Genomic DNA, 72,089 nt, shown 5'->3' with positions numbered 1-72,089 from the left:
TTCAGGTGGATTATTTGGCCAGAAAACTTGCTTACTTATTTGTTAATTCTGAGAACAATTTTGTAGACACGGGCATATCATTGTTATTGAAAACTTTCAACATAAGAAAATGTTAATAGAATTGGGAACATGGACAGTAAGGAAAAAAACAACAATTTCCCAGTAGTTAATACCTTGGCGTGACTCTAACTAAGGAAGGGAAAGATCTGTATGATAAAAACTTCAAGTCTCTGAAGAAAGCAATTACAGAAGACCTCAGAAGATGGAAAGATCTCCCATGCCCATGGATTGGCATCATCAATATAGTAAAAATGGCTATCTTGCCAAAAGCAATCTACAGATTCAATGCAATCCCCATCAAAATTCCAATTCAATTCTTCAACGAATTAGAAAGGGCAATCGGCAAATTCATCTGGAATAACAAAAAACCTAGGATAGCAAAAACTCTTCTCAAGGATAAAAGAACCTCTGGTGGAATCACCATGCCTGGCCTAAAGCTGTACTACAGAGCAATTGTGATAAAAACTGCATGGTACTGGTACAGTGACAGACAAGTAGACCAATGGAATAGAATTGAAGACCCAGAAATGAACCCACACACCTATGGTCACTTGATCTTTGACAAGGGAGATAAAACCATCCAGTGGAAAAAAGAGAGCATCTTCAACAAATGGTGTTGGCACAACTGGCGGTTATCATGTTGAAGAATGCGAATTGATCCATTCCTATCTCCTTGTACTAAGGTCAAATCTAAGTGGATTAAGGAACTCCACATAAAACCAGAGACACTGAAACTTATAGAGGAGAAAGTAAGGAAAAGCCTCAAAGATATGGTTACCGGGGGAAAATTCCTGCATAGAAAAGCAATGTCTTGTGCTGTAAGATCGAGAATCTACAAATGGGACCTAATAAAATTGCAAAGCTTCTGCAAGGCAAAAGACACCGTCAATAAGACAAAAAGACCACCAAAGATTGGGAAAGGATCTTTACCAATCCTAAATCAGATAGGGGACTAATATCCAATATATATAAAGAACTCAAGAAGGTGGACTCCAGAAAATCAAATAACCCCATTAAAAATGGGGATCAGAGCTAAACAAGATATTCTCACCTGAGGAATACCAATGGCTGAGAAGCACCTGAAAAAATGTTCAACATCCTTAATCATCAGGGAAATGCAAATCAAAACAACACTGAGATTTCACCTCACACCAGTCAGAATGGCTAAGATCAAAAATTCAGGTGACAGCAGATGCTGGCAAGGATGTGGAGAAAGAGAAACACTCCTCCATTGTTGGTGGGATTGCAAGCTTGTACAACCACTCTGAAAATCAATCTGGCAGTTCCTCAGAAAACTGGATAGAATACTACCGGAGGATCCTGCAATACCTCTCCTGGACATATATCCAGAAGTTGTTCCAACCGGTAAGAAGGACACATGCTCCACTATGTTCATAGCAGCCTTATTTATAATAGCCAGAAGCTGGAAAGAACCCAGATGCCCCTCAACAGAGGAATGGATAAGAAAATGTGGTACATTTACACAATGGAGTACTACTCAGCTATTAAAAAGAATGAATTTACAAAATTCCTAGGCAAATGGATGGACCTGGAGGCTATCATCCTGAGTGAGGTAAAGCAATCTCAAAGGAACTCACATAATATGTACTCACTGATAAGTGGATATTAGCCCAAAAACTTAGGATACCCAAGATATAAGATACAATTTGCTAAATGCATGAAACTCAAGAAGAATGAAGACCAAAGTGTGGACACTGTGCCCTTCTTAGAATTGGGAACAAAAAACACCCATGGAAGGAGTTACAGAGACAAAGTTTGGAGCTGTATCAAAAGGATGGACCATCTAGAGCCTGCCATATTCAGGGTTCCATCCCCAAATCAGCTTCCAAACCCTGATACCATTGCATATACTAGCACGATTTTGCTGAAAGGACCCAGATATAGCTGTCTCTTTTGAGACTATGCCGGGGCCTAGCAAACACAGAAGTGGATGCTCACAGTCAGCTAGTGGATGGATCACAGGGCCCCCAGTGGAGGAGCTAGAAAAAGTACCCAAGGAGCTAAAGGGATCTGCAACCCTATAGATAGAATAGCATTATGAACTAACCAGTACCCCGGTGCTCTTGACTCTAGCTGCATTTGTATCAAAAGATGGTCTAGTCGGGCATCACTGGAGAGAGGCCCATTGGACTTGCACACTTTATATGCCCCAGTACAGGGGAACGCCAGGGCCAAAAAGTGGGAGTGGGTGGGAGGGTATGGGGGACTTTTGGGATAGCATTGTAAATGTAAATGAGGAAAATACCTAATAAAAAGTATAAAAAAAAGGAGTGATGGTAGGAAGTCATTAGCTGAGCAAGAACTCATTTTTTTTCCAACTGACTTCCTACTATTTTTTAGCTTTTTTTAGTCAAAATGGCTGAAATTTCGTAGCTATTGTATTCTTATCCAAGCATTTTACATTTATAACATTTACATTCCTGATCAATATTTCCTTAGTTCTTTCCATTCTCATTTGAAACAAATTCTTGTGTGAGGTCCTTAACTATATTGCAAATATCATGAAAATAAATTTATTATTATTATTATTATTATTATTATTATTATTATTATTATTATTATGCTTTTTTGAGACATGGTTTTTCTATGTAGCCTGGCTGTCCTGGAACTCACTCTGTAGAACAGGTTGGCCTCGAACTCAGAAATCTGCCTGCTTCTGCCTCCCAAGTTTTGGGATTAAAGGCGTGCATCAACACTGCCTTGCATGAAAATTGTTTTTATTCAGGGTGTGTTTTTTTATTTATTATTATTTTATTATTATTTAGATTACACCAATTTGTTGTCCAGTTTCCAAAGTCAGGCTGAAACACATACAGATAGCATTATACAGTTTGTGTTTTTAAATAATCTCCGTTCAGTACAAATATATTTGGAAACAAGAACATTGAAGAATTCAATAAAAAATCTAAACAACCCATATCAGAAGATTTGGATAATACAAATATTACAAAAATAATATTTTGAGGAATATACAGAATGAGAGTTAATTATTTGAATAAATAATCTATGCAAAACAATGAGGTAAGAAAGAAAATTTCTGCCTTCCTGTTTCCATCTGCGCCTGGAGCTGATCCTGTGCCATAGCACTTCAGATACTGCCTGGATAGAGCTGATCTCCCAGGATTGCAAACATGCCTGTGAGCACAGGTAGGACCACCACTTCTGCTCTGAGGGACCTGCCCAGAGACCTGAGAACACAGGAACAGTGGAGCAACTTGGGACAGGATCCTTCTGGTCTACATCTGTGCCAGGAAATGATCCTGTGCCTCAGTGCTTCAAACCCAAATACTGCTGGGAAAGAGCTGATCTTCCAGGAGTGCTGACATGCCTGTGAGCACAGGTCAGGCCACCACTTATGCTCAAATTCCTGGACCAAGAGGGACCAGAGCCATCAGGACACAGTAACTAAGGAACAGGCAGGGACAGGATCCTTCCAGTTTCCATCTGCATCCTGGAGCTCAAGCTGTGCCACAGCTCTCCATACCCAAATTCATCCCAGAGAGAATTGGTATCCCAGGAGTATGGACACAGAGGCTTGAAGGAGGGACAAGCCACAGTGAAAGACAGCAAGACCAGCTAACACCAGAGATAACCAGATAGCAATAGGGCAAGAATATATGCCACAGAAACAAAGGGTATTTGGCATCATCAGAGCCCAGTTCTCCCACCACAGAGAGCCCTGAATACCCCAACACACAAGAGAGCCAGACTCTAATTTTAAATCACATCTCATGATGATTATAGAGAACTTAAAGAAGGACATAAATAACTCCCTTAAAGAAATACAGGAGAACACAGGTAAACAGTTAGAAGTCCTTAATGAGGAAACGCAAAAATCCCCTAAAGAGTTACAGGAAAACACAATAAAACAGGTGAAGGAATTGAACAAAACATTCTAGGATTTAAAAATGGAAATAGAAACAATAAAGAAATCACAAAGGGAGAAAATCCTGGAGATAGAAAATCAAGGGAAGAGATCAGGAGTTATAGATGTAAGCATCACCAACAGAATACAAGAGATAGGAGAATCTCAGGTGCAGAAAATACCATAGAAAAACATTGACACAACAATCAAAGAAAATGCGAAAAAATCCAAACCCAAAATATCCAGGAAATCTAGCGTACAATGAGATGTCCAAACCTAAGGATACTAGGCATAGAAGAGAGCAAAGACTCCTAACTTAAAGAGCCAGTAAATATCCTCAACAAAATGATAGAAAGCTTCCCTAACCTAAAGAAAGAGATGCCCATGTCCATACAAGAAGCCTACTGAACTCCGAATAAATTGGACCAGAAAAGAAATTCCTCCAATTACATAATAATGAAAACACCATAAGCACAAAACAAAGAAAGAATATTAAAAGCAATTGGGGAACAATGTCAAGTAACAAATAATGGCAGACCTATCAGAATTACACCAGACTTCTCTCCAGAGACTATGAAAGTAGAAGATCCTGGGAAGATCTCATACAGACCCTAAGAGAACACAGATGCCAGCCCAGGCTACCATACCCAACAAACTCTCAATTACCATAGGCAGAGAAACCAAGATATTCCATGACAAAACCACATTTGCACAATATCTTTCACAAATCCATCCCTACAAAGGATAATAGATGGGAAACACAAACAAAAGGAGGGGAACTACACCATAGAATAAGCAAGAAAGTAATCTTTCAACAAACCCAAAAGAAGATAGATACACAAAAATAACATAAAAAATAACAGGAAGCAACAATCACTATTCCTTAATATCTCTTGACATCAACGGACTCAATTCCCCAGTAAAAATACATAGACAACAGACTGGATACATAAAGGGAACCCAGCATTTTGCTGTATACAGGAAAAACACCTTAGTATAAAAGACAGACAATACCTCAGACTAAAGGAAAAACAATTTTCCAAGCAAACATTCCCATGAAACAAGCTGGAGTAGCTATTCTAATATCGAAGAAAATCAACTTTCAACCAAAAGTTATCAAAAAGGATAAGGAAGGATACTTCATACTCAACAAAAGAAAAATCTACCAAGAAGAACTCTCAATTCTGACCATCTCTGCTCTAAATGCAAGGGCATCCACAGTCATAAAAGAAAGTTTACTAAAGCACAAAGCACACATTACACCTCACACTTCAACACCCAACTCTCATCAATGGACAGATTATGGAAACAGAAATTAAACAAAGACACAATGAAACTAACAGAAGTTATGGACCAAATAGATTTAACAGATATCTATAGAACATTTCATCTTAAAACAAAAGAACATACCTTTTTCTCAGCCCCTCATGGCACCTTCTCCAAAATTGACCATATAATCAGTCACAAAACAGGCCTCAACAGATACAAGAAGATTAAATCACTACCATGCATCCTATCAGATCACCACAGAGTAAGGCTGATCTTTAATAGCAAAACAAAACAAAAAACAAAAGAAACCCCACATATATATATGGAAGCTGAACAATGTCCTACTCAATGATAACTTGATCATGGAAGAAATAAAGAAAGAAATTAAGACTTTTTAAGTTTAATGAAAGTGAAGGCACAACATATCCAAACTTATGGCACACAATGAAAGCAGTGCAAAGAGGAAATCTGAGCTCTGTGTGCCTCCACAAAGAAACTGGAGAGAGTATACACTTGCAGCTTAACAGCACACCTGAAAGCTCTAGAACAAAAATACACAAATACACCCAAGAGGAGTAGACAGCAGGAAATAATCAAACTCAGGACTGAAATCAACCAAGTAGAAATGAAAAGAACTATACAAAGAATCAACCAAACCATGAACTGGTTGTTTGAGAAAATCAACAACATAGATGAACCCTTAGCCAGACTAACCAGAGGGCACATAGACAGTATCCAAATTAACAAAATCAGAAATGAAAAGGGAGAAATAATAACATAAATTGAGGAAATTCAAAATTTCAGATCCTACCACAAAAGTCTATACTTTACAAAATTTGAGAATCTGGATGAAATGGACAATTTTCTAGACAGATACAAGGTTTGGAAGTTAAATCAGGATTATATAAACCATCTAAAGAGTCCCATAACCCCTATAGAAATAGAAGCAGTCATTAAAAGTCTCTCAAACAAACAAACAAAAAGCCCAGGACCAGATGGTTTTAGTGCAGAATTCTATCAGACATTCAAAGAAGACTTAATATTAATACTCTTCAAACTATTCCACAAAATAGAAACAGAAGGAACACTACCAATTCATTCCATGAAGTCACAGTTACACTGCATATTCTCCCTTGGAGACGGAACGGTTTCTGTCTAATCTGGAACCTGTCAAAATGTTCTTTCATAGAGTATTTTGTAAGAGATTTTTTTCTACTTCTATCATATTTAATGTTCCAAATAGATTTTAAAAACTGCTTAAGTGTCTATTTCTTTTTAACTTCAGAAGATATCATGAATATTTAAGAGGCATTTAACTGTTAAAAATTATTTTTATGACTTAAAAAATGTCAGTACTGACATTTTTTATATTTTAAAATAAATTTTATTATATTAATAAAAAACAAAAGAAAGATAATTTTAATTTTGTGGTTTGAGAAAAATGATTCGAATCATTGCTATCAAGTAATATACTTAGGGGAGACTCAGTAAGCAGTAAGATGGACTTAAAATCTCAGGCTGGTGCCCTGAATTTGATGGACAGATATATTTACCCATGTATTAAAGTGATGAATTAACTTGCATTCCAAGCCATATTTCATAGAAGAAAGATTTGTTTAAGGAATATTGATTTTTTCTTATCATGTGATTGAATTCCTCCTCATGTAAATTTTATCTGTGCCTTCCTGGTGGAGATAAAATGTCAGATGTTTATGTATTGACACATGATAAAAGTTTGTTACTTATTTACCTGGAAGTCATTGATACAGAATATAACATGGTGTTTTGAGTCTTTAGAGATGAATAAATAGAATAAATACAGAAAAATTATAACACTTTAGTTTTAGAAGAGAAATATTCAACCTAAACTAAGAAGAAAGATAGAAACAGGCATGAGTAATTGTGTATGTACATATTTGTGTATGTGTGTGCATGTGTTTGTAGTGTGTGCCTGTTTATGGGTCATGTGCATTGTGTGTGTTTTGGTTTGTGTGTATCTGTGTTTGTGCATTTATGTATCTGTAGGTCTGTTTTTGTGCATTATATGCATATGTTTATCTTTGTATTCATGTGTGTGTCTGTGTGTGTGTAGTTTGTATATATGCCTGTCTAGTGTGTGTGTGTGTGTCAATGCTTGCATATATGTCTATGTGTTTGAATGTCTGTGTGGCTATTTGAGTCTGTGTGTGTGTGTGTGTGTGTCTGTGTGTCAGTGTCTATATGTTCATGTCTGTGTTTGTGTGTATCTGATTGTCTGCACATGTCTTCTACATGTATGTGTGTGTGTTTATCTATATGTGTCAGTGTGTGTTCATGTATGTATATGCACTTTAAAATACAGGCATGACTACTTTGTGAGAAAAGGAGATATTGCATAATAATAGAGCAAAGAACTCATTGGACCTTATTAACACCATAAATGAGTCATTCAATCTTTAAAACAAATAAGCTTTTATTTTTAAGACATGCTATATACTATTACACTAGTTTAATGTTTAATGAAACCAAATCACTGAAAGATTAGACAGACTTCTTAAACAGGGTAACCTTTGCCATAGTTTAATAAAAACACCTGATGAACCATGGAGACCCTTCCAGATATATATATATATATATATATATATATATATATATATATAATTTTTTTTCTGATGGGATGGGTGATAATATATCCTCAATCCAATTTAAAAGGAAGTAATAATAAGCATAAACAAGGAACAAAAGAAAGCATAAAGACAACTAAAAGAATAAGGGGAGAGGTAAGAAGAGTAAGAATTACAAAAGGCACTCCTCACTGTCTAGTCAGACTCTTGTCCTAGTCCAACCAGACTCAGCACATCGTTGCATGGAGTAACTGAGATGGCACAGCAGAGACAGAGTGGAGTCAACTGCAGCAGTTCCCTGCTTACACTCACTCCCTTTTGCATGAACTCTCACACCCATTCAGGCCAGAGATCTCCATGGAAAGCCTCCAGTACACAGGCCTACAAATGGTTTATTTGCATTATGTTTATATATTTGATTATTTTTAGAGTATGATTGATAGGGATGAAATATTTTTAAACATGGCTCTTGGGTGAAGCAATGGGCTAATCTTTACCACCACAAATTGGTCAGAGCTTGGGCTAGCTAGATGGCTCAAGATGCAAACATTCTTTATTTTGAATCTTGATTCCCTGCATTTGATATCAGAATGCATTTAAAGCTGGAAGGAAAAAATGGACTCCACAAAGCTGTCTACAGCCTCCCCCTGCCTTCTGCCCTGTGGTTTGCACACTAACATTCTCTACCAACAATAATAATTAAATAAAATCCATGTACATTTGATATGTTTTGCTAATTTTTATGGATTTTGATGTACATTGGAAATGTTTTTATCTTCATAATATTTTTATTTTGTGGGGTATGTGTAGAGAAATTTTAATCCAGCCACATGGCTGCTCTGGCAAGGGGTCCCACCCAAAGTTCTTCTTAGTCTGTGTGATCTGGCTTGAATGACACATTTTTGACTCCCTCTGGCTGGGATACAGGCATGCCCTTAATAAATACTTTTAATCTAAACCAATTAAGATAAATTTAGCTTGTAGAAGGAAGCAACCATGTTTGAAAGTAATGTCTAATTGAGGGGTAAACAACTGACATATGAAAGAAAGATTTGAGTCAGACAGGAAATGCCCAACTCTCATGAGAACAGACAGGAAAGAAAAACTACTTACAAGAACAGCAGAATAAGTAAGAAGTGGAGGGTAGTTCAATGAATTCAATTCAGTTCCATCCAGAGAAGTTCTGTTAGTTCAGTTAGTAGAGTTCAGAGTCAGTTTTTCTAATCAGAGCAATGTAGCCACAAGCCAAGGGAAGACAAATTGAATCAGTCAGCTCAGAAAAAATTTTTGAGTCATAACAGCTGAGTTGAACCAGCCAGCAAGAGTTCAGAAAGAAGAAGAAATGGTAAAGTTAATAAGAAGTTGGCACTGAGAGGCTTACAGCTTCTGGGACAGGCAGAATGCACAGACATTCTTCAGCAAATCCTGTTCCAGGCTCCAGACACCCGGGCACCTTCCCTGCCAGAGGAGAGGTGTCTGCCCAGCCCAGGAGGGCTTCATCACAGCTACTGGGGGAGCCATCTTGGGTTCTCTGATACCACCTAGAGTGGTCAGCGCAGGTGAGAGTGTGGACTGCAGAGGCTAACAGCTTCTGGAACAGGCAGAAGCCACAGAGCTTCTGGGGCAGACGGTGTTTGGGGCCCCAGACATCCAGGCTCCATCCCTGCCAGAGAGGAGGTGTCCAGCCTGCCCTGGAGGGCTTTGCCACAGCATCTGGTAGAGACATCTTGGTTCCCGGATCCTGCCAAGACTACTCTGGGTGGGTGAGAGTGTGGACTACAGAAGCTACATAGATTCTGGGACAAGCCCTGTTTCGGGCCTTCATCTTCTGCCAGGAGGCAGGTCTAAACACCAGACATCTGTCCACCATTCCTGCAAGAGGAGAGCTTGCCTGCAGAGAGTGCTCTAACCACTGAAACTCAGGAGAGAGTCTTCCAAGTCTGCTGATAAAGGCTAACAGAATCAGGAGAGGAACAATCTGTAACCAGAGATAACTATAACAACTAACTCCAGAGATTACCAGATGGCAAAAGGCAAACTTAAGAATCTTACTAACAGAAACCAAGACCACTCACCATCATCAGAACCTAGCACTCCCACCTCCCCCAGTCCTGAGCACCCCAACACACCCGAAAAGCTAGACCCGGATTTAAAAGCATATCTCATGATGATGGTAGAGGACATCAAGAAGGACTTCAATAACTCACTTAAAGAAATATAGGAGAACACTGTTAAAGAGTTACAAGTCTTTAAAGAAAAACCGGAAAACACAACCAAACAGGGAGAAGTCCTTAAAGAAAAACAGGAAAACACATCCAAACAGGTGATGGAAATGAACAAAACCATACTAGACCTAAAAAGGGAAGTAGACACAATAAAGAAAACCCAAAGTGAGGCAAAGCTGAAGTTAGAAACCCTAAGAAATAAATCTGGAACCATAAATGCAAGCATCAGCAACAGAATGCAAGAGATGGAAGAGAAAAATATCAGGTGCAGAAGATTCCATAGAGAACATCAGCACAACAATAAAAGAAAATGGAAAATGCAAAAAGACCCTAAATCAAAACATCCAGAAAATACAGGACACAATGAAAAGACCAAACCTACAGATAATAGGAGTTGATGAGAATGAAGATTTTCAACTTAAAGGGCCAGCAAATATCTTCAACAAAATAATAGAAGAAAACTTCCCAAACCTAAAGAAAGACATGCCCATGATCATACAAGAAGCCTAAAGAACTCCAAATAGGCTGGACCAGAAAAGAAATTCCTTACAACATATAATAATCAGAACAACAAATGCACTAAATAAATATAGAATATTAAAAGCAGTTAGGGAGAAAGATCAAGTAACATATAAAGGCAGGCCTATCAGAATTACACCAGACTTTTCACCAGAGACTATGAAAGCCAGAAGGGCCTGGACAGATGTTATACAGACACTAAGAGAACACAAATGTCATCCCAGGCTACTATACCCGGCCAAACTCTCAATTACCATAGATGGAGAAACCAAAGAATCCACGACAAAACCAAATTCACACGTAATCTTTCCACGAATCCAGCCCTTCAAAGGATAATAACAGAAACAAAACAAAACAAAACAATACAAGGACAGAAATCACACCCTAGAAAAAGCAAGAAAGTAATCCCTCAACAAACCAAAAATAAGACAGCCACAAGAACAGAATGCCAACTCTAACAACAAAAAATAAAAGAAAGCAACAATCACTTTTCCTTAATATCTCTTAATATCAATGGACTCAATTACCCAATAAAAAGACATAGACTAATAGACTGGCTACACAAACAGGACCCAACATTCTGCTGCTTAGAGCAAACCCATCTCAGGGAAAAAGACAGACACTACCTCAGAGTGAAAGGCTGGAAAACAATTTTCCAAGCAAATGGTATGAAGAAACAAGCTGGAGTAGCCATTCTAATATCTGATAAGATTGACTTCCAACCCAAAGTCATTAAAAAAGACAAGGAGGGACACTTCATACTCATCAAAGGTAAAATCCACCAAGAGGAACCCTCAATTCTGAATATCTATGCTCCAAATGCAAGGGCAGCCACATTCATTAAAGACACTTTAGTAAAGCTCAAAGCACACATTGCACCTCACACAATAATAGTGGGAGACTTCAACACACCACTTTCATCAATGGACAGATCGTGGAAACAGAAACTAAACAGGGACACAGTGCAACTAACAGAAGTGATGAAACAAATGGACTTAACAGATATCTACAGAGCATTTTATCCTAAAACAAAAGGATATACCTTCTTCTCAGCACCTCAAGGGACCTTCTCCAAAATTGACCATATAATTGGTCACAAAACAGGCCTCAACAGATACAAAAATATTGAAATTGTCCCATGCATCCTATCAGACCACCATGGACTAAGGATGATCTTCAATAACAACATAAATAATGGAAAGCCAACATTCACGTGGAAACTGAACAACACTCTTCTCAATGATACCATGGTCAAGGAGGGAATAAAGAAAGAAATTAAAGACTTTTTAGAGTTTAATGAAAATGAAGCTACAACATACCCAAAACTATGGGACACAATGAAAGCATTTCTAAGAGGGAAACTCATAGCTCTGAGTGCCTCCAAAAAGAAACTAGAGAGAGCACACTCTAGCAGCTTAACAACACATCTAAAAGCTCTAGAACAAAAGGAAGCAAATTCACCCAAGAGGAGTAGACTACAGGAAATAATCAAACTCAGGGGTGAAGTCAACCAAATGGAAACAAGAAGAATTATTCAAAGAATTAACCAAAGGAGTTGGTTCTTTGAGAAAATCAACAAGATAGATAAACCCTTAGCTAGACTCACTAGAGGGCACAGGGACAACATCCTAATTAACAAAATCAGAAATGAAAAGGGAGGCATAACAACAGATCATGAAGAAATTCAAAACACCATCAGATCCTTCTACAAAAGGCTATAATGAACAAAACTGGAAAACCTGGACGAAAAGGACAAATTTCTAGACAGATACTAGGTACCAAAGTTAAATCAGGATCACATTAACAATCTAAACAGTCCCATATCCCCTAAAGAAATAGAAGCAGTCATTAATAGTCTCCCAGCCAAAAAAAAAAAGTCCATGACCAGATGGTTTTAGTGCAGAGTTCTACCAGACCTTCAAAGAATATCTAATTCCAGTTCTGCACAAACTATTCCACAAAATAGAAGTAGAAAGAACTCTACTCAACTCATTCAATGAAGCCACAATTACTCTGATACCTAAACCACAGAAAGATCTAATAAAGATAGAGAACTTCAGACCAATTTCTCTTATGAATATTGATGCAAAAATACTCAATAAAATTCTCGCTAACTGAATCCAAGAACACATTAAAGCAATCATCCATCCTGACCAAGTAGGTTTTATTCCAGGGATGAAGGTATGGTTTAATATATGGAAATCCATCAACGTAATCTATTATATAAACAAACTCAAAGAAAAAACCACATGATCATCTCGTTAGATGCGGAAAAAACATTCAACAAGATCCAACACCCATTCATGATAAAAGTCTTGGAAAGATCAGGAATTCAAGGCCCATACCTAAACATGATTAAAACAATCTACAGCAGGCCAGTAGCCAACATCAAAGTAAATGGTGAGAAGCTGGAAGAAATCCAACTAAAATCAGGGCCTATACAAGGCTGCCCACTTTCTCCCTATCTATTCAACATAGTACTTGAAGTCCTGGCCAGAGCAATTCGACAACAAAAGGAGATCAAGGGGATGAAAATTGGAAAAGATGAAGTCAAAATATCACTTTTTGCAGATGATATGATAGTATAATAAGTGACCCTAAAAATTCCACCAGAGAACTCCTAAACCTGATAAACAGCTTCGGTGAAGTAGCTGGATATAAAATTAACTCAAACAAGGCAATGGCCTTTCTCTACACAAAGAATAAACAGGCTGAGAAAGAATTTAGGGAAACTACACCCTTCTCAATAGTCACAAATAATATAAAATATCTTGGCGTGACTCTAACTAACGAAGTGAAAGATCTGTATGATGAGAACTCCAAGTCTCTGAAGAAAGAAATTATAGAAGATCTCAGAAGATGGAAAGATCTCCCATTCTTATGTATTGGCAGGATCAACATTGTAAAAATGGCTATCTTGCCAAAAGCAATCTACAGATTTAATGCAATCCCCATCAAAATTCCAAATCAATTCTTCAACGAATTAGAAAGAGTAATTTGCAAACTCATCTGGAATAACAAAAATCCTAGGATAGCAAAAACTCTTCTCAAGGATAAAAGAACCTCTGATGTAATCACCATGCCTAACCTAAAGATTTACTACAGAGCAATTGTGGTAAAAACTGCATGGTACTGGTAAAGTGACAGACAAGTAGACCAATGGAATAGAATTGAAGACCCAGAAATGAACCCACACACCTATGGTCACTTGATCTTTATCAAGGGAGCTAAAACCATCCAGTGGAAGAAAGACAGCATTTTCAACAAATGGTGCTGGCACAACTGGTTGTTATCATGTAGAAGAATGGGAATAGATCCATTCCTATCTCCTTGTACTAAGGTCAAATATAAGTGGACAAGGAACTTCACATAAAACCAGAGACACTGAAACTCATAGAGGAGTAAGTGGGGAAAAGCCTTGAAGATATGGGCACAGGGGAAAAATTCCTGAATAGAACACCAATGGCTTGTGCTGTAAGATCGAGAATTGACAAATGGGACCTCATGAAACTGCAAAACTTCTGCAAGGCAAAAGACCCCGTCAATAAGACAAAAAGACCACCAACAGATTGGGAAAGGATCTTTACCTATCCTAAATCAGATAGGGGAGTAATATTCAATATATATAAAGAACCCAAGAAGGTGGACTCCAGAAAATCAAACAACCCCATTAAAAAATGGGGCTTAGAACTGAACAAAGAATTCTCACCTGAGGAATACCGAATGGCAGAGAAGCACCTGAAAAAATGTTCAACATCCTTAATCATCAGAGAAATGCAAATCAAAACAACCCTGAGATTCCACCTCACACCAGTCAGAATGGCTAAGCTCAAAAATTCAGGTGACAGCAGATGCTGGCGAGGATGTGGAGAAAAAGGAACACTCCTCCATTATTGGTAGGATTGCAAGCTTGTACAACCACTTTGGAAATCAGCCTGGTGGCTCCTTAGAAAATTGGACATAGACACAAGCCTCTTCTGGTCAGAAAAGTACCAGGGTAGCTAGGGCGCAGGGTCAGCTGACACCCGCCAGCTACCCACGACCCCCGCCACAGGATTTTGAGACTGCTGGTGAGTGGAACACAGCTTCTGCTCCAGTCCAATCACGCGGGACCTGAGACTGCTTTGGTTGGGGAGGCAGAAATCCGGCCTACATAGGACCACAAGCCTCTTCCGGTCAGAAAAGCACCAGGGTAGCTAGGGCGCAGGGTTGGCTGACACTCACCAGCTACCCACAACACCCGCAACAGGATCTTAAGACTTCTGGTGAGTGGAACACAGCTTCTGCTCCAATCCAATTGCGCGCAGGACCTGAGACTGCATTAGTTAGGGAAGCAGAAACTGGCCTGAGTAGGGCCACAGGCCTCATCCGGCCGGACCAGCACCGGGGTACCGCCAGCTACCCACGACCCCTGCCACAGGATTTTGAGACTGCTGGTGAGTGGAACACAGCTTCTGCTCCAATCTTTAAACAGTGACAACGACAACAACTAACCCCAGAGATTACCAGATGGCGAAAGGTAAATGTAATAATCTTACTAACAGAAACCAAGACCACTCACCATCATCAGAACCCAGCACTCCCACTTCGCCCAGTCCAGGGCACCCCAACACACTGGAAAAGCTAGACACGGATCTAAAAGCATATCTCATGATGATGGTAGAGGACTTCAAGAAGGACTTTAATAACACACTTAAAGAAATACAAAGGAACACTGGTAAACAGGTAGAAGACAGTAAAGAGGAAGCACAAAAATCCCTTAAAGAATTGCAGAACTCTGCTAAAGAGTTACAAATCCTTAAAGAAAAACAGGATAACATAATCAAACAGGTAGAAGTCCTTAATGAAAACAGGAAAACACATCCAAAGAGATGATGAAAATGAACAAAACCATACTAGATATAAAAAGGGAAGTAGACACAATAAAGAAAACCCAAAATGAGGCAACACTGGAGATAGAAACCCTAGGAAAGAAATCTGGAACCATAGATACGAGCATCAGCAACAGAATACAAGAGAGGGAAGAGAGAATCTCAGGTGCAGAAGATTCCATAGAGAACATCGGCACAACAATCAAGGAAAATGTAAAATGCAAAAAGATCCTAACTCAAAACATCCAAGAAATACAGGACACAATGAGAAGACCAAACCTACGGATAATAGGAGTGGATGAGAATGAAGATTTTCAACTCAAAGGACCAGCAAACATCTTCAACAAAATTATAGAAGAAAACTTCCCAAATCTAAAGAAAGAGATGCCCATGAACATACAAGAAGCCTACAGAACTCCAAATAGACTGGACCAGAAAAGAAATACCTCCCGACACATAATAATCAGAACAACAAATGCTCTAAATAAAGATAGAATACTAAAAGCAGTAAGAGAAAAAGGCCAAGTAACATATAAAGGCAAGCCTATCAGAATTACACCAGATTTTTCACAGAGACTATGAAATCCAGAAGATCCTGGACGGATGTTATACAGACACTAAAAGAACACAAATTCCAGCCCAGGCTACTATACCCAGCCAAACTCTCAATTAACATAGATGGAGAAACCAAAGTATTCCACGACAAAACCAAATTCACACATTATCTCTCCACGAATCCAGCCCTTCAAAGGATAATAACAGAAAAAAACCAATACAAGGACAGGAACCACGCCCTAGAAACAACAAGAAGGTAATCCCTCAACAAACCTAAAAGAAGACAGCCACAAGAACAGAATGCCAAATTTAACAACAAAAATAACAGGAAACAACAATTACTTTTCCTTAATATCTCTTAATATCAATGGACTCAACTCCCCGATAAAAAGACATAGACTAACAAACTGGCTACACAAACAAGACCCAACATTTTGCTGCTTACAGGAAACTCATCTCAGAGAAAAAGATAGACACTACCTCAGAATGAAAGGCTGGAAAACAATTTTCCAAGCAAATGGTATGAAGAAACAAGCTGGAGTAGCCATTCTAATATCTGATAAGATTGACTTCCAACCCAAAGTCATTAAAAAAGACAGGGAGGGACACTTCATACTCATCAAAGGTAAAATCCTCCAAGAGGAACTATCAATCCTGAATATCTATGCTCCAAATACAAAGGCAGCCACATTCATTAAAGAAACTTTAGTAAAGCTCAAAGCACACATTGCACCTCATACAATAATAGTGGGAGACTTCAACACACCACTTTCACCAATAGACAGATCATGGAAACAGAAACTAAACAGGGACACAGTGAAACTAACAGAAGTTATGAATCAAATGGATCTGGCAGATATCTACAGAACATTTTACCCTAAAACAAAAGGATATACCTTCTTCTCAGCACCTCATGGTACCTTCTCCAAAATTGACCACATAATTGGTCACAAAACAGGCCTCAACAGATACAAAAATATTGAAATTGTCCCATGCATCCTATCAGATCACCATGGACTAAGGCTGATCTTCAATAACAAAATAAATAATAGAAAGCCAACCTTCACGTGGAAACTGAACAACACTCTTCTCAATGATACCTTGGTCAAGGAAGGAATAAAGAAAGAAATTAAGGACTTTTTAGAGTTCAATGAAAATGAAGCCACAACATACCCAAAGTTATGGGATGCAATGAAAGCATTTCTAAGAGGAAAACTCATAGCTCTGAGTGCCTCCAAAAGGAAACTAGAGAGAGCACACATTAGCAGCTTGACAACATACCTAAAAGAACTAGAACAAAAGGAAGCAAATTCACCCAAGAGGAGTAGACAGCAGGAAATAATCAAACTCAGGGGCGAAATCAACCAAGTGGAAACAAGAAGAAATATTCAAAGAATCAACCAATCAAGGAGCTGGTTCTTTGAGAAAATCAACAAGATAGATAAACCCTTAGCCAGACTCACTAGAGGGCACAGGGAAAGCATCCTAATTAACAAAATCAGAAATGAAATAGGAGACATAACAACAGATCCTGAAGACATCCAAAACACCATCAGATCCTTCTTCCAAAGGCTATACTCAACAAAACTGGAGAACCTGGATGAAATGGAGAAGTTACTAGACAGATACCAGGTACCAAAGTTGAATCAAGATCAGGCTAATGATCTAAACAGCCCTATATCCCCCAAAGAAATAGAAGCAGTCATTAATAGTCTCCCAACTAAAAAAAGCCCAGGACCAGATGGGTTTAGTGCAGAGTTCTATCAGACCTTCAAAGAAGATCTAATCCCAGTTCTTCACAAACTATTCCACAAAATAGAAACAGAAGGTACTCTACCCAACTCATTCTATGAAGCCACAATTACTCTGATACCTAAACCACAAAAAGACCCAACAAAGATAGAAAACTTCAGACCAATATCCCTTATGAATATTGATGCAAAAATCCTCAATAAAGTTCTTGCTAACCGAATCCAAGAACACATCAAAACAATCATCCATCCTGACCAAGTAGGTTTCATCCCAGGGATGCAGGGATGGTTCAATATACGGAAATCCATCAACGTAATCCAGTATATAAACAAACTCAAAGACAAAAACCACATGGTCATCTCGTTAGATGCAGAAAAAGCATTTGACCAGATCCAAAACCCATTCATGATAAAAGTCTTGGAAAGATCAGGAATTCAAGGCCTATACATAAACATGATAAAAGCAATCTACAGCAAACCAGTAGCCAACATCAAAGTAAATGGTGAGAAGCTTGAAGCAATCCCTCTAAAATCAGGGACTAGACAAGGCTGTCCACTTTCTTCATACCTATTCAACATTGTACTTGAAGTCCTAGCCAGAGCAATTCGACAACAAAAGGAGATCAAAGGGATACAAATTGGAAAAGATGAAGTCAAAATATCACTTTTTGCAGATGATATGATAGTATATATAAGTGACCCTAAAAATTCCACCAGAGAACTCCTAAGCCTGATAAACAGCTTCGGCGAAGTAGCTGGATATAAAATTAACTCAAACAAATCAATGGCCTTTCTCTACACAAAGAATAAACAGGCTGAGATAGAAATTAGGGAAACAACACCCTTCTCAATAGTCACAAATAATATAAAATATCTTGGCGTGACTCTAACTAACGAAGTGAAAGATCTGTATGATGAGAACTCCAAGTCTCTGAAGAAAGAAATTATAGAAGATCTCAGAAGATGGAAAGATCTCCCATGCTCATGGATTGGCAGGATCAACATTGTAAAAATGGCTATCTTGCCAAAAGCAATCTACAGATTCAATGCAATCCCCATCAAAATTCCAAATCAATTCTTCAATGAAGTAGAAAGAGTAATTTGCAAACTCATCTGGAATAACAAAAAACCTAGGATAGCAAAAACTCTTCTCAAGGATAAAAGAACCTCTGATGTAATCACCATGCCTAACCTAAAGATTTACTACAGAGCAATTGTGGTAAAAACTGCATGGTACTGGTATAGTGACAGACAAGTAGACCAATGGAATAGAATTGAAGACCCAGAAATGAACCCACACACCTATGGTCACTTGATCTTTATCAAGGGAGCTAAAACCATCCAGTGGAAGAAAGACAGCATTTTCTACAAATGGTGCTGGCACAACTGGTTGTTATCATGTAGAAGAATGGGAATAGATCCATTCCTATCTCCTTGTACTAAGGTCAAATATAAGTGGACAAGGAACTTCACATAAAACCAGAGACACTGAAACTCATAGAGGAGTAAGTGGGGAAAAGCCTTGAAGATATGGGCACAGGGGAAAAATTCCTGAATAGAACACCAATGGCTTGTGCTGTAAGATCGAGAATTGACAAATGGGACCTCATGAAACTGCAAAACTTCTGCAAGGCAAAAGACCCCGTCAATAAGACAAAAAGACCACCAACAGATTGGGAAAGGATCTTTACCTATCCTAAATCAGATAGGGGAGTAATATTCAATATATATAAAGAACCCAAGAAGGTGGACTCCAGAAAATCAAACAACCCCATTAAAAAATGGGGCTTAGAACTGAACAAAGAATTCTCACCTGAGGAATACCGAATGGCAGAGAAGCACCTGAAAAAATGTTCAACATCCTTAATCATCAGAGAAATGCAAATCAAAACAACCCTGAGATTCCACCTCACACCAGTCAGAATGGTTAAGCTCAAAAATTCAGGTGACAGCAAATGCTGGCGAGGATGTGGAGAAAAAGGAACACTCCTCCATTATTGGTGGGATTGCAAGCTTGTACAACCACTCTGGAAATCAGCCTGGTGGCTCCTTAGAAAATTGGACATAGTACTACTGGAGGATCCAGCAATACCTCTCCTGGGCATATATCCATAAGATGTCCCAACCGGTAAAAAGGACACATGCTCCACTATGTTCATAGCAGCCCTATTTATAATAGCCAGAAGCTGGAAAGAACCCAGATGTCCCTCAACAGAGGAATGGATACAGAAATTATAGTACATTTACACAATGGAGTACTACTCAGCTATTAAAAAGAATGAATTTATGAAATTCCTAGCCAAATGGATGGACCTGGAGGGCATCATCTTGAGTGAAGTAACACAATCACAAAAGAACTCACACAATATGTATTCACTGATAAGGGGATATTAGCCCAAAACTTAGGATACCCAAGATATAAGATACAATTTGCTAAATGCATGAAACTCAAGAAGAATGAAGACCAAAGTGTGGACACTGTGCCCCTTCTTAGAATTGGGAACAAAACACCCAGGGAAGGAGTTACAGAGACAAAGTTCGTAGCTGTGATGAAAGGATGGACCATTTAGAGACTGCCGTATCCAGGGATCCATCCCATAAGCAGCTTCTAAACGCTGACACCATTGCATACACTCGCAAGATTTTGCTGAAAGGACCCAAATATAGCTGTCTATTGTGAGACGATGTCGGGGCCTAGCAAACACAGGAGTGGATGTTCACAGTCAGCTATTGGATGTATCACAGGGCTCCCAATGGAGAAGCTAGAGAAAGTACCCAAGGAGCTAAAGGGATCTGCAACCCTATTGTTGGAACAACATGATGTACTAACCAGAACCCCGGAGCTCTTGTCTCTAGCTGCATATGTATCGAAAGATGGCCTAGTCAGCCATCAATGGAAAGAGAGGCCCATTGGACTTGCAAACTTTATATGCCCCAATATAGGGGAATGCCAGGGCCAAAATAATGGGAATGGGTGGGTAGGGAAGTGGGGGGTGCTATGGGGGACTTTTGGGATAGCATTGGAAATGTAATTGAGGAAAATATGTAATAAAAATATTAAAAATTAAAAAAAAAGTAGGAACCACAGCCAGAAAAAAAAAAGAAAGAAAGAAAAGAAAATTGGACATAGTACTACATGAGGATCCCGCAATTCCTCTCCTGGGCATATATCCAGAAGATGTCCCAACCGGTAAGAAGGACACATGCTCCACTATGTTCATAGCAGCCTTATTTATAATAGCCAGAAGCTGGAAAGAACCCAGATGCTCCTCAACAGAGGAATGGATACAGAAAATGTGGTACATTTGCACAAGGGAGTACTACACAGCTATTAAAAAGAATGAATTTATGAAATTCCTAGCCAAATGGATGGACCTGGAGGACATCATCCTGAGTGAGGTAACACAATCACAAAGGAACTCACACAATATATACTCACTGATAAGTGGATATTAGCCAAAAACTTAGGATACCCAAGATATAAGATACAATTTTCTAAACACATGAAACTCAAGAAGAATGAAGACTGAAGTGTGGACACTATGCCCCTCTTTAGAATTGGAAACAAAACACCCATGGAAGGAGTTACAGAGACAAATTTTAGAGCTGTGATGAAAGGATGGACCATCTAGAGCCTGCCATATCCAGGGTTCCATCCCATAATCAGCTTCCAAACGCTGACACCATTGCATACACTAGCAAGAATTTGCTGAAAGGACCCAGATATAGCTGTCTCTTGTGAGACTATGCCAGGGCCTAGCAAACACAGAAGTGGATGCTCACAGTCAGCTAGTGGATGGATCACAGGGCCGCCAGTGGAGGAGCTAGAGAAAGTACCCAAGGAGCTAAAGGGAACTGCAACCCTATAGGTGGAACAAAAACATGAACTAACCAGTACCCCGGAGTTCTTGTCTCTAGCTGCATATGTATCAAAAGATGGCATAGTCAGCCATCACTGGAAAGAGAGGCCCATTGGACATGCAAACTTTATATGCCCTAGTACAGTGGAACACCAGGGCCAAAAAAAAAAAAAAAAAAAAAAAAAAATGGGAATGGTTGGGTAGGGAAATGGGGGGGGAGTGTATGGGGGACTTTTGGTATAGCATTGGAAATGTAATTAAAGAAAATATGTAATAAAAATATTAAAAAAATATCTCTCCAACAGAATCCAAGAAAACATCAAAACAATCATCCAATTTGACCAAGTTTGTTTCATTCCAGGGAAGCAGGCATGGTTTAATCAACGTAATCCACTATATAAACAAACACAAAGACAAAAACCACACGATCATCTCGTTAGATGCAGAGAAAGCATTTGAAAAAATCCAATACCCATTCATGATAAAAGTCTTGGAAAGATCAGGAATTCAAGGCCCATACGTAAACATGATAAAAGCAATCTACAGCAGGCCAGTAGCCAACATCAAAGTAAATGGTGAGAAGCTGGAAGCATTCCCACTAAAATCAGGGACTAGACAAGGCTGCCCACTTTCTCCCTACCTATTCAACATTGTACTTGAAGTCCAAGCCAGAAGAATTCCACAACAAAAGGAGATCAAGAGAATACAAACTGGAAAGGAAGAAGTCAAAATATCACTTTTTGCAGATGATAAGATAGTATATATAAGTGACCCTAAAAATTCCACCAGAGAACTCCTAAACCTGATAAACACCTTCAGTGAAGTAGCTGCATATAAAATTAACTCAAACAAGGCAATGACCTTTCTCTACACAAAGGATAAACAGGCTAAGAAAGAAATTAGGGAAGCAACACCCTTCACAATAGTCACAAATAATATAAAATACCTTGGCATTACTCTAACTAAGGAAGTGAAAGATCTGTATGATGAGAACTCCAAGTCTCTGAAGAAAGAAGTTAAAAAAGATCTCAGAAGATGGAAAGATCTCCCATGCTCATGGATTGGCAGGATCAATATAGTAAAAATGGCTATCTTGCCAATGCAATCTACAGATTCAATGCAATCCCCATCAAAATTCCAACTCAATTCTTCAACGAATTAGAAAGAGCAATCTGCAAATTCATCTGGAATAACAAAAAACCTAGGATAGGAAAAACTCTTCTCAAGGATTAAAGAACTTATGGGGGAATCACCATGCCCGACCTAAAGCTGTACTACAGAGCAATTGTGATAAAAACTGCATGGTACTGGTATGACAGACAAGTAGACCAATGGAATAGAATTGAAGACCCAGAAATGAACCCACACACCTATGGTCAATTGATCTTTTACAAGGCAGCTAAAACCATCCAGTGGAAAAAAGACAGCATTTTCAACAAATGGTATTGTCACAACTGGTGGTTATCATGAAGAAGAATGCGAATTGATCCATTGCTGTCTCCTTGTACTAAGGTCAATTCTAAGTGGATCAAGGAAATCCAAATAAAACCAGAGACACTGAAACTTATAGAGGAGAAAATGGGGAATAGTCTCAAAGATATGGGCACAGGGGGAAAATTCCTGAATAGAACAGCAATGGCTTGTACAGTAAGATTGAGAAAAGACAAAAGGGACCTCATAAATTTGCAAAGCTTCTGTAAGGCAAAAGACACCTTCAATAAGAAAAAAAGGCCACCAACAGATTAGGAAAAGATCTTTACCTATACCAAATCAGATAGGGGAGTAATATCTAATATATATAAAGAACTCAAGATGGTGGACTCCAGAAAATCAAATATCCTCATTAAAAATGGGGCTCAGTGCTAAACAAAGAATTCTCACCTAAGGAATACGAAATGGCTGAGAAGCACCTCAAAAATGTTCAACATCCTTAATCATCAGAGAAATGCAAATCAAAGCAACCCTCATATTCCATCTCACACAAGTCAGAATGGCTAAGATAAAAAACTCATGTGACAGCAGATGTTGGTGAGGATGAGGAGGAAGAGGAATAGTCCTCCATTGTTGGTGGGATTGCAAGCTTGTACAACCACTCTGGAAATCAGTCTGGTGGTTCCTCAGAAAATTGGACAAAGTACTACCGGAGGATCCAGTAATACCTCTCCTTGGCATATATCCAGAAGATGTTCCAACTGGTAAGAAGGACACATGCTCCACTATGTTCATAGCAGCCTTATTTATAATAGCCAGAAGCTGGAAAGAACCCAGATGTCCCTCAACAGAGGAATGGATACAGAAAATGTGGTACACTTACACAATGGAGTACTACTCAGCTATTAAAAAAATGAATTTATGAAATTCTTAGGCAAATGGATGGACCTGGAGGGCATCATCCTGAGTCAGGTAACCCAATGACAAAAGAACTCACATGATATGTACTCACTGATAAGTGGATATTAGCCCAGAAACTTAGTATACCCAAGATACAAGATACAATCTGCAAAACCATGAAACTCAAGAAGAACGAAGACCAAAATGTGGATCTTTGCCCCTTCTTAGAATTGGGAACAAAACACCCATGGAAGTAGTTACAGAGACAAATCTTGGAGCTGAGATGAAAGGATGGATCATCTAGAGACTGCCATACCCCGATATCCATCCCATAATCAGCCTCCAAACGCTGACACTATTGCATACACTAGCAAGATTTTGCTAAAAGAACCCTGATATAGCTGTCTCTTGTGAGGCTATGCTGGTTCTAGCAAACACAGAATTGGATGCTCACAGTCAGCTATTGGATGGATCACAGGGTCCCCAATGGAGGAGCTAGAGAAAGTACCCAAGGAGCTAATGGGGTCTGCAACCCTATAGGTGGAATAACAATATGAACTAACCAGTACCCCCCTCCCCCCAAGAGCTTGTGTTTCTAGCTGCATAAGTATCAGAAGATGGCCTAGTCAGGCATCATTGGAAAGAGAGTCCCATTGGTCTTGCAAACTTTATATGTCTCAGTACAGGGGAATGCCAAGGTCGAGAACTGGGATTTGGTGGGTAGGCGAGTAGGAGAGAAGGGTATTGTGAGGACTTTGAGGATTGCATTGGAAATGTAAATGAAGAAAATACCTAATAAAAATTTTTAAAAAATTATTTAATCTTGAGTAAAGGTATGTAAGGGAGTCTAACTTTACTGAAGTTTCATAAAAATAATAGTTTTTGGTTTTTTACAATTTCCTGAGCACTTATTAGAGTAGCATGAACTGGAGTTTTGGGAGAAATAGTTTATAGTCATTGAAGATGCATCATTTCAAACATAGTTTTTTGTCTAGGGAAAACATTTGCATAGTATAAAACTCATACTTCCTTGGGAAATGTTGGTGCAGATCTCAAAATCTCATGAGAATTTTTATGACCTTTTGACTCTCATTCAAGCAATAATATGGGGGGGGGGAACCAAATACCATGCATGATTAATCCATTTGGTGGCAATGTGAGTAATGAGTACAAAATTACTTAAAATACACAAGTAACTACAATTCTGAAATAAATTAGGCAATGAAGATTACTCTTATAGTGAGAAAAACAAAACATAGACTTTGGTGTAGAGCCAGACAAATTCAGAGAGGATAAGAGTGTCTGTGCTCAGATCAGCTTTCTGGCAGGACACTTCGTTGTAAGGACTCGATCACTTTGCCGAAGTATGACTGCACATATATTCATTTAAGGTATTCTCCTTATGTTCCAAATAAATGTTTGTATTTATAAGATTTTTGACAAATTGATTTTGGAATCAAAAAAATGAAAGCAATTGATGTTGGCTAAATTTAAATATAGGAATTCCTTCTGTGTCTTTTGGAAAGTTTCTTGTTGATGTTGTTTTAAGCATCATATTTTTATTCAAATTTTTACATTTTTCTCCAGGAATAAGAAGATAAAGACACACTTGATAATCTAAAAATGAAATTCTTTTTTACATTAAATTGATATTCCTGATTGCTAGAATAACTGAAGTTTCATTCATAGATTCAGTGTCTAGTGTAAACTTTATTTTGACATAATTTGTCCAGGAATAGTTTCTGAATGTAACTGTTGAAGTTCAACAACCTATGCTCTTAGGTGTGGAACATCTAATTTTTTGTGTTTTAGCTGTCATTATTTTTTTTTGTGTAAATTTTTTTTTGAGGCTGTTTGTGTAAATCTGGGAACTCTGTAAAAGATATCTTAACAATTATCTGAATGTGAAAGGAATGTCCCACCGAAATAATATTTCCTTTGCCGTGTTATTGTGAATGCATCAACTCTGCTTCTTGTTCCAAAGGACATGATTGAGCCTCTCACGTTTCTTCTGTTAGGGCTACTTCATCTTGTTGAGTATTTTTTCTTAACCGTACACTTATGATAAAAATCTAGATTTATTTTCATTGAAACATCCCTGATATTAATGTAAAGTAGTTTAATTTGTCTTTGAATACCTATATTTATTGTTTATACTATTAAAATATTTTATTCATATTAATACATATTATAGAAATTAAAAGTGAACTACTTGATAGACTTAAGAGAGTATTATCATATAATGTTATGACAATCATGAAAATTTAATTTGTTCATATATTTGATGATAAAGATTCCCTAGGAAAGTATTTTCTCTAGAGACATCACTACTTTTAACTGTCATCTTCAGTATGCTAGCTATACAAAGAACAAATATTTTTATTTCTTTCACGGAAGGGTTAACTTTCATTTTTGTAGAGATAAAACAAAAACATATTGGAATTGAATAAAACAAACAGAAAAAAAAAGAGACTAATAGAAGGAACAAGAAACAGAGTCCCCATTGTTCCTACACTCAGGAATTTCATAAAAGCAGTAAAGTTGATATGAGAGAGAGAGAGAGAGACAGAGACAGAGAGACAGAGAGAGAGATGATAGATAGATAGATAGATAGATAGATAGATAGATAGATAGATAGATAGATAGATACATGATAGATTGATGATAGATAGATAGATAGATAAATGATAGATAGATAGATACATGATAGATTGATGATAGATGATAGTAGATAGATAGATAGATAGATAGATAGATAGATAGATAGATGATAGATAGATAGATGATAGATTGATGTAGATAGATAGATAGATAGATAATAGACGATGGATAGATGATTATTAGATAGATGATAGATAGATAGATGATAGATAGATAGATAGATAGATGATAGATAGATGATAGATAGAAAGATAGATAGATAGATGATAGATAGATCGATAGATCGATAGATCGATCGATCGATAGATAGATAGATAGATGATAGATAGATCGATAGATAGATGATAGATTGGAATAGATAGATGATGGATAGATAGATGATAGATAGATAGATAGATAGATAGATAGATAGATAGATAGATAGATAGATAGGTAAGAATTACATATTCCGAACCTATGAGGACCCTGTGCTTGCTACTTGAGTCTCTGTGAATTCATATAACCTGTGCTCACTGATTTAAAGAACCTTGTTCTCCTGGTTTCCTCCATTTCCTCTGTCTCTTACATGCTTTCTATCTCTTCTTCCTTGAGGTTCCCAGAGATCTGCCAGGAGTGATTTGATGCAGACATCTCATTTAGAGCTGAGTGTTCCAAGGTCTGTCCATAATGTCTGACTCTGAGTCTCCCTGTTTGTTCCCATCTGTTGCAGGAGGAATCTGGTCTCATGATGGCTGAGGAAGGCACTGATCTGTTTCCCTGGACAAAGTCAAAATTTCATTTCTTAATACCACTGTCAAAATATACTACATAGTGATCTACTTGTTAATAAGCCCTCTGGAGGTATGTATATACTCTTTCAATGATAAGTATCAAACTTGGAATCTTATTCAGGCTTCAGGAGGACTGCAATACTGATCTATGCCCTCAGTTCCTTAACATCTTTATACCAAAATGTTAAACAGAGATTTTACATGTTTCCTAAAATCTGTTAATTTATTCAATGCTTTATGGTGCTTTTGAAACTCAGCTCCTTTTTTGCAGACCATACAGATTTCAAAATCATTATTGTTTCCAATATTTAGTAAAAGAATTAGTAAATGGTGCAGAAAATGTTTATACTTAACAGTTTCTCTTACTTAATATTTTAGATTCACTAACCTTTTATCCCATCAGTTCACAATTAATCTCTAAAACTCCTTATTCCAATAGAATTCCACTTTGTCTTGATATTCCCTGCCTCTACAATCCAATAAAACCCATACTTATACATTTGCATTTCGACTTTTCTACCCCAATATTAATTTATAATGCTGGTTCATTTCATGCTCAATACTGCCACTGCAGAAGACAAACACAATAGTTTATTAACAGTGGCTTTTACCAGAATTGGTATTGGGATAGAGTATATACAGAGTATAAGATGACAATAGAAATTAAAACAAATGCAATTTAAATTAAACTGCAAAAGAAATTATTTCTTAGGCTTCATTTAGACTTCTGAAACAAGAACACAGTAATGATAGCAGTGATAGTATTTAACTTGATTAGTTATGGTAATTGATGATAGTATATTAAACGAAGATCTGAAGATGACATGTGTGTCCTCATGTGCATGGACCCTGCTATCATTCTCTCTCTCTCTCTCTCTCTCTCTCTCTCTCTGTGTGTGTGTGTGTGTGTGTGTATGAGAGAGAGAGAGAGAGAGAGAGAGAGAGAGAGAATTATGTGAAGAGGAACAGCAGAAAGGATGAGAGGGGGGAGCTGGAAAACAGTTCTTTAAGTGACTTTAGATTTGAAGGCAAACTTTTAAGATTTTATTCTATCAAACCTCTTTAACTAAGGAGAAAAAAGCAATAACATTTCAAACAATATCTTTGATACCTGCCCAGATACCATGAAGGTATAAAAAAAAAAAAAAAAACCAACGTATTTTTTGGTACAGCCCTATTTAGAGATGGTCTTTTTAAAAACTAGTTTTGAAAACTAGTATTTGAAATGTTGGTCGTATTTCAGCATTATGCATCATTATTATAGTTCTGTAGTTATAACCTCCTTCCCCACACTTTATTTAGACCAGCTAACAGTCAGAGGGTCACAATGAAGAACCATACAGAGGTGACAGTTTTCATCCTAGCAGGTTTGACTGATGACCCACAGTGGAAAGTTGTGTTATTCATCTTCCTGTTTCTTACCTATTTGCTCAGTGTCACTGGCAATCTGACCATCATCACACTCACACTGGTGGATACTCACCTGAAGACACCCATGTATTTTTTCCTTCGGAATTTTTCTTTCTTAGAGTTTTCCTACACTACTACATGCATCCCCAAATTGCTTGTTACTATGGCAACAGGGGACAAAACCATTTCCTATGGTAATTGTGTGACTCAAGTGTTTTTTGCTTTCTTATTTGGAGCATCAGAATTTTATTTGCTGGCAGCCATGTCTTATGACAGATATGTAGCCATCTGCAAGCCCCTGCATTATATGACCATCATGAACAATAAAGTCTGTGTGCAGCTGGTCCTCAGTTGTTGGTTTGCTGGCTTTTTTGTCATCTTTCCACCACTTGTGTTAGGCTTGAATCTTGAATTCTGTGCTTCCAACATTGTTGATCATTTCTACTGTGACACAACTCCACTTCTTCAGATTTCTTGCACAGACACACAGCTCCTGGAAACAATGGGATTTGTCTCAGCTTTGGTGACACTCTTACTCACACTGGTAATGGTGATCATATCCTACACCTACATTGCTATGACAATTCTAAAAATTCCTTCAACGGAACAAAGGAAGAAGGCTTTCTCTACATGCTCTTCCCACATGATTGTAATATCCATTTCATATGGCAGCTGCATCTTCATGTATTTTAAACCATCAGTTAAGCAGAGAGTATCTATTTCCAAAGGAATTTCTGTGCTCAATACCTCAGTGGCTCCACTTTTGAATCCTTTTATCTACACCTTGAGGAATCAGCAAGTGAAGAAGGCATTTATTACTACAGTACACAGGATTGCATCTTTCTTGAAGAAATGAATGTTTTATTTAATTATATAAAGTAAATGAAGAAAGGAGATTCATATACTATTAGCAGCCGGACAGTGGTGGCCCACACCTTTAATCCCAGCACTTGGGATGCAGAGGCAGGCAGATTTCTGAGTTTGAGGCCAGCCTGGTCTACAAAGTGAGTTCCAGGACAGCCAGGGTTACACAGAGAAACCTTGTATCAAAAAATAAAAATAAAAAAAAAACCAACAACAACAAAAAAACAACCAACCACACACACAAAAAAAACCCATATAATATTAGCAGAATTTTGAAGAGGATTTTCACATTTTCACTTTTGTTCTTTAGACCATACATCATTTCAAGCTACTTTTTCAGTGAAATCTTTTCAAGTGAACATGAAAACTTCTATATTTTCCAGTAGAGATATTTAAACTACTCATTGAATAGACATTTTTCAATGTCTTTGTAGTCTTTTAGAATTCAGGTTGTGACCTGCATCAAGACTCACTACCAGAATGTCTGCACAGAAAGCAGAAAGCCTCAGTGTGATTCCTTAACTCCAGCAAAATTAACAAATTTTAGTTTTAAATTTCAATTAAATTAAAAATGGTTTCAAATTATATTTGATGAATATATAATGTTTAAGTTATTATACTACCATATATTTATGACCATGTACAAAGAAGGTAAAATAATATTAACTTGTATTTTGCCAATTTCAATGTTTATTTTATTTAAGAGAATCTTATACCAGCTTCTTTCCAATACTTTTGATGCTCGCAGTATAGAAAAAAAAAATTTCAAAAGTTTTCAAACTTTCCACTTAAAATAACCACTTAATTTCTTTATGGTTGAAGTTGCATTTATATTTTACAAGTAGATCTTACTGATTTTAAGAGCAAATAAATATTGGATTTGACCCAAAAAACTATTTCTAAACAGGTCCACAACCCCTTTCACCCTATTACCCTTTCCTTTCCACTAGCTCTGGTAAATGGTGAGCTAAAAGGGAGGTTAAACCATTTAAGAACCCTTATTAAAGTAAGTTTTAAAACATGTGGCTGTGTGCTTAACCATGTTCAACCATGGAGAGCACAGGAAAACCTGTGGTAGTTGTCTTTTTTCCTTCTCCTATAAGGTTCTCAAACTCTGGTTGTCAAGGTTGGCTGAAAGTACCTTTTGTATTTGTGACTTTTATTTATTTCTCTTTCTAGTTCTTTTAAAACTCTGGCTGCCTGGTGCAACTGAGCTCTTTCAGCTCAAAACTCTTATCCAACCTGATAGGTTCAAAGTGACTTCTCCAGGTTTCATACTGAGTTGCTCTGCTTGGAAAAACATGCCTCTAAACTCAGAAACAGAATTGAATGGAGCTGAATTCTACTGAACTCTACAAAACTGAACTCTCTCTCTCTCTCGATCTCTCTCTCTCTCTGTCTCTCTGCTATGCTCTTAAGTAGCCTTTCTTTCCTGTCTGTTCTCATGAGAGTTGGGCCTGTCTTATCTCTGATTCATTCTGTCAAATTTTTTACTGGTCTGTCATTTTGTCTGCCTCTCAATTAGTCTTCATCGAGATTAAAGATATGTACTAAAAGCAGGTCTGTATTCCAGCCAGAAGGATTAAATATGTATATTAATGACATGCTTGTATACCAGCAGGATCATATAGGCCTGAGTCTTTGGATGTGATACTTTGCCAGGGTAGCAATGTTGCTGGATTAAATGTCCTCTACATCTTCATTCACTGAGCCATTTTATGGACAGCCAAACAATCATTTTAAAGTTATTTCCTGCTAACCTTAGCCCATGTTTAGGTTCATTAAAAGTTTCTTGTGAGGCTATGACAGTGCTTTGCTAACACAGAAGTGAATGCTCACAGTCAGCTATTGGATGGAATACAGGGTCCCCAATGGAGGAGCTAGAGAAAGTACCCAAGGCACTGAAGGGGTCTGCAACCCTATAGGTGGAACAACAATATGAACTAATCAGTACCACCAGAGCTCGTGTCTCTAGCTGCACATGTAGCAGAAGATGGCCTATTCGGCCATCATTGGGGAAAGAGGCCCCTTGGTCTTGCAAACTTTATATGCCCCAGTACAGGGGAATGCCAGGGCCAAGAAGTGGGAGTGAATGGGTAGGGGAGCAGGGTGGGGGAGGATATAGGGGACTTTCGGGATAGCATTTGAAATGTAAATGAAGAAAATACCTAATAAAAATTGGAAAAAATGATTTATATCAATTTAAAAACTAAGAAATCTGAAGTCTTCTTTAAAAGTATTAGTTTTATGTTATATTTTGTATGGATATATATGCTTGTATATGAACTTTTTAAAAAATAACTTAATGGAAATTTATGCATACATATTTTTAATATTACTAAATAAAAACAATATTGAAATGTTGATATATCAATAATTAATTAATTATAAAGAAGGAATGTATTTGAAAAAGAAAATTTCAGGCAAATATGGTAGGGTTTAGAGGGTTTGACAAGGAAAGGGTAAACTATGCTACTATAATCTAAAAAAAAAAGATTGTTAAAAGGAAACCAAGTTTTAAATTTTAAATTAGGAATTTCCCTGGGATTGGGCAAGTATAGTATAAAAATATCATTCTTCCAACCCTATATCTATCTACTACTTTCAATGTTTTGTTTAATTTGTAGACCAGGTGTCATTTCTCAGCTTCTTTTACTTTTTTTTTTTATAAATTACTGCTTGAGTATCTGTGAGTGTCTCTTGTGTATGTACAAGGAGATCAGTATTCTGCTCTATCACATTCTATCTTTTTACTTTAGAGAAGGTCTCTTATATAAAGTCAGGCTAATGTTCAGCAAGTCTCCAGCAGCCTTCTGTCTCCATGCCTCCACAGGCTGAGGTTATAGCTACACATAGAGACACCCAGCTTTTTTTTCCCTGTTTTGCTTTTTTTTAATTAGATATTTTCTTATTTACATTTCAAATGTTATTCCCTATCCTGATTTCCCCTCCAAAAAATCCCTAGCCCCAACCCTTTCCCCTGCTCCCCAAGCAACCCACTCCCATTCCCAGTCCCAGCCTTCCCCTATACTGGGGCATAGAACATTCACAAGACCTAGGGCCTCTCCTCCTATTGATGACCTACTAGGCCATCCTCAGCTACATATACAGCTAGAGCCACATGTACCACCATGTGTTTTCTTTGATTGGCTGTTTAGTTCCAAGGAGCTCTGGGGGGTACTGGTCAGTTCATATTGATGTTCCTCCTTTGAGGCTTCAGACCTCTTCAGCTCCTTGGGTCCTCTCTCTAGCTCCTTCATTGGGGACCTTGTGATCTGTCCAATGGATGATTGTGAGGTCCTCTCTCTAGCTCCTTCATTGGGGACCTTGTGATCTGTCCAATGGATGATTGTGAGCATCTACTTCTGTATTTGCCAAGCACTGGCAAAGGCCCTCAGGAGACAGTCATATCAGGCTCCTGTCAGCAGGCTCTTGTTGGCATCTGCCATAGTGTCTGGGTTTGGTGGATGTTTATAAGATGGATCCCCAAGTGGGGCAGTCGCTGTATGGTCGTTCCTTCAGACTCTGCTGTGAACTTTGTCTCTGTAACTCCTTCCATGGGTATTTTGTTCCCTCTTCTAAGAAGGATTCTGAGCTTCTGGGCTAATATCCACTTATCAGTGAGTGCACATCATGTTTTTGTTGTTGTTGTTGTTTTTTTGTTTTTGTTTTTGTTTTTGTTTTTGTTTTGTGATTGGGTTACCTCACTCAAGATGATATCCTCCGGATCCATCCATTTGTCTAAGAATTTCATAAACTGATTGTTTTTAATAGCTGAGTAGTACTCCATTGTGTAAATGTGACAGAAGATGCTGGCGAGGATGTAGAGAAAGAGGAACACTCCTCCATTGCTGGTGGGACTGCAAGCTGGTACAACCACTCTGGAAATCAGTTTGGCGGTTCCTCAGAAAACTGGACATAGTTCTACTGGAAGATCCAGCAGTACCACTCCTGGGCATACACCCAGAAGATGCCCCAACATGTAATAAGGACACATGCTCCACTATGTTCATAGCAGCTTTATTTATAATAGCTAGAAGCTGGAAAGAACCCAGATGTCCCTCAACAGAGGAATGGAGACACCCAGCTTTTTTCATGATTACTGGGAACTTAATCTCAGGTTTAAGAATACTTTACAGCAAGGACTATTACCTACAGAACTATTTCCCTAGTCTCCCTTAGCAATTATTTATTATTAAATATTATTAAATATCTTCTTTCTGCCAGTATATTATTTACCAAACATCAATTTTTTCCACTTGCCATATTGTAATCATGCAGTAAGACTTATCAAATTATATCTTATATCAGAGATCCCCTTGTATCCTTTCTCCCTAATTTCTAGATTCTTCCATAAGCACATACAAATTCTCTATATTTTTTCAAATTCCAAAATTGTTCATAATTATATTAGTTTTCCTAGTATGATAATAAGAGTGAAAAAAGCACTAAAGTAGTGATAAATATCTAATAGACATTATAAGAATTAGTAATACTGAATAAAGTTTTCATTTAGGTGTCCATAGAACATTGAAGTAATTATCCCAAAGTTAAGGCTGACAAGATAGCTTGGTAGATAAATGTTCCATACTCTGAAAGAGAATGTATTCCTATGAGTTTCTTCTGGCCTTAAAGGCATACTGTGGTGCCCCATGCACAATAACTAAGTAACTAACTAGTTAACTAACTAACTAACTAAATAAGAAGAATTACTCCAATATTTATTTCAAAATCACAATTTGTGTACAGTTTCATTTAACTCATTAATACATAACACTATAGCATTTGAGAAAGCAAATAGGAGTAATTTTTCTTCTAGGTATTCAGATGTTGTTGCCTTAGTGATGACTCACACACTGGGTATACAAATATAGATCCTCAAAATAATTATTCCTCAAAAGGGATTAATTTGTAATTATCTCCAAAATAATAATTGTTCTAGAATACAATATTATTTGCTACAGTGTTTCTACAACAGTCTTGCAAGTATTTTTTTTTTGTATTGATTTCAGTATGTATGTATGGAGGGCAATGATGCATGTGTATGCCTGCATCCACCCATACAGGAATGTATAGAAGCCAGAGGCTAACATCAAGAAGTCTTTCCTTGGTGACTTGACCTAAATTTTGAAACACGATTTCTTATTGAACTTGAAGTTCCTTGTTTTTGCTTGGCTGGTGCACCAGTAAGTGAGATGCCAGGATCAGCATCCCTAAGTTACAAACACACTGTATCTAGCTGTGATGAGGATTTTGAGAATCCAAACTCATGTTCTGATGCTTACATAACAAGGCCACTTACCTAGTCCCCACTGGGCCATCCCCTAGTCCCCAAAGTGATTATTTTTCATGTAGTGATTATTTTTCATTTTATATCATTATACTCATAAAAAAATTTTTTTGAGATGACATCAGGGTCCTTGATAGTCTGATAGCCATTATATAATCTAGGTTTAACTGATAATTGTGACAATCCTCCTGCCTCAGCTTCTTAAGTAGAGAATTTACTTTTGAGACAAGGTCTAACTGTGTAAATAATCTGATTTGAACTTGCCATCTTCATAGCTTTGATTCCCAGTACATCACAGCCTCCAGCTAATAACTTATTTTAATTCAGTGATAAATATAAAAAGCCTATCGGTGTTTTAAAATTGCTTTTCATGTTTTAAAATTATTCTTTCTTTTCCTTAGGGATACTGGCTCCTTAGATTTCTTATAGAGAGACTATTTTACTCTTTAAATACCAGAGAACTGGTATTAGCTAATTTCCAGGAGATGATTTTAGCTTTAATAATTTTTATGAAAGTTGAGATTAAATTAGTTGTGCATATATGTCTTATCTCATGATTTATCTGCTTTTTAAAAAATGGTTAAATGAATTTCTTGTTATTAATGGCATGAGGTGAGATGCTCAGAGATGTGATTGAAAATAAATTTCACTTTAATTTTTAAAATTCATATCTTAATTGCTTGCTATTATTTAATCCGAAATTTTGTTTATTTTAATTTTCATGTTCACAAGATTAAATATTGTTTCAATGAGTATAATTGCTTTTTATTACAATTGTCCAAATACTGAAGAAAAGGTGATGCTTACACGTGCAATTAATGGTAAGTAAAATAATAACATTAATTTTCTTTAAAACATTTAAGAATAATTTACTCATAACAAAAACTAAAATAAAAGACAACACTAATCTTAGAAGAGAGAAGTTGAGGCACACTAAGGTGACATAGAAGGAAGCAGTGGTGAATGAATGTAATCAATATATATTTCATAAATGCATGAAATTTACAAAGAATACAACATACTATTTAAAAATTTAAAAATAATTATATGTACAATGAAACTCAAATTATAAATAACCGAATCATGAAACTTTTATTTTTTTCATTGTATAAAACAGTTGTAAATTCTCACCAATGTTATATTCATAAAATAGAAGTTATGAAGTCTGATTCAGGTACTTATATTTTAATTTCTAGGTTTTGAACCTGAAACCACACTGGAAAATTGTGGAGAAAACTATAGTCCCCCTGTTGGCTAATTAGTGAAAACCTAGTCATGTTAAAAGTCATTCAAACATGAAAATTTGTAAGTCACTTTTTTTAAGAGCATCAAATATACATGTTTTAGTATATGATTAAAACGGAAAAAAAAGTCCTTTGGAAATGTTGATTGTGATCAATGTATTTTGAGCAAGCATAACTTATTGACAAATTCCAATTACCAAATTCAGTTCTTGAAAAACATACATCTTTTTCCTATGTTTGAAAATAACGGGATACCCACATTTGATTACAGAAATGCTAAATTGTTTTGCTGAGAAAGAAGATGGATATATTAGTACCAAAAAAGTGTCAAATGAAGACAAGATCAGAGAATAAGGTATTGAATTAAATCTTTCTTCAAAACTCTATTTTTGATGTAGCTTCCCTGTAATTTCTACAAGACACAAGTAAGCTTCCTGGTCTCTGGATCTTAAAATGTTTTTATCTCTGTTCTGGTAAATCCCTTGAGCCTTACCTGTAAGGGTTGCCTTGTCTATGTATCTATTGGGAGCTGGACACTGCAAGTACAGTTGTACTCAATTGTGACCAGTGTTGTTTTCTGTGGTGGCCTCAATCCACTGCAAATAGTTTCTGTGATGAAAGCTACACTTACCTATGGGAATAAGGATAACATTTAATGCCGTTGGTAATCAGGCAAGTCTAGTAAAGTGGCTGTAATAGATTCTCCTCTAAGATCCATAACCTCACCATTCCTGGGTAATTGACTAGGTTTTCAGTACCAAACATTAAGTAGACTCCCTTCCTGCTGAGTAGACTTTAAGTCCAGTTACAGAACTGTTGGTTACTGCTAAGACATGAAAAGTCAATGTAGAATATTTTGAATTTCCCAAATTTTGGTTATCTTTAAGTTTACTTGAAAATAATTTAGTAATTTTAGAAAGTGATAATAAAACTTTAATCAAGATATTAAAATGAGACACAATTTTGCTGAAACCATGACTAGATATATCAGTAAACCCACAGTTTGTCTTTCTAGTATGAAAATATCTGAGCTAACAACACAAGATTTGATCTTTTCCTTTGATATAATATATCTAATGTTGATAAGACTTATACTAATTATGTAATAAAACTATAGATTAAATCTACTGTGAAGATGTTTTACTTTTAAGTGTTAGTTATCAGTTTTGTAGGATATCAGATTTGTGGATGTCTTAAATACATGAAAGTTTTAGACATTTACAAAACATATACTTTATAAAAAGTCCTTTGGAAATCTGCTCCTGAAATACTGTTGAACACTTTTCATTAATTGAATATTTATTGATGTTTTTACACTATATTACCTAAATAAAATTGTTTTTTAAAAGTATTTAAAGCTTTAAATAGTGTGATTTTATTTTATCTTTTACTAAAGGTAATAATATATAACCTATATCTAATATAGACATTCAAGATTTATTTTTATAAATATTTAATAATCTCTTTCAATAGTTTAATATTTATCTATTATTTATTTTGCATTTAAACTTTAATTTCTTGATAATATTCCTCTATGATATTGTCTGAACTTCACAGAAAAACTATAAGAGACATACTTCAGCATGAAAATTAAAGACTGACAATTAAACTATAGATTTCAATTCATTTTACAGACATAATTACCCTTAGATAAAAGAATAATATAATATTTAATGAATTCTTTTTATTCCCAATGCAGATATTTAATATTTTATTAGATTTATACTTAGTTACAATTAAGTCAAAATTTAAATAGAAAGAATAAAAAACCTAAGCTCTTACAAGTTTCTCAGATCAGTTTCCGATGATGAGTTGAATTCTCTATTACATTAATTGGAAAACTAGTGTTATATAGTCATCACCATATCTCTAGTATCATGCATACTATATTTGAAAGGGCTGTACTAAGGAATATGGATCCTGTTATTTATTGTCTACTGGCTATACATATATTCAAGTGGACTTTAATTTACATACATCTTTTTAATTTTTAGAACTTCAATGATATCACAAAGAGAAATGAAGAACCATACAAGACAGATAGAGTTTATCCTTCTTGGACTGACAGATAATCCTCAGCTACAGACTGTGATTTTTGTGTCTCTTTTACTAAATTACTTGCTGAGTATGCTAGGGAATTTATCTATCATTACCCTCACTCTGCTAGATCCCATTCTCAAGACACCAATGTATTTTTTCCTCCGTAATTTCTCTTTCTTGGAAATTTTATTTACAACAACCTGCATTCCCAGATTTTTAATCACTATTGTAACTCAGGAAAAGACAATTTCCTATAATGGATGTTTTTGTCAATTATTCTTTTATATATTCTTGGGGGCCACAGAGTTTTTCTTCTTGGCTACCATGTCCTATGACCGCTATATTGCCATCTGCAAACCCTTGCACTATGCATCTATCATGAACAGTAAAGTTTGTCATCAGCTTGTCCTGGGTTCTTGGGTAACTGGATTCCTGGTTATTTTCCCACCACTGATTATTGGCCTTCATTTGGATTTCTGTGCTTCAAATGTCATTGACCATTTCCTTTGTGATGTTTCTCCTCTCCTACAACTCTCTTGTTCAGACACAAAGTTACTAGAAGTAATGGCTTTCATCTTAGCTCTCATGACACTCATTGTCACATTACTAATAGTGACCCTTTCTTATGCTCACATCATCAAGACAATTATGAAATTCCCTTCTGCTCAGCAAAAGAAAAAGGCCTTTTCTACTTGTTCTTCTCACATGATTGTTGTTTCCCTCACTTATGGGAGTTGCATATTTATCTACATAAAGCCTTCAGCAAATGAAAGAGTGACTTTGAGCAAAGGAATAGCTGTGCTCAACACTTCAATTGCCCCTTTGTTGAACCCATTCATTTATACACTGAGGAATAAGCAAGTTAAACAAGCCTTTGGAGCAGTACTTAGAAAAATATTTTCTGCTTCATAAAGGTAATAAAACTTATTTACATGATTTACCTAAAGCAGAAAAGAAATTTTAATAATGAATATCTACAATTAGTTACTTGTGTAATTTTAACTTGGCCAGTATTAGAAACTAATCTATCATGTGCATTTTTATTTTAATTTTCTTTTACAGAAGATCAAAATATTTTTCTACTATTGAAATATATAATTCAAAATTGTTTTGATTATAAGCATATAGAAACAAATACAATAGACATAAATAATTAAGGAAAAGTTCCTTAAAGAAACATAGTTATATTCTTTAAAAGCCTTTGATAATTATAATTTGGTAATTATACAGGCTAAAAGTACTCCAGGAAAGCTTATTCCATAAAAATAATTGCATGGGTTAATTTATAAAGTGATATTTGGAACAAGTTATGAAAGCATTATTTCCTGTTAATTGAAACACATAGTTCATTTATATAATAGTTTACTATTTGCATTAGATAAAGTTTAAATTATATAAATAATAAAATATTATTTAGTACATAGAAAGTTGACTACATATGGGAGTTTTTAGGTTTGGTACTAATGCTGATAGCAGTCCTTTGGTCCCCAACTGCTAACCTGGATTGCAAGTGAATCTCATGAATCTCACAACCACAAAGGCCTATAGTTTCAGGGTGTATGCAGGCTCATAGCACAGCTGGTAATATTTAATTCTACTATAGGGTCTTGCCTCACTTTGTCTCAGTGTTATATGGGGTAGCTCTTAAAGACAGTTTTCCTCACTGACATGAAAATAGCTGTGCTGTCTAAGACTAGAGGAGAGACTATGGATTCTCCAGGCTGCCTAGGCTAATGCTAAGTTGGATCATACCAAAGTTTAATAGCCAAAACAACCTGGACAATCTCTATGAAAGGAATAGTGGTCTAGGTTCATTAAGTGAAAGCACTGATGATGGTCCAAGCCAAAATACATATGTTCCCATGAGCTTCAGGGTTCACCAGTTAGAGCACCCAACAAAAATTCTGACCTAGGGATGAAATGCTTCGGTTTCTCTTTGGAGGAGCATCTCCTTAGGTAGGCCTGGTTCTGAAACCAAAGCACAGTCCTTGGGAGCTTTCATTCTGTGCTCTAGGTGGTATCTTGCTTTTCTCTCTCTTGTCCATGCCTGGGGAAAGACTTTGGAGGGATTCAGTTCTGGTGATTGAGTATGTGGATTGATCTGTGGAGGCATAACTGCACTCACCAAGGTGTTGAGTTTAATCTACTATTGTCTCTCAAATATGAGTCCCAGACTTAATCCCTTCTCTTCCATAGAAGACATTTCTCTACATTGCTCTTAGACTATCTTTGAAGAAGATAGTTGTAGCAAGTTTGTTCCATGTTATTTTCAGTGCATCTTAATGTTGTAAACCAAGGCACTTACTCTTAATGGGGCTTTCATATCACTTGTGAAGGGAGTCAGATGAGTGAATATCTACAAATCGATGTGCTTGTGGGGAGCAGACGCTTACTCACTTTTGTGATTTATGTCTTCATTTATTTAGGCTTCCAAGTTTTAATTGCTGTTATAATTAAGCCTCCTGCAGGTGGAGTCTTTGGCCAGAAAACTTGCTTACTTACTTGTGAATTCTGAGAACAATTTTGTAGACACAGGCATATCACTGTTATTTAAAACTTTTAACATAAGGAAAATGTTAATAGAATTGGGAACATAGACAGTAAGGAAAAATCAACAATTTCACAGTAGCTAAGAGTGATGGTAGAAAGTCATTAGTTTAGCAAGAACTCATTTTGTTTCCAACTGACTTCCTACTATTTTCTAGCTTTTTTAGTGAAGATGGCTGAAATTTTGTAGCTATTGTATTCTTTTCCAAGCACTTTACATTTATAACATTTACATTCCTGATCAATATTTCCTTAGTTCTTTCCATTCTCATTTGATCCAAATTCTTGTGTGAGGTCCTTAACTATATTGCAAATATCGTGAAAATAATTATTATTACTATTACTATTATTATTAGTAGTAGTAGTATTTTGGTTTTTTGAGACATGTTGTTTCTATGTAGCCTGGCTGTCCTGGAACTCACTCTTTAGAACAGGTTGGCCTCGAACTCAGAAATCTGCCTGCCTCTGCCTCACAAGTGCTGGAATTAAAGGCATGCATCACCACTGCCCTGCATGAAACTTTTTTATTCAGGGTGTGTTTTTTATTTATTATTATTTTATTATTATTTAGATCATACCAATATGTTGTCCAGTTTCTAAAGTCAGGGTGAAACAGATACAGATAGCATTATACAGTTTGTGTTTTTAAATAATTTCCATTCAGTTCAAATATATTTGGCAACAAGAACATTGATGAATTCAATAAAAAATCTAAACAACCCAAATCAGAAGATTTGGATAGTACAAAATATTACAAAAATAATATTTTGAGGAATATACAGAATGAGAGTTTATTATTATTATTATTTTTAAAAACCAAGCCATTTAATTGTATCTTTGAAGGTAAATGATACATGGCCTTGGACCCCAAGCCCTAAGAACGCTAGTTACAGGTCCAAAATGTGGTGTGGTCTCAAAAGTTCACAAGGCTCCGAGCTCAAGTGTTGGGTGGCATTGTATGGGATCCATGCATTCCATTTAGCAATTATGAAAATTACCACCAACAGATCCCATGGATCTTGTAATAAGATAGGAAAAAAAATCCCTTTCAAGGATAAAAGGAAGAGCACCCAAGGCTAGGTTGTTCTCCTCATGAAGTCGGACACCTGAGCCAACCCCCAACTCATGCAACTGAAGCTGTAGCGTAGGGCTGATATCGGTCCTTTTGTGGAGAATCTTCACAATGCCACAGCAAGGGTGACCAGGGCAGAGCGCTTGTCCACAAGCACTGAATGTGACAAAGGACCCTCTTAGTGGCACACGGAGTTACGGTTATAAGATTTTAATTCACTAATTAAAAAGCTACACCATTTACTTTTTCTCCTTTTTTTCTCTTCTTTCTTTGCCGTGTTGCTCTTCTCCTTCTCTTTGTCGTCTTTTCTCTCCTTCTTGCTCTCCTCCTTTTCCTGTCCGTCCTTCTTCTCGGCATCCCGGTTGGCAATCTTGTTGTTGATGAGGTTATGCAAGGCGACCACAGAGCAGATCAGCGAGGCCAGGTACACCACCACCATCTGGTCATTGGTCTTCAGGTAGAAGGCCTTGACGAACTCCTGCAGGCTGGAGTCCGGCAGCAGGTTGAAGACGTCCTGCAGCTGGTATATGATCTGGTGGTTGATGGGCAGCTTGCCGCTGGCTACCTTCTCCAGGTAGCTCCTGATATCCAGGAGCTTGCAGTTCAGTCCCTTCAAGCCATGGACCTGGTTTGTGATCCGCTGGGAGAGAGTCCCCACTGTAGTGTCCTTGATGTCTCTTAGTAAGTGCTCCACTCCGACTTCCTCCGCCTCCTCTGCTCCAATCTCGCTAGTCACATGCTCAAAAGTTTTTGATGTTGGTGTCCCATCATCATGAACTTCCTCCACTGAGATGTAGGCTTCGGTGGGAAGTCCCAGGTCCTTTGGCTTCACGTCGATAATGACCAATACTGAGTTGGGACAGTATCTCTTCATGAGTTCATTGATGGCGATATCATTCTTGTGTAGTTTGGGGCCTGTGTGGTACCACCCAACTATCCTTTCTCTGGCATTGACCTTCTTGAACATCCCATACATGTTTTCCAAATAATCATGGTCTAAAAACCAGACAGAATCATCTTTGTCATCTTCACCAAAAGGTACTGCAAAACTGTTGGACACATCAAGTACTTTCTTTTGCCATGATCCCAAAAGCACACCAACTACCCGCTTCTGGTTTCCAACCTTGCCAATTCGGTTGAAATGATCCACCACACTGAGCAGCACCAGGGGGTGAACCACCACCTTCTGCACCGCCAGCTCCAGCATCGCGACACAGCCCGACCGCCGGCCCGGCTCCCTGCAACCCGCAAACACCAGCAACCGCAGCGACACCGAGAGTTAATTATTTGAATAAATAATCTATGCAAAACAGTGAGGTAAGAAAGAAAAATTCTGCCTTCCTGTTTCCATCTGCGCCTGGAGCTGATCCTGTGCCACAGCACTTCAGATACTGCCTGGATAGAGCTGATCTCCCAGGATTGCAAACATGCCTGTGAGCACAGGTAGGACCACCACTTCTGCTCTGAGGGACCTGCCCAAAAACCTGAGAACACAGGAACAGAGGAGCAGCTTGGGACAGGATCCTTCTGGTTTACAACTGTGCCAGGAGCTGATCCTGTGCCACAGTGCTTCAAACCCAAATACTGCTGGGAGAGAGCTGATCTTCCAGGAGTGCTGACATGCCTGTGAGCACAGGTCAGGCCACCACTTATGCTCAAATTCCTGGACCAAGAGGAACCTGCTCAGAGCCATCAGGACACAGGAACCAAGGAACAGCCAGGGACAGGATCCTTCCAGTTTCCATCTGCACCCTGAAGCTCAAGCTGTGCCACAGCTCTCCATATCCAAATTCATCCCAGAGAGATGGTCTCCCAGGAGTATGGACACACAGGTTTGCAGGAGGGACAAGCCACAGTGAGAGACAGCAAGACCAGCTAACACCAGAGAAAAACAGATGGAAAGAGGCAAGAATATATGCCACAGAAACAAAGGGTATTTGGCATCATCAGAAACCAGATCTCCCATCACAGAGAGCCCTGAATATCCCAACACACAAGAAAAGCCACACTTAATTTTAAATCACATCTCATGATGATGATAGAGAACTTAAAGAAGGACATAAATAACTCCCTTAAAGAAATACAGAACACAGGTAAGCAGCTAGAAGTCCTTAAAGAGGAAACACAAAAATCCCCTAAAGAGTTACAGGAAAACAATGAAACAAGTAAAGGAATAGAACAAAACCTTCTAGGATTTAAAAATGGAAATAAAAACGATAAGGAAATTACAAAGGGAGAGAATCCTGGAGATAGAAAACCAAAGAAAGAGAACAGGAGTTATAGATGTAAGCATCACCAACAGAATACAAGAGATAGGAGAATCTCAGCTGCTGAAGATACCATAGAAAAATATTGACACAACAGTCAAAGAAAATGCAAAATGCAAAAATCTCCAAATCCAAAATATCCAGGAAATCTAGGGCACAATGAGATGTCCAAACCTAAGGATACTAGGCATAGAAGAGAGCAAACACTCCCATCTTAAAGAGCCAGTAAATATCCTCAACAAAATTATAGAAAGTTTCCCTAACCTAAAGAAAGAGATGGCCATGACCATACAAGAAGCCTACAGAACTCCAAATAAATTGGACCAGAAAAGAAATTCCTCCAATTACATAATAGTGAAAACACCAAATGCACAAAAAAAGAAAGGATATTAAAAGCAATAGGAAAACAATGTCAAGAAATAAATAATGGCAGACCTATCAGAATTACATCAGACTTCTCGCCAGAGACTATGAAAGCTAGAAGATCCTGGGCAGATCTCATACAGACCCTAAGAGAACACAGATGCCAACCCAGGCTACTATACCTAACAAACTCTCAATTACCATAGGCAGAGAAACCAAGATATTCCATAACAAAACCATATTTACACAATATCTTTCACAAATCCAGCCCTACAAAGGATAGTAGATGGGAAACGCAAACACAAGGAAGGGAACTACACCTTAAATAAAGCAAGAAAGTAATCTTCTTTCAACAAACCTAAGAGAAGATAGATACACAAAAATAACATAAAAAAAAAAAACAAGAAGCAACAATCGCTATTCCTTAATATCTCTTAACATCAACAGACTCAATTCCCCAGTAAAAATACATAGACTAACAGACTGGATACATAAAGGGAACCCAGCATTTTGCTGCATACAGGAAACACACCTTAGTATAAATGACAGACACTACCTCAGAATAAAGGTCTGGAAAACAATTTTCCAAGCAAACAATCCCACAAAACAAGCTGGAGTAGCAATTCTAATATCGAATAAAATCAACTTTCAACCAAAAGTTATCAAAAAGGATAAGAAATGATACTTCATACTCACCAAAAGAAAAGTCTACCAAGAAGAACTCTCAATTCTATGATCTAAATGCAAGGGCATCCACAATCATAAAAGAAAGTTTACTAAAGCACAAAGCACACATCACACCTCACACTTCATCACCCAACTCTCATCAATGGACAGATTTTGGAAACAGAAATTAAACAAAGACACAATGAAACTAACAGAGGTTATGGACCAAATAGATTTAACAGATATCTATAGAACATTTCATCCTAAAATAAAAGAACATACCTTTTTCTCAGCACCTCATGGCGCCTTCTCCAAAATTGACCATATAAATCGGTCACAAAACAGGCCTCAACAGATACAAGAAGATTGAAATACTACCATGCATCCTATCAGATCACCACAGAGTAAGGCTTGTCTTCAATAGCAAAACAAAACAAAACAAAACAAACAATCAAAAAAAACCCCCACATATATATGGAAGCTAAACATTGTCCTACTCAATGATAACTTGGTCAAGGAAGAAATAAAGAAATGAAAGGCTTTTCAAGTTTAATGAAAATGAAGGCACAACATATCCAAACTTATGGCATACAATGAAAGCAGTGCAAAGAGGAAAACTCAGCTCTGAATGCCTCCACAAAGAAACTAGAGAGACTGTACTGGCTATTTTTGTGTCAACTTGACACAGCTGGAGTTATCACAGAGAAAGGAGCTTCAGTTGAGGAAATGCCTCCATGAGATCCAACTGTAAGGCATTTTCTCAATTAGTGATCAAGGGGGAAAGGCCCCTTGTGGGTGGGACCATTCCTGGGCTGGTAGTCTTGGGTTCTATAAGAGAGTAGGCTGAGCAAGCCAGGGGAGGCAAGCCAGTAAAGAACATCCCTCCATGGCTTCTGTATCAGCTCCTGCTCCCTGACCTGTCTGAGTTCCAGTCCTGACTTCCTTTGGTGATGAACAGCAGCATGGAAGTGTAAGCCGAATAAACCCTTTCCTCCCCAACTTGCTTCTTGGTCATGATGTTTGTGCAGGAATAGAAACCCTGACTAAGACAGAGACCATACACTTAAAGCTTAACAGCACACTTGAAAGCTCTAGAACAAAAAGATGCAAATACACCCAAGAGGAGTAGACAGCAGGAAATAATCAAACTCAGGGCTGAAATCAACCAAGTAGAAACAAAAAGAACTATACAAAGAATCAACGGAACCATGAACTGGTTCTTTGAGAAAATCAACATAGATGAACCCTTAGCCAGACTAACCAGAGGGCACATAGACAGTATCCAAATTAACAAAATCAGAAATGAAAAGGGAAAAATAGTAACAGAAACTGAGGAAATTCAAAATATCAGATCCTACCACAAAAGCCTATACTTTACAAAATTTGAAAATCTGGATGAAATGGACAATTTTCTAGACAGATAACAGGTTTGGAAGTTAAATCAGGATTATATAAATCATCTAAAGAGCCCTATAACCCCTATAGAAATAGAAGCAGCCATTAAAAGTCTCTCAAACAAACAAACAAAAAGCCCAGGACCAGATGGTTTTAGTGCAGAATTCTATCAGATATTCAAAGAAGACTTAATACCAATACTCTTCAAACTATTCCACAAAATAGAAACAGACGGTACACTAACCAATTCATTCTATGATGTCACAGTTACACTGCATATTCTCCCTTGGAGACGGAACAGTTTCTGTCTAATCTGGAATCTGTCACAATTTTCTTTCATAGAGTATTTTGTAAGAGTTTTTTTTTTCTACTTCTATCATAATTAATGTTCCAAATAGATTTTAAAAGCTGGTTGAGTGCCTATTTCTTTTTAACTTCAGAAGATATCATGAATATTTAAGAGGCATTTAACTATTAAAAATTATTTTTATGACTTAAAAAATGTCAGTACTGACATTTTTTATATTTTAAAATAAATTTTATTATATTAATGAAAAAAGAAAGATAAATTCTAATTTTGTGGTTTGAGAAAAATGATTCAAATCATTGCTATCAAGTTATATATTTGGGGAAGACACAGTAAGCAGTAAGCTGGACTTACAATCTCAGGCTGGTGGACTGATTTTGATTGACAGATATGTTTACCCATGTATTAAAGTGATGAATTAACTTGCATTCCAAGCCATATTTCATAGAAGAAAGATTTGTTTAAGGAATATTTATTTCTTTCTTTTCACTTGATTGAATTCCTCCTCATGTAAATTTTATCTGTGCCTTCCTGGTGGAGATAAAATGTCAGATGTTTATGCATTGACACATGATAAAAGTTTGTTACTTATTTACCTGGATGTCATTGCTACAGAATATAACATGGTGTTTTGAGTCTTTAGAGATGAATAAATAGAATAAATACAGAAAAATTTTAACACTTTAGTTTTAGAAGAGAAATATTCTTTAAACTAAGAAGAAAGATAGAAACAGGCATGAGTAATTATGTATGTACATATTTGTGTATGTGTGTGCATGTGTTTGTAGTGTGTGCCTGTGTGTGGGTCATGTGCATTGTGTGTGTTTTGGTTTGTATGTATCTGTGTTTGTGCATTTATGTATCTGTGGGTCTATTGTTGTCCATTATATGCATATGTTTATCTTTGTATTCATGTGTGTGTCTCTGTGTGTGTATAGTTTGTATATATGCCTGTCGTGTGTGTGTGTGTGTGTGTGTGTGTGTGTTTGTGTGTGTCAATGCTTGCATATATGTCTATATGTATGAGTGTCTGTGGGGCTATTTGGGTCTGTGTGTATGTGTGTGTGTGTGTCTGTTTGTGTGTATGCATGTGGGTCTGTGTGTCAGTGTCTATATGTACTTTTCTGCATTTGTGTGTATCTGATTCTCTGCACATGTCTTCTACATGTATGTGTGTGTGTATGTGTGTGTTTATCTGTATGTATCAGTGTGTGTTCATGTATGTATATGCACGTTAAAATACAGGCATGACTACTTTGTGAGAAAAGGAGATATTGCATAATAATAGAGCAAAGAACTTATTGGACCTTATTAACACCATAAATGATTAATTCAATCTTTAAAACAAATAAGCTTTTATTTTTAAGACATGCTATATGCTGTTACACTAGTTTAATGTTTAATGAAACCAAATCACTGAAAGATTAGACAGACTTCTTAAACAGGGTAACCTTTGCCATAGTTTAATAAAAACACCTGGTGAACCATGGAGACTCTTCCATATATATATATATTCTGATGGGATGGGTGATCATATATCCTCAATCCAATTTAAAAGGAAGTAATAATAAGCATAAACAAGGAGCAAAAGAAAGAATAACGACAACTAAAAGAATAAGGGGAAGAGGTAAGAAGTCTAAGGATTAGAAAAGGCACTCCTCACTGTCTAGTCAGCCTCTTGTCCCAGTCCAACCAGACTCAGCACAGCGCTGTGTGGAGTAACTGAGATGGCACAGCAGAGACAGAGTGGAGTCAACTGCAGCAGCTCCCTGCTAACACTCACTCCCCTTTGCATGAACTCTCACACCCATCCAGGCCAGAGATCTCCATGGAAAGCCTCCAGTACACAGGCCTACAAATGGTTTATTTGCATTATGTTTATATATTTGATTATTTTTAGAGTATGATTGATAAGGATGAGATATTTTAAACATGGCTCTTGGGTGAAGCAATGGGCTAATCTTTACCACCACAAATTCATTAGAGCTTGGGCTACCTAGATGGCTCAAGATGCAAACATTCTTTATTTTGAATCCTGATTACCTGCATTTGATATCAGAATGCATTTAAAGCTGGAAGGAAAAAATGGACTCCACAAAGCTGTCTACAGCCTCCCCCTGCCTTCTGCCCTGTGGTTTGCACACTAACATTCTCTACTAACAATAATAATTAAATAAAATCCTAGAAAAATCTTCCATGTACATTTGATATGTTTTTGCTAATTTTTATGGATGTTGATGTACATTGGAAGCATTTTTACCTTCATAATATTTTTATTTTGCGGGGTGTGTGTAGAGGAATTTTAATTCAGCTACATGGCTGCTCTGGCAAGGGGTCCCACCCAAAGTTCTTCTTAGTCTGTGTGATCTGGCTTTAATGACACATCTTTGACTCCCTCTGGCTGGGATACAGGCATGCCCTTAATAAATACTTTTAATCTAAACCAATAAAGATAAATTTAGTTTGTAGAAGGAAGCAGCCATGTTTGAAAGTAATGTCTAATTGAGGGGTAAACAACTGACATATGAAAGAAAGATTTGAGTCAGACAGGAAATGGCCAACTCTCATGAGAACAGACAGGAAAGAAAAGCTACTTACAAGAGCAGCAGAATAAATAAGAAGTGGAGGGTAGTTCAATGAATTCATTTCAGTTCCATCCAGAGAAGTTCTGTTAGTTCAGTTAGTAGAGTTCAGAGTCAGTTTTTCTAATCAGAGCAATGTAGTCACAAGCCAAGGGAAGACAAATTGAATCAGTCAGCTCAGAAAAAATTTTGAGTCATAACAGCTGAGTTGAACCAGCCAGCCAGAGTTCAGAAAGAACAAGAAAGGGTAAAGTTAGTAAGAAGTTGGCTCTGATAAATAAAAATTACTTTTACAGCTAAATGTGGTTTAAGTTCCAAAATGTGGAACCAAGGGCAGTGAAGTACATCTGTAATCCTAACACTCTGATTCAGGTAGCATATGCCTGGAGCACATAGCTAGAAAAGGTTTTTATCAAGAAAGAGCAAAAGGCATTGAGACTGTTATTTCCCACCTAAAATAGCTAAAGGTGTTGAGTATCAGAGGAGAAACTGAAAAATGTGAATGTGCCATTGGAAATGTTAAAATGATGCAGATTTTACAAAAACAAATTCAGAATGTTCCTCAGAAAACATAAAATCATAGCTAACTAAGGTTGTCAGGGTTCATAAAGTAGGTAAGGGTATTTGACATCAAGTCAGACAACCTGATCCCATGTGGTGGAAGGACAGAACTGATTTTTCCTAGTTGTTTTCAGACCCAGTGCCAGTGTTGTGTGGAACATGACCCATACTCTCTTGAACACACATGTGAATTAATGAATAACTACAAAAATCATTTTAAAGATAGAAATATCAATGATGCACTAATCACATTTTTGGCATGTATTCAAAATTCACAAAAGAGTAAAGATATACCTGTATGCACATTGCATCATCCTTCACAAGAATCAAGATTTTCAGATAACTGTAATGTTCACAAAGAAATTAGTGGATAAATAAAATGTGTCATATACAGAGATTTGGATATTACTCAGCATAAAACAATATGGAAATATTGCCATACAACATGCCATACATGAACATGGAAGACACTATACAAACTCAATTTAGCCAGCTCTGAAATGATACAAGTATACATTTGATTCCACAAATATACAATAATGAAAATATTCAAACTCAGAGAGTACAATGTCATTGAGTATGGATGGAGAGTTAGAATGTGGAGCTGATATTTGAAAATTTAAATTTTCATTATGACTGTTGCATAACTTCTAGGGAAATACTGTATAACGCTTTGCTTATAGTTGACACCATTATGTTGTACATTTAATTTTGTGAGGAGAGTGGATTTATTGCAAAGTATACTAACCAAAATTAAAAAAACACATAAAAAAACTAAATGGAGAGAAGAAACTTTGCAACAGTAGTTGTTTATTACCTTAACTATGCTAATGGTTGCATGGATGTGTACTAATGACATTATGTTTTAACTATGTGCAATTTTTAATATATCAATTACACTTCAATACAGCTATTAAAGGTAGGGAACTTTAAAAGTGAGAGCATTGCAGTCTGTATAGAACTAACTAGTTATTACAGAATATCTCTTTTATGCAAGAGGGGAATACAGTAGAAGATAGAAAATTATTGTATATAAAAACAGGAAGGAGCCCAGTTCCAGTGGAGACATGTACAAAACTCTTCCATATGTAAGGCTCAGGATCCACTGTGAAAGAGGAGGCAAAGGGGCAAGTATTTTGCTGTGAGATCAACAAAAATGTTAACCTGTAGAGAGAATCTTACATATTGAGTGGAAGTATCACCTGTCAATAAAAAACCTATGGCCAATGAACAGAAGCAAGAGTAGAAGGTGGGACAATCAAAAGAGAGAAAGAGAGAGAGAGAGAGAGAGAGAGAGAGAGAGAGAGAGAGAGAGAGAGAGAGAGAGAGAGAGAGAGAGAGAGAGAGAGAGAGAGAGATTGGGTCTGAAAAAAGGTCAGACATGGGAAATTTGGGGTATGGAAAAGAAATAGTTTCAAACATACACAAAAACCTAGAAGGAAGGGAGTGGATCTGGGTACCAGAGGGACCAGCTGAGAAGCTGCATACAGAAAAGATGGTTATCCCCAGGGAAGAGTACACCAGTTTGTTTTCTAGTGACAAGTGATCATCTCTGAAAACATACATACAAGTAACATTGTGTGTACTGAGCAGGTAATATTTAGGAATATATGTATATACTTACACATGGATGCATGCAATAAAAAATAGTAATAAAATGAGATACACTCGAATGGCAATTGCGAGGAGTATATGGAAGGCTTTGGAGGGAGTAAAGGGAAAAGAGAAATGTAATTATATTATAACCTTAAGGAAAAATTAAAACAATGGAAAATAAACAGCAAGAGAAGCTGCAAAAGCAATGATTAACATGTCCTGGGCACAGAAGCCTCCAATTACACCTGCTAAGCTAAGCAAGAATTCTTAGAACTTCTGTGTCTTTCCTAAGTTTGCAATTGGTCAGATTGTATTTTTCTTTTTTCTGTTTATTTTTAATGTTTATTTAGAAACACACACACACACACACACACACACACACACACACTCACTCACAGGGTTTTGGGGGGCAGGGTTTCTCTTTTGTATCCTTGGCTGCCTGACTGTCCTGGAACTCACTCAAGACCAGGCTGACCTTTACCTCACAGATTCACTTGTCTCTGCCTCCCAAGTTCTGTCGTTAAAGATTTGGTCCACCATTGTCCAACTCCAATATTTTATACATACTACTGAGCATCTGCACTTACACCTTTCCTCTGGGGTGTCACAATGCTGCTGATGTGCCTCTCAGAGGAAGCAAAACACTAGAGCATTATGCTACATTTTTTTCTCTCACTGCTGGAGTGCCCAAGCACCAATATGTGACACTCAGGGTAGGCAAAACTCAGTCTAAGATATGAGTCCCAGTACATGTTTGTTCAGGTAAGATACAGCAGAGTCTGGGACTGAAATTGTTTCTCAAACCCCTGTACACCTAAACACTGCTGGGAACTGTGAGGATTTGAGAACGGTGTTTCCCATCCTGTATACCCAGTCACTTCTGGAGACCTGAGGAGTTGGGAACAGGAGTGCTGAACACTATTATGAGCCCGGGGTGGGGGAAATCCAGCTTAGCTCTGAGTGAGTGACAGGAGTTTAGAAGGCCCTTCTATGAGAGACTTAGGTGGGGGGCTCTAAATGGTGAATGCCTTTTCCCTTCTCCTGTGGAAATTCTTGATGAAGGAGACAGTCCTTGCTTATCCAAACTGCTCTATTCATGGTGGATGTGGATGTATACATCTTACTCAGGGTGAACAAGAGATTAAATGCCTTCTTCAGGAAGGGATGCCCATTAAGAAAAGCTCATTGGCATTTGCAAAACACAAGAAAATCAAGAAGGAAGACCAACGCGTGGATACTTCATTCCTCCCTAGAATGGAGAATAAAATACCCATGGAAGGAGTTACAGAGACAGAGTTTGGAGCTAAGACGAAAAGATGGACCATCCAGAGACTGCTCCACTCGGAGCAGTCCATCCCATAATCAGCAACCAAACCCAGACACTATTGCATATGCCAGCAAGATTTTGCTGAAAGGACCCTGATATAGCTGTCTCTTGTGAGGCTATGCCAGTGCCTGTTAAATACAGAAGTGGATGCTCACAGTCATCTATTGGATAGAACACAGGGCCTCCAATGGAGGAGCTAGAGAAAGAACCCAAGGAGCTAAAGGAGTCTGCAACCCTATAGGTGGAACAACAATATGAACTAACCAGTATCCCCAGAGCTCTTGTCTCTAGCTGCATATGTAACAGAAGATGGCCTAATTGGCCATCATTGGGAAGCCCCTCGGTCTTGCAAACTTTATAAGCCCCAGTACAGGGGAACATCAGGGCTAAGAAGTGGGAGTGAGTGGGTAGGGGAGCAGGGCCGGGGGCGGGGAGGGTGGGGAGTATAGGGGACTTTCGAGATAGCATTGAAATGTAAATGAAGAAAATATCTAATTTTTTTTTTTTTAAAGAGAAGCTCATTGGCTAAGTATGTGGAGCCTATTAAGATACATCATTAGTATGGAGAAGTTCTGTGTTGTCATGGTCTTCTTAGTTGAGTGTTATGGTCACATGCTTCAGGAAATAATCCTGGTCCATAGCTCCTGCTATTCTCAATTATGAGAATTACCTGGGTTCTGAACTACTGCCTTATCAGTTCTTCTGTTTGGTGGCTCAGTCCAATCCCCCAACACACTACCATATACAAACCTTCCAAAACTAGACTAGGATACCTGAAATGAAGACATTAGATATAGCAAAGACATATTACAGATATAAAGTACTAAATCATGCCCTTTGGTAAGGGGGGTTTCTAGAGAGGATTAGTCCAGAAACTCAGGTTTTTTCATCATTTAAGATTTTTTTAAAAAAATAATCTATTATTTCCCATTTATTTCAGTAATAAGTGTAATTAGAACATTTTGGCAAGCATGAAATTATTCTTTTTCCAATATATTTTAATTGAAATAGAATCAAATCCCTTTCATTTCTCTCTCCTACCTGAGAAAATAACAATTGAAGAATTATTCTTAATACTGTATTTTATTTTTTATTGCTTGATCCATTATAAAAATAAAATCACAATAAATATGAAAATATTCTAAAGACAATAGCTTGCAAAATAAACATTTTTCTGTTAATTTATCATCACCATAAATAAAATTCTATTTTGAATTTTAAGTGGCTTTTAATAACTTTTAAATTGTTTCATGTTCAGTACAAATATTTGTATCTGCCTTTTCCTTTTAACATTGTGTTTTATTTTGCTTACATGTACTGTTTACATGTATTGGTAATTCCCATATCATATTCCTTAATTGGCACAGCCATGTCCATTGGAAATAGCAAATCATAAAGCCAGCACTGCTACTGGACACAGTTCTAGCAAAGCTGAGCAGATTTCTCCAATCCCTGTTCTTCCTTCTCTAACTTTTGGGTTTTGGTCTTTGCATGTTGCATTTTTTGGAGGGAACTTTTTACAATATGATTCATCTCTTTTATGTCTGAGTCTTTTTAGGAAAATCTTAAAATTGACTTTGTATGGCCAATATTTGGAGTCTTCCTTTTGCTCTGGAGATCATTAACATAAAAAAACATATAACTAGATGAGGCCATTACTCCAGGTATCTTCTTGGGGTATCTTCCCCTGAGCAAACTCAAACAGTATAATTGGTGCAGGTTAAACAGGGTCAACTGAAAAATTCTGACAGGCGTGGACAGTAGGTTACAGATTCAAGGTCCCATTTTATTATAGACTTAGAGCTCTCTGAAAATATATTTTAAAGATGGGGGTTTGTACTGGGTACACCCCAGAAGGAAAAACTCTTAGTAAATAAGATTGTTTGAATAAAATAAAACGTTTCCTATTTTATAGCGCAGATGGTAAAACATATAGTAAAATAAATGTTAGGTATTAGTTTGCTATTAATAAAAAAACATGTTTAGATAGTTTTGTTTGTCTAAAGTGCTTTAAATCTAAGAACATTGCCAGCCTAAACGTAGACTGTCATATAATAAATATATTTGCTTATTTCATTTGTAAGTTATATCAGGTCATCATTTTGAGGCAAGTTTTCTTCTTACAAGGTCCTTAAATGCTTGTTTCACCTGCTGGTTCCTTAAAGTGTAGATAAAAGGATTCAGCATGGGGGCAACAGAGGTGTTGAGCATAGCCACCCCCTTTGTTAAAGCAACTCCAGCCTTGGCAGATGTTTTCACATACATGAAGATGCAGCTTCCATAGGATATGGAGATAACAATCATATGTGAGGAGCAGGTTGAAAAGGCCTTTTCCCTTTGTTTGGCTGAGGGCAATTTCAGAATTGTTCTGAGAATACATATGTAAGAAAGAATTATCAGCATTAGCGTGGTCATAAGCGTGATCAAAGCTAATATAAAGCTCATGAGCTCCAAGGTGCTTGTGTCTGTGCAGGATATTTGCAGCATAGGAGCAGAATCACAAGTGAAGTGGTCAATAATATTGGAGTCACAGAAATCTAGCTCTAAGCCCATGGCCAGTGGAGGAAAAATTACCAAGAAACCAGCCAGCCAGGAGCTGATGATGAGCTGGTGGCAGATCTTGTTACTGATGATGGTTGTATAGTGCAGGGGCTTGCAAATAGCCACATAGCGATCATAGGACATGGATGCCAAAAGGAAAAACTCTGTTGAGCCAAGGAAGATAAAGAAAAATAGTTGGGCAACACAAGCATTATAGGAGATCGATTTGTCCCCAGTTAAGATGCTGACCAAAAACCTAGGGTTACAGACAGAAGTAAATGAGATTTCTAAGAAGGAGAAATTCCTGAGGAAGAAATACATGGGTGTCTTCAGGTGGGAATCCAGCAGTGTGAGAGTAATGATGGTTAAATTTCCAGTAATGCTCAGCAAGTAAGTGAGAAACAGAAAAAAGAAAATCACAACCTGAAGCTCAGGATCATCTGTCAGACCCAGGAGAATGAAGTATGTCACTGAAGTTCTGTTCTTCATCTCTGATGGTTTGTCTACAAGAAATCTAACTGATACAATCAACATAGAAAAAATGGAAATATAAACATGAGCCACAAGACAAGCATAGCTCTCTCTCTCTCTCTCTCTCTCTCTCTTGGTGTGTGTGTCTGTCTGTCTGTCTGTCTGTCTGTCTGTCTGTATTTTGTGTTGTCTACATTTTGATTATATCTTGTAAGATGCCACTATCTATTACTTTTACTAGTCTATGAAATGTACAAACTAAATATAAGTTCTTTAATACTTTGTTATGGACATTATACTTTTCCTGTGTCATCTTTCCTATAAAACAAATTACTTGTTTATTATGGAAATCGGCGCTCAAATTAATATGTAAAGGAATAGTCTACACATCAAAGTACAAAAGTAAACAATATAGTTTAGATTAGTATTTTCTAAACAGAACAATAAATGTCACTATATTTTTCTATTTTAAACAAATAATATTCCTCTTTTAAAAAAGATTTCACCATAAATTTTGTCTCCTTGCATTATTAGAGACCTTATAATTTTAACTTTCATTCTTGATCTCTGAAATAAAACTAGCATAATAGTTTTAGTCAATATATATTATTGACTAATATCATATTAAATATATATATAATTGATGAGCACATTTTTGAAATATAGCTAAGCATCAAACAGCAAGAACATAATTTATTTTATATTATAACATGTATCCATAATTCATAATTGACAACTGAAATATACAGATATTTTAATTTGCCCTTTATAACTATCTTAAAAAGACATATCAGTAACACAAACGACTTGATCAGTCTAAATAATGGATGCTCAAATATTAAAGAAATGTGCCACATTTTCCACATTTAGTAGTTCATATCTTTCATTATACAAGCTATATATATAACTGCATAACAAGACAGAAAAGCTGAAATACTGTTTATAAAAAACTTGAAAATATTTACCAATTTGAAGTATCAGGAACACAATAACATGCTTAGTTCTCTTAAAACAAATTCATGCCCTGGTCCTGTAGCACAAAGAGAAATATGTGTTTATGTCTCTGCTCCCACAAAGCTGGGCATCTCCTCTCAGGACCCCAAACACTTAATCTCATGCAGTGAAACATCTTTATATCTTTCCCCATCCAACATCTAGGCATCTGACATATTCCTTACAATATCTTAATAAGACATCTCTAGATGATTCATTGCTACAAAATTATTCAAACTATTCTAATATTTCCCTAGGGAAGAAAACAGCAATTATACTATATTTGCACCACATAATTTCAAAAATATTCTACAAAAACATGGAAATGTATAATGAGCTGTGGGATAAATAATAACAGGGCACTAGCATATACAAGTAGAATATTACTTCCAGCAATAATATTTAATTGGTTGATTATGTGGCCTACATCCCAAGAGATTTCAGAACTTATCTCTAAGTAATCAGCTAGGCGTTTTTTGAAGGGATGAGATCTAATAACAAAATATAGTTATCTTCTCAATTGATTTTCATAGGACAGTGTTGAGATAGACTACAGGACACTCTGAGTTCCTCCACAGTCTATAAAACAGTAGTGGATTTTTTAGGCTGTGCCTGTCCTGACAGACTCCTTTTCACAAGCAGCCTGGGACTCCATTTTGGGGGTGGAGGACAATTGTGGCATAGTGACACAGAATATGTATTATCCTCAACACAAGGAAAAATCAATTTAAAACATGGAAATAGAAGTCTAGTAATAAAATGCATCTGGCCTTGAACTTGCTATGTAGGCAAAGATTGGCTTGAATTTTTTATCCTCCTACCTTCTCCAACCAAAACCTATGATCATAGGTGTCACTATTGTCTTGTTCAGTATATTTCACCACAGTTTTGACATAGCTACTTTTACATGTGTATTAACTGAAAATGTTTTATTTTTAATTGAGAATTGGTAAATAATATATTTTAAGATCCTTTCAGTCTTTTTTTGATCTGACATTTTAAAAGAATATGATACATATTTTGAGTTCCCTCAAAATCAGATACCTTTAGGTTTTATTTATCTTGACAAAAACTACTTTCTTCTTTTTGTTTTGTTTTGGTTTGGTTTTACTTCATTTTTAAAATTTTTACATTTTTTCTTTTATTACCATTAACCATTCCATTCATTTACATCTCAAATGATATCCAACTTCCCAGTTACCCTCTTACCAACTCCCCATTCCATGGTATTCTACTTCTTAGTTACCCCTCCACCACTCCCTATCCCATTACTCCCCCCATCCCTTTTGCCTGTATGAGAGTGCTCTCCTACCCACCCACACTCTCCCTCCCCACTGCTCCACCATCCTACTACTCTGGGACATAAAACCTCCCAGGGATCAAGGTTCCTCTCTCCCATTGCTGTCGGGCAAGGCCATTGTCTGCTACATATGAATCTGGAGCTATGGATCCCTCCAGGTCCACTCCTTTGTTGGTGGTCTAGTCTATGGGAGAACCTGGGTGGTCAGGTCAATCTATATTGTTCTTCCAATGGAACTGCAATCCCCCTCTGCTCCTCCAGTTCTTCTGCCAGCTCCCCCACCAGGTTCCCTAAGTTCAGCCTGATAGTTGGCTCCAAGAATCCCCCTCTGCTTTGGTCAGTTACTGGCTACACCTCCCCAGGAACTGCCACTCCCCAGGAACTGCCAGGAACTGTCCAGAAGCATCTCTTGACCATGGCAACAGTGTTGAGTTTGGTGTCTGCAAACCCAGCTCCCCAGTTGGTCCTTCAATTTCTGTTCTATGTTTTTGTCCCTGTTCATCCTTTGGACAGGAACATGTCTGGGAAAAAAAACAAAAACAAAAACCTTTGAGATGTGTGGGTGGTTCCATCCCTCAACCAGGGGTCATGCCTATCTACTTGAGGTGGTATCAACAGGTTCAATCATCCTTGTTGGGTCCCGAGAACCTCAGGTTTCCCTGGTTTCTGGTACACTCTAATGGCTATCCTCAATTCCTCATCCCCCCTGCTAGGTATATTTGTTCCATTCCCCGACCCTCTGTACCTCTCTCACGTCTCCTCCATTTCCTGATACTTCTCCCCTTATTTTCTCCTGCTTCTCTCTCCTTCCCAGGTCCCCCTCTCCCTCCCACAATCATCCTTTCCCTCCCTCACTGCATCCCGATCTTCTTTCTCTCTATGCTCCATATGGTCTGTGGGTTGTATCATGGGCATTGTGAGCTTTTGGGCTAATATCTACGTATTAGTGAGTACATAGCATGTGTGTTCTTTTGTGTCTGGGTTACCACACTCAGGATGATATTGCCTAGTTCCATCCATTTGTCTGTGAATTTCATGAAGTCATTGTTTTTAATTGCTGCTTAATTTCTTTAAGTGTTTCTCAGCCACTAGATATTCCTTGGTTGATAATTCAAAAATTGGCCATATTATCGGTCACAAAACAGGTCTCAACAGATATAAGAAGGTTGAAATAATCCCATGCATCTTATCAGATCACCACAGACTATGGCTGGTTTATAAAACAATATAAACAACAAAAAGCCCACATACACATGGAAGCTAAACAATGCTCTACTCAATGATAACTTGGTCAAGGAAGAAATTATGAAAGAAAGAAATTTGTTGGGGCCAGCCTGCGGCTTTCATGTCTGGGTTCAAGCCTGGGATGCATCTTGGAACTGAAAGGAAAGAGGGAATCTAGGCGGGTAAACAGAGAAATGGAGTCAAGACTGTATTCTGATCAAGACTCAACTTTAATGTCGGCAAACAGGCTTTATAAAAAAGAGGGGAAGCCCATTCCCAGTCACACAAAGTTCCTTTGAAGTTGTCAGATCAGCCTTTTAGTAGGAACCTGCGAAAATCACGGTTCCAAGTAGATCTTGGAGAACAGGTCGACATAACGATGAACTTTTATGAATTAATGCTGTTTAGATAATTTAATGATTCTATAAAATTTCTGATTTGATTAAAATTTTAGAAAAAAATGTTTTAAGATATTTTCTTAGTTGTTTTGTTAGAAAGATCTACTAAAGTTAAATTCAAGCATATAATGGGTCCACTTCCCATAATAGTAAGGAAAGGCTGCATAATGATGAATATAATGAGCTTTCATAATCACACTAAAAAGATAAATAGGCTTGGAACAAATTTGTGCTCAAGGGAAAACATTTAAATCCAAGGATAAACCCACAGGTATACACTGTGAAAAGGCAAGGCCATGCAAAACTATTACTTGAACTTAAAATGAGCATATTAGAATGAAACACTTTCTTGAACTTAATATTACCATTCTTCTGGAACTCCCATATTATATAACATTTTATCTCTGAGGTAATTTTCTAAAGTACTTTTTATCTAAGAAGGCATAAAAAGGCCAGAGAAAAGAATACAGCTATTTGTTGGATGGTTTGGCTTGGGGAGCTCTGCCCCATCCTTCCATCTATCCATTCATCTAAATGTATATATCCATTTGTCTATATGTACATATGTATGTACATGTATATATGTAAGCATACATGAATACTTTTGGAATATATTAAACAGGTGGTTGGGCCAAACAAAAATATCGACGTGTTAATGTGTAAAGGAGAATGTGAATGAAAATATAAATGTGTGAATGAATGTATATGTGTCTGTGAATATTTGCCTGTATAAACATTTTAATTCTTTTCCTTCCCTTCTTTTCTGATTCACAAAAAGTTAACCAGCCTAGCCAGAGAGGCTTCTGGCTGACTAGACAGAGAAGGGAGTTATACAATAAATTATTTACTTAATTCCCTGATGCTAGGCAACAGTTGTTAGTCACCCAAGCCATTTTTAAGTACAGAATAAGTGGGAGTGTTATTAGGAATTTTTAGAAATTATCAGCAAGCAAGATAAGTAGGGTTGAGTTTTAGTGGGCTTAGAGGAAGGAGCAGCGGAGGAGAAGAGTGAAGCTGCCATGGGATAGAAAAGAACAAGAGAGGAGAAAGGAGAGTCGCCATGGGCTAGGGGCCAAGAGAATGTGGTCCAGAGGAATGCCTGTTTGACGCTGAGAGCAGTCCAAATAAAACACAGAAATTAGTAAGGAGTAACTCAGAGTTGTTGGTATGAAAGTGGATTCTAACAGCATGAATGGTTGGCAGTTGCCCAGCTATTGTGATGCTTAAGGCATATTTAAAAATATAAAGTCTATGTGTGTCTTTCATCCAGGAAAATAAATTGTCTAGAGTGAAAAGAAATGCTGTCCTGGATTGTATTAATAATTTTCTACTACATATGTCTGGAAACCATCAGTCTTTAAAGCTACCTCTGAGACCATGGTCTTTAAAACTGAATCCAGAGACCATCAGTCTTTAAAGCTACCTCTAAATCCAATGCTTTTCCCAATTCAAACCATTCTAAGCTGGACAGGCTCCTGGTATAAAGTCTTTCTATAATTGAATGAAAATGAGGGCACAACATACCCAGACTTTTGGGACACAATGAAAGTAGTACTAAGAGGAAAGTTCATAATACTAAATGCCTTCAAAAGGAAATAGGAGAGTTCTCATACTAGCGATTTAAAAGAACACCTGAAAGCTCTAGAACAAGAAGTAGCAAACACATCTGAGAGGGGTAGACTTCAGGAAATACTAAAAAGTCGGGGTTGAAATCAATATATTAAAAAAAAAGGAGAAAAATGCAAAGAATCAACAATACCAATGATACCAATAGCTGGTTCTTTGAGAAAATGAACAAGATAAAAAAACCCTTAGTGAAACTAGTTAGTTTCACTAAGGCAGAGAGGGAATACCCAAATTAACAAAATCAGAAATGAAAAGGAGACATAATGACAGACTGGAAAAATTTAACGAATCATTAGGTCTTAGTTCAAAACCCTGTACTCTACAAAATTGAAAAATCTAATGAAATGGATGATTTTCTAGACAGATACCAATTACAAAAGTTGAATCAAGATCAGGTAAACTATCCAAACTGACGTGTAAACTTTAAAAAAATTAGAAGCAATCATTAAAAGTCTCCCAACTAAAAAAGGTCCAGAGCCAGATGGTGTTAGTGCAGAAATCTACTTTTGAAGCACAGCTAATTTCATTACCCCTCCGACTATTCCACAAAACAGAAACAGAAGGAACATTGCCAAACTCATTCTATGAGGCCACAGTCACATAAACAATGATTCAACAAGGAAAGAACAATTCCCTTTATGAACATTGATGCAAAAATACTCAATAAAATACTTGCTAATTGAATATAAGAACACATGAAAGACATGATCCACCATGATCAAGTAGGCTTTATCCCAAAGATGTAGGGGTGATCCAATATAAGAAAATCCATTAGCATAATATACCATATAAACTACGTTAAAGAAAAAAAAACCACAGGTTTATCTCATTACATGCTGAGAAAGCCTTTGAATAAATACAACACCCATTCATGATAAGATTTTTTTTTTAAATCAAGGATAGAAAGCATATACATATACTGAATGAAAGCAATATACAGCAAACCAATATCTAACATCAAATTAAATGGAGATAAACTTAAAGCAGTTTCACCAAAATCAGGATCAAGACAAGATTGTCTCTTCTCTCTCTCTCTTCAAAATAGTACTTAGCAGTTTCACCAAAATCAGGATCAAGACAAGATTGTCTCTTCTCCCTCTCTCTTCAAAATAGTACTTGAGTTCTAGTTCTGGAAATAAGAGAACAAAAGGAGATCAAATAGATACAAATTATAAAGGAAGGTTTCAAAGTATATCACTATTTGCAGATGATATGATAGAATACCTAAGCAACCCCTAAAAGAATACCAGAAACTTCCTACAACTGGTAAACACCTTGTACAAAGTGGCTAGGTACAAAATTAACTAAAAGAAATCAGCAGACCTCCTTTACAGAAATGATAAGTAGGCTGTAAGAGAATTTAGGGAGACAACACCCTTCAAAAGCCACAAATAATATAAAGTATCTTGTGTAATTCTAACCAAACAAATGAAAAACATGTTTAACAAGAACTTCAAGTCTTTCAAAAATTAAATGGAAGAAGACATCAGAATGTGGGAAGATCTTCCATCTTCATGGATTGGTAGGATTAACAGAGTGCAGTTCCATCAAAATTACAACACAATTCTTTACAGTCCTTCAATTACATATGGAAAATCAAAAACCACAGGATAACTAAAACAATCCTATAGAATAAAGACCTTCTGGAGGTATCATCATTCCTGACTTCAAGCTGTTCTAAATAGCAATAGTAAAAACTGGATGATATTGGTACTAGACATGTTGATCAATGGAATCAAATAAAAGACCCAAAAAATGAATTCACACACCTACATGATTTTAGGCAAAGAAGTCAAAACTATACAATGGAAAAGGCAGTGTATATTCACATCTTCAAAAATGCTGCTGGTATAACTGGATGTCTGTATGTAGAAGAATGCAAATAAATCTATATCATCCTGTACAAAACTCAATTCCAAGTGGATCAAAGACCTCAATGAAAAATCAGAAACATTAAATTTAATACAAAAGAAGGTAGAGAACAACTTTGAACTCATTGTGACAGGATAAACTTCCTGAATAGAATGCCAATGATTTAGGGACTAGGCTCAACAATTAATAAATAGGACCTCATTAAACTTTCTGAAAAGCTTTTATAAGGCAAAGGACACTGTCAATGGGACAAAATAGCAGCCTACAAATTGGTCAAAGAGCTTCACCAATCCTATATCTGACAGAGGACTAATATTGAAAATATATAAAGAACTCAAGAAGATAGACACTATCAAGAAGATAGTTTCCCAGAAAACTGAGAATAATTCTACCCCAAGACCCAGTTATACAACTTCATGGCATATACCAAAAAAAGATGCTCCACCATCCCACAAGGATGCCAGCTTAACTATGCTCATAGCAGTTTTCTTTGTAACAGCCAGGAACTGGAAACAACCTAGATGTCCCTTAACTGAAGAACAGATTAAGAAATGTGGTTAATCTATGCAATGGAACACTACTCAGCTATTAAAAACAAGAACATCATGAATTTTGCAGGTAAATGGATGAGACTAGAAAATACCATCCTGAGTGAGGTAACCCAGACCCAAAAGTACATGTATTATATGTACTCTTATATATGTACATAGTAGCCATAAAGTATAGGATAACCACACTGCAATCCATAGACTCAAAGAAGCCAAATAACAAGGGAGATTTGTTTAATCCTTCTCAAGGGGAAATAAAACTGATATTGAATGTGGACAAAGGGAGGGAATTGGGTAGAAGATGGGATGGGAAAAGGAGTTTGCAGAAGTTGGATGAGATATAGGGAGAGCAGAGGGAGAAAGAACAGAAATCAGTGGTGGGTATGGAGGCACATCTTTAGTATGTGCCAGATCCCTGGGATAGTGTAGAGGGTTAGGGGCAGGCCCCAATGTGCTATTGGGTAGACTACAGTTGAGACTCTTAGTAGTGGGGGATATGGTCCTGATGTGGCCACTTCATGTAACCAGGTAGAACTCCCAAAGGAGAGCTAAGGGCAGCAACTCATTCAAAACCTGTGAACCAAGATGTATTCTGTTTACAAGATGTGCAGGGGAAAAGATAGAGCAGACAGGGAGAAAATGGACAACCAATGACATGCCAAAATAAAGACTCATTGCACAGGCAAGTGCCACAGACAGGGCCTAGTCGGCCCCCCTCAATCCGTGGGAATTAGGGGTTCTGGCAGATGGGCATAGAGTCGGCGAGAATGGGGTGTCAAACAGACGTGACACAAGGGAGTGTGTGCTAGATCTGAATGTAATGTCCAAACGAACATCAGACGTTTTTATACAGAAGAAAACCAAGAAAAGCCAGGCAAACACATCCACCAAGTTACAGTGACACAAAACAAAAAGAATGCATATATCAAAAGGTTGTAGGAACCAGGCCGGCTGAGTTTACCACTTAATTAAAAAGATCAGCTAAATACTGGAGCCAGGTGAATGCTCTGATGTAATGCTAGTCTATTGTTAGACCCACCACCAGGGGTTCTTCAGTAAATACGTGATTATGTTATTTCTCTGAGCCTAGTGAAGAAACCTGCACCAAACCCACCTATTTCCTAGGTTATTGTGTATTCCCGAGTTTGGGTGTGACTGGGCTATTGTCCTAAGTAAATACTATGCAGATTAGCCCTGAGCTTTTCTAGCTCTGTTCTTTGTAATGCCTGATTATTTTCACTGTCTCTACTAGAAGTGAATTTGAATGTTACTGAATAGGTAACATTCTTACTGAATTCTAAGCTCTCTGTTGGCTCCAAGGATTTTCTATGAACCATTGGAACACTGGTAGAGGCTTAGCTATGTCAAAAAATCAATCCTTAAAGGCACTTATAATAAAACAATTCTGAAAGAGAGCATGTGGATCAATACACTAGACTAACAGGACAGGGTTTGAGTATACTGGCTATGGGAATCCCAAGGTTCCAGGAGGCATAGTTTCCTTGAAACTATTTGCCTCATGAGTGCTTTCAGGCCTTTCGGCCTGTCAAGCAGACTTTACTGGAGTGGGCATAGCAGGCAAGAACCAATTTCTGACACTATTAATGATACTCTGTTATACTTGTAGAACAAAGCATAGCTTAAGGATTCTTTGAGAGGGTCTACCTAGCAGCCAACGGAAACAAATAGAGACCCACAGCCAAACATTAGATGGAACTACAGAAGTCTTGTGGAAGAGTTAGAAAAAGGATTGAGAGACCCAAATTAAAAGGGACTCCCTAGAAAGACCAACAGTGTCAACTAACCTGGACCCTTGTGGGATCCCAGAGACTAAACCACCAAAAAGTAAGCATGGTCTGGACCTAGGACCTCTGCACATAGGTAGCAGAAGTGCAGCTTGGTCTTCCTGCAAATCCCCAACAACTGAATGAGGTCTGTCCCTGAATCTGTTGCCTGCTTGTGAATCCCGTTCCCCTTGCTAGGCCTCCTTGTCTGCTCTCAGTGAGAGAGGATATGCCTAATCCAGAAGTGACTTGATGTGCTAGAGTGAAGGAGGGTAGGGATGATCCTGGGGAGGATCGCCCTTCTCAAAGGAGAAGGAGATGGGGTGATGGATGATGAACTGTGTGAGAGTGTACTGGGAGGAGAGAGAGTCTGATATTGGGTTGTAAAATGAATAAATAAATAAATAAGTTAGTTAATTAAAAATTGATGAATAACAAGACACGACTCTTTTTTCACCCTATCTTTTTACTTTTCATAACCACTTGAAGTGAACACAGATTTTTATAACCATACTTTCAAGTGGGGATATATAATAATATTCATATTTTGTAGCAATCTGTTATCAATACTCTGAAAGCAATGTTGAAAAATTAAAAGCTGTTAACATGTGTCCGAACATGTGTGCATGTACATGCTTGGTTAAGGTTTACTTTTATAAAAAGAACTTCTGCATCACAGAATTTAACAATCCCTTAGGAAACATGTTTATGATTCTCAGTTACCCTGAGAATTCTTGTTGTTATGAGAATTTCCTGTAGACAGTAGACAAAAAAAGAATCCTCCATAGTCTCATGAGATTGGTAATTTTCACATAACACTTCGTCACATTCATCAGTTTAAAACACTTGAACTGCAGGAAACTGTGAAAATGAGAGTGATGTGGTAGGCTTTCATAAAAATGTGAGATAAATTAGTCAAATGTATTTCTAAGAGAATATTTATTCAGCATGTATTTTGTGGTAGAATGAGGTGCATGTGCAGAAGGGCGGATCATCTGTGCTTTCTATGCAGAGGGATGATGACCTGTTTTGAAGTACAGAAAGACTGATCAAGTCTGGGAAGAGAGCCTATTGGAAGGCTGCTGAACAGTCAAAGGTTTAGTGTGTTTTACCATTTATATTTGATTTGTGGATAATTGTGCAACATTAGTAGTCAATATAATCACGATGTAACAAGGAAAGAAACCTTGAAATTTTAATAATCTAACATTTCATTGAACAAACTGAAAATAATTGCATTCATTAACTTGTATCATTTTATTCTGTAGAGACTTTTTAAACCATAAAAATCCACCGTAAATGTCATTGTGGAGGCAGTGCAGGTCAGTGTTTTTGTGCAATGGAATTATCTTTCATGATGGTGTATTTGTACCCATGTTGTCATTGGGAAGCCTTCTGTAAACAGGAACATTTTTAATATTTCACATCCCTCTAACATGCACCTATGGACAGTATTTTTCATAGGATAGTTTTATGACTTATCAGAAATGACAAATGAAGGGAAATACAGACTTTAAAAAAAACACTTTTGAACTATTACTGTCCTTTGATTTACTCAGATTTATCTGTCTAGATTATAAACTAATATTTCAATTTCCTTTTTAATGGTATGCTATAACAACTTTTTAAGGTATAGTACATTTCTTTTCTCATATAATACATCCCAACCACATATTTTCCTCCCTCCCCTCCCAGCTCCCTCTTACCTACTCTCTTCTCTTCTCACCATCAAATTTCCCTTCAGAAAAAGATCTAGATTCCAAGAGACAACAACTAAATATGACAAAATAAGATACAATAAGACAAGTTGAAAGCTCACATATAGAGACTGGACACACAACCCAATAAAAAGAAAAGAGTCTCAAAAGCAGGCAAAAAAAAAGTCAGAGATACACCTACCCCATCAGTTCCTCTTATTTGTATCAGATATGATCGACTAAACTCTCCTGTCATTGGGAAGACTTCCTGAATTTGCTTTTTTTTTCCTTTCTTTTTCTTTTTTCTTTTTTTCTTTTTGCCACTTTGTATTTTATTTGCTCTGCTTCTAAACAAAATCATTTGCATTAGAAGTTCATTGGGAAGAGAGGCCCCTTGGTCTTGCAAACTTTATATGCCCCAGTACAGGAGAACACCAGGGCCAAGAAGTGGGAGGGGGTGGGTAAGGGAGCAGGGTGGGGGTTGGGAGAGGGTATAGGGAACTTTCAGGATAGCATTTGAAATGTAAATGAAGAAATTATCTATTAAAATTGAAAAAAAAGAGGTTAAAATATTTGAAAAGTTTCTTCTAATAGACATGATCTTACATAGCATCCATTAAATTTCAACTTTGAATGTTTTTTAAAAAGTTTATGTAACCCAGGAAGAGATTTTATTTGGATGGTTTTCTAAATCTTATTAGAAGAAATGTGTAACTTGGCTTTTAGTAAGATTTTTTTTTTCCAACCCTGTCTAAAGTCTTGATGCAACCGAAATTTCAAAGATATGAAAACAATCTTGTTCATTTCACCACCTGTCTCAATATATCTTTTAATATTTTAATACTATTCTGAATTTATTCTGTAATATTTAAAGCTACTTGCCCCATGCAATGTATGGGGAATAAAAATAAGTGTATTTATATATATGTAGTTCTCAGAAAAAAAAACAATTATTTCTATTAATTTCAAAGTGGCCTGATATTTCAATAATATTATTTTGTTAAAGGTGTTTGTATATTCAAGTTAACATATTTTCAGTTTTAGTTGAGGCATTTTTAATTAGTTCTTTGAGAATTTGACAAGGTGAATTGAGATGGGCTACAACAGGCCTGTTCCCACCTCCTCTCAGATCTTCTCCTTCCCCACACATCTAAATTTGTGCTCCTTGTTTGCTCTTGCTTTTAACATATCAAGTCCGTTTGCACTGCCTATACATTTCAACTCTAACACATTGTATGAAAATAATGTGCATTATCTGGTTTTTATGCATTTGCCAATTAGGCATACAAAGGATAATAAATACTGGTTATATCCACAGGTTTAAATCCTTATTGCAAGATTTAAAAGAAATCTTTAATTACTGCGAGATGCAGATGATATATTTACAACATATACAACTTTTAGAAATGAAGTGGTTGGGCATGTGTTTCTGAAACATCACAATTCTAACTGTATAACATGTTAGACACTACTGTTATTTTTCTTGACCCATCTTTTCTCCCCAGTCATGGTTTGAATTAGAGGTCAGCAATAAGAAACTATACAGCACTTGCAGTGTTTCTCACAGAAAATGTCACTAATACACCCTAGGATTTGGAGTGCTTCTAGTTTTTCCAATTATTTTTGAAATACCTGGTCACACTATGTTCTTCACTGTGCTGGCTGCTTAAATGAACCTATTATGGAATTTCCTTCATTATAATGATTTGTGTGAGAAATTTCTTTTTCTATTATATGTACAATGCTATCCAATAGGAGAGGACTGGTAGTTATTGGAGCCATTGTGAATAACACAATTTGGTAAGATCATTTTCTATCTCAATGGCCAAATAATGAGATATTAATGAAATTAAGCAATGTTAAATATTAAATATGCACTTTAAAATGTATTTGAAAGATAACCACAGATGAAAATTCATGAAACTGAAACTATATTTCAAATGAAAAATATACTTCTATTAACAGAACAGTAGGGTTGGCTCAGTTCTGTATATTAATTGAATCTGAGTTCTTGAATACAATTGTGTTACAGGACATGTTCATAGAAGGACATGTATACTGATGTCTAAAATAATTGAACATTGCTATTTTATGGCAGAAAAGGAAAAATAATTTTTCCTAGATGTGATATAATTTTTATATTTTCTATAGGTTTGCAGGAACAAACAAGAAATGAAGAACCAGTCAGGAGAGTTAGAGTTCATTTTACTTGGACTGACAGATGACCCTCAGCTACAAATTCTGATTTTCCTGTTTCTGTTTTTCAATTACATTTTGAGCATGATGGGGAACTTAATGATCATCCTCCTCACCCTGTTGGATCCCCACCTCAAGACTCCTATGTATTTCTTCCTCAGGAATTTCTCCTTCATAGAAATTGCATTCACCACAGTGTGCATTCCCAGGTTCCTGATAAGCATTCTCTCAGGAGACAGAACAATTTCCTACAATGCTTGTGCAGCTCAATTATTTTTTGTATTCCTACTAGGGTCCACAGAATTCTACCTCCTGGCTGCCATGTCCTATGATCGCTATGTAGCCATCTGCAGACCACTGCACTACCCCATCATCATGAATAGCAAAGTGTGCCATCTACTGGTCCTCAGCTCCTGGGTAACTGGGTTCTTAGTCATCTTCCCTCCTTTGCTCTTGGGGCTCAAACTGGATTTCTGTACTTCTGGAGCAATGGACCATTTTCTTTGTGACCCTTCTCCTGTCCTGCAGCTGTCTTGTACAGACACAGAGTTAATAGAATTGATGACTTTTGTCTTAGCTATTATGACACTTATCATCACTTTGATCTTAGTTATCCTTTCCTACACACTCATCATCAAAACCATCCTAAAGTTCCCTTCAGCTCAGCAACGGAGAAAGGCCTTTTCCACCTGCTCCTCACACATGGTTGTTGTCTCCATTACTTATGGAAGTTGTATCTTCATGTATGTTAAAACATCAGCGAAAGAGAGAGTGACTTTAAATAAAGGTGTAGCTGTGCTCAACACCTCTGTGGCTCCCTTGCTAAACCCTTTCATTTACACCCTAAGGAACCAGCAGGTGAAGGATGCTTTCAAACATATGCTTCATAGATTTTGTACAAAGCAGTGAGACAAGGCTTAGACATAAACAACATGCTGTTAAAACATCAATGATTAAATGACAGCTTTTCTCAGTTGCATTGGTTGTGATCTGAGCCATTTCACTGAGTGCTTAAGTCATGTTAACAATGTCCTCTGTAGATACTCATATTGTCTTTTATTCCAGCACATCTTCCTATGTGAGGAATGAGAAAGTCTTCTTCAATCAAAATCCTAAATTTTATACATACAGATATATTATCTTCTCATATTTTTGTTTTGAATATTTATTCAACAGAAACTTGCTATATTTAACAAGTTAATTAACCTATTTTACTTATTGACATTGTAAGAGACGCTGATTGAAAATAATATAATGTCAAGTAATTGAAATTGTCAGAGCATGGTGAGACTTGGGTAATTTGAATGATGAATGTAACATACCAGGATAGAAACTTTACTCATGATGAAGCCTGGAAACTGAATAAAGGAAATATTTAAGAGTGCTGTGGTGAGTTACATAAAAGATGCCAAATAATTGGGATTCTGCTGTAAAACACTCAATTGAGAATATGGTCTTTTGTTAGATAAGTTAAATGATATTTGCTGAAAACAAAGTATGAGTTCTATGCTAATAATTATATTGGTTTATAATTTTAAATGTTGAAGATGGTAGTCAACCAATACAATTTTATTTATTATTCATGAATATGCTGATATGGAGAAATTTCTAACTATCAAATAAAATTTGTAAATTCAAATCTCTTAATTAATTTATATTATGTCAATGTTCATAAATTAATTATTCATTTTACAACAATAATGTAAAATTATTTTAAACCAATACATTGGAAATATGCACACATCCATGTGTAAGACGAGGTCACTACAGTAAATTATTCCCTTTGTCACTTTGTGACATGACCTCTTTCCAATTGGCAGTTTGTGGTAACTATAAATTCATCTCACCTTTCTAAACTTTCATAAGAAAGAAACAGAACAGAAACAGTGTATATCTAGTCTTTGGTGTCTGTAGCTGAATGTGTTTCAGTTCCCCGTTGATTCTCCATGCATATGTTCTGATCTTCGTGGCCATTATGCTTTTTCTCATATCCAATTTCCTTCTATCTCAAGAGTTTGCAAAATTCATTTCCTGAACACTCAACCAACAAAAATGAATAATTCTCAATGCGTGAGAACAAACTTCAGTTCACAAAAGCTTCTGTCTTTCTTTTTGCCATTATAGAGAAAAATGAACACCTACTTATTAGGAAGCAACTTCTAATTTTAAAAAGTTCCATTAAATATTGGAGATTCCATTCTCAAGGCAAAGAAGCTTATTACATTTTCTCTGGTGAATAAGGTTGAAAACTTCAAATAGGGCATATTCCACATTTTGACACTCCTTTTAGGACATCAGCTGATAATTAGGGCTCACTTTGTTTACATTGCTTACAACAGGTTCTTAGAGTCAATCCCTTTTGAAGCAGAGTAGAGGGGACCTCTGAAAATTGCCAGTAGACTGTCTTAGAAATTAGACTTAAAGATTGTGGTTTGAGCATTTCCCAAAACATATTTAGAAATCCTAAATGCCCTATGGAACAGGAAAATGATCTTTATTCTCCTTTCTGTCCTCTATTGTAAATTCTCTAATCTTATCCCCAGGTCT

At 36.9% G+C, this 72,089-nt stretch overlaps 4 protein-coding genes and 1 pseudogene across 4 annotated transcripts; 3 read left to right on the top strand and 2 right to left on the bottom strand.

The window, feature by feature from the left end:
* The first annotated feature begins 28,679 nt into the window (after positions 1 to 28,679).
* Positions 28,680 to 29,627, top strand: LOC147002809 (olfactory receptor 6C74-like). Its single transcript, XM_085843473.1, has one exon. It carries the CDS (start codon positions 28,689 to 28,691, stop codon positions 29,625 to 29,627), a length of 939 nt encoding a protein of 312 aa, XP_085699599.1. The 5' UTR covers positions 28,680 to 28,688.
* Positions 29,628 to 38,170: 8,543 nt separating this feature from the next.
* LOC110289007 (olfactory receptor 6C70-like) lies at positions 38,171 to 39,121 on the top strand. Its single transcript, XM_021155218.2, has one exon. It carries the CDS (start codon positions 38,171 to 38,173, stop codon positions 39,119 to 39,121), a length of 951 nt encoding a protein of 316 aa, XP_021010877.2.
* A 2,885-nt stretch (positions 39,122 to 42,006) lies between these two features.
* LOC110289004 (26S proteasome non-ATPase regulatory subunit 7 pseudogene) lies at positions 42,007 to 43,095 on the bottom strand (annotated as a pseudogene).
* Positions 43,096 to 54,989: 11,894 nt separating this feature from the next.
* On the bottom strand, positions 54,990 to 55,967 carry LOC147002808 (olfactory receptor 6C76). The gene has a single exon (XM_085843308.1). The coding sequence runs from the start codon at positions 55,965 to 55,967 to the stop codon at positions 54,990 to 54,992; it is 978 nt and encodes a 325-aa protein (XP_085699434.1).
* Positions 55,968 to 69,518: 13,551 nt separating this feature from the next.
* Positions 69,519 to 70,451, top strand: LOC110289006 (olfactory receptor 6C6-like). Its single transcript, XM_021155217.2, has one exon. The coding sequence runs from the start codon at positions 69,519 to 69,521 to the stop codon at positions 70,449 to 70,451; it is 933 nt and encodes a 310-aa protein (XP_021010876.1).
* Positions 70,452 to 72,089: the final 1,638 nt, after the last annotated feature.

This window comes from Mus caroli, unplaced genomic scaffold (assembly GCF_978045245.1).
Source record: "Mus caroli unplaced genomic scaffold, Mus_caroli_1 scaffold_9, whole genome shotgun sequence".
NCBI classification, from domain to species: domain Eukaryota; kingdom Metazoa; phylum Chordata; class Mammalia; order Rodentia; family Muridae; genus Mus; species Mus caroli.
The sequence above is the reverse complement of the archived record's forward strand: the minus strand, read 5'-3'. Positions and strand labels throughout refer to the sequence as shown.

What these genes read in the sequence shown, in the direction of transcription:
- LOC110289006 (XM_021155217.2), top strand. Translation starts at nt 69,519, where the DNA reads ATGAAGAACCAGTCAGGAGAGTTAGAGTTCATTTTACTTGGACTGACA.
- LOC147002809 (XM_085843473.1), top strand. Translation starts at nt 28,689, where the DNA reads ATGAAGAACCATACAGAGGTGACAGTTTTCATCCTAGCAGGTTTGACT.
- LOC147002808 (XM_085843308.1), bottom strand. Translation starts at nt 55,967, where the DNA reads ATGTTGATTGTATCAGTTAGATTTCTTGTAGACAAACCATCAGAGATG.
- LOC110289007 (XM_021155218.2), top strand. Translation starts at nt 38,171, where the DNA reads ATGATATCACAAAGAGAAATGAAGAACCATACAAGACAGATAGAGTTT.